We start from the raw sequence: 72,089 nt of genomic DNA, 5'->3' as shown, positions 1-72,089 counted from the left end.
CTTCCAAATACCCTCCAAATTAATGTCTTCTATTCTCTCTTTCTCTATCCCTCTCTTTCTCTTTCTTTGCAAGTCTCTCTCTCTCTCTCTCTCTCTCTCTCTCTCTCTCTCTGTGTGTGTCTCCTTCCCTCTCTCCTTTAACTAAACCTCTCACAAAAACAAACAAAATATTATTACAAAAAACATAGAATACTTCTCTCTCTATATATATGTCTTCCAAGGTACCCCTCACACAAACAAACATTAACTTTTTTTGAAATACTTAGTTTACGATATGCTCTTCTTGCTTTGTTTCTCCACAAACAAAGAAAATATTATCAATATCATATCACTCTCTCTCTCCCTCCCAAAACCCGTTGATTAGGATCTCTTTTTCTTCCTTCTTTCTCAAATACTTCTAAAACCTAGTAGTTTGAAATACAATCTCTGTCTCTCTCCCTCAATCATCCCCTCAATAGAAGAAAGCATAGCAAGTCAAAATATAATCTCTCTCTCTCTCTCTCTTCCCTTCCTCTATCTACCCCTCCTATACTAGCAAAGAAAAAAATGACTATTTTCTATCTCTTTCCCTCACTCATCCCCTCAAACAGATAAAAAAACATAGTAGTTTCAAATATAATCTCTCTCTCTCTCTCTCCCTCTCCCTCTCTCTCTCTCTCTCTCTCTCTCTCTCGTACTAATGAAGAAAAAAATGACTATTTTATGTCTCTCTCTCCCTTACTCATCCCCTCAACTCTCCCTCACTCATCCCCTCAAATAGAAAACAACATAGCAATTTGAAATAATCTCTCTCTCTCTCTCTCTCTCTCTCTCTCTCTCTCTCTCTCTCTCTCTCTCTATCTATCTATCTATCCCTCCTATACCAGTGAAGAAAAAAATGTTGAAAATCATCTTGTAGTTTTAAATATCATCTACCTCAATCTCTCCCTCTTCCTTGTCTCTTGTAATAAACATATAGACAAAGTGTGATACAAAAACATATCTACTTAATACAAACAAAACTTTCAAGTTGAAATCACTTCATTACCTGGAAAGTATGTGTTCCTTCTTCTGGAGTCTCCAAAAAGGTAGAGAAAGAGCCGAAAATGATAAAACACCCATTTTTCTCACTCCTTCCAAGCAGATTTAGGTCGTAACTTCAAGAGTTGACTCTCTATACTCCAAAAAGATGAAAGAATTGAAAATGAAAGAACACCCATTTTTCTCACTCCTTCCAAGCAGATTTAGGTTGCAACTTTGGTTTCTAAGAGAGTGATATAAGTAGATAATAAATGGAAGAGAAGAGGGATGAACAGAGCTTGGTGGACAGAAGTTTTTCTGAGAGATTTTCGAATGTGGAAGAAAAACATGAGCAAAGAGGAGAGAGAATGACTAAGCAAGAGTGGAAAGAAGATATTTTGGAACCAGTTGCTAGAAAGTGGCGGGAATGAATGTTTGAAATGTTTTGGAAGAGAGAGAATAGGACAAAGCTGGTTAGGAAGTCAAAGTTTGGGCCAAATGGTTGAACCAAATGGAAAACATGAGCATAGTTCTAGCTAGGGGATAGTTTGCCATGGGAGGAAAACAAGGAGGCCTGACATGGTCAGGACAGGCCTGCCAAAGATAATATTTTATTGTGAACCACCAATGAAGTTTTTTGGGGTATTTTGAAAAAAAATTGAAATTTCCCCTAGATTTGGGGAGCCTCTATTACAGAGAAGACCACATGGCATAATCTCCTTCATGGATACAAACCATATCCCCTTATCCAAGCCTGTAATATTTTAGTAATTCTCCAAAGGGCCCCTTTTTTAGTCCAAAATTTTTGTAATGATAACCAAGGGTGCTTATGCATTACCTGTGCTTTCTATGGCTATAAGCAAGCTCAACAAGCTCCTTCGTCCCCAATTTGCCTTCAAGGGTAAAATCTTAGTAAAATACGATACTTAAAGGCACGTGGTACACCATATTCAACATGTCTCCAAGATAATTTTATTGACAACTATGATTGTAACAATCTTATGCTTTCTCATGTATTTCAGGCATCTAGGCCTTTACACTGTCAGCTCCTTCTCGATGATCCTATGATAGATGCTACACCCCTGCTAATGGATGTTTAGCTAATATTTTGGGTATGCCAAGAAATAGTTCAAAGGGGGTAACCTAAAAATGTAAAGCTATTGACATTGCACTAATCATGTAGAGGTCACAAATCTTCTACTTCAATACTAGAAATCTACTACTTGTTAACATGTAGTTGCATTCAAGTCCATAACCATATTTTTTGGTATGAAATTAGCCACCTGATTTTAGTTTGTTTGGGAATTTCATTAGTATACTTGAGTCTCATTAGGATGCACACATCAGATGACCTTCAGCTCATGACGATTCAACATATAGGTTTGACAGGTTTCTGTACCTTGTCGATTTTATGGGCCTCTTCTTCAGCAAAGCAGTGTATCATACCTGCACCTAAGGCCCCAAATTTTTAGCCCCTAGATCACTCTGTCCACACCGGCTATGCCGTACTCTTCGATCCTGCATCATACGGTAGAGATCATACTTCTACTGTAGCATATCTCTAATGTTGCTCTCAGTTCTTTTGGTTTGTTGACACCCTTGTAACGCCCTAAGCTACAAGTGCTACAAAAAGAAGATAACGTACATACTCACATAAACGTGACAGAGTATACTAAAAATAATATAGACATAATGTATCCAAATCTATGAATATTCATAATGATCAAGAGACACTTGGTCTCGTGGATATATAACATATGCGGTTGCAACCGTTGACTGAAGGGTTGTTGCTAGTTGCGCCCCTTGGAATCTGCACTAACCCCACAAGCTGTTAATGTCTTAACATGTGGCACTCACAATGGACTGTGCAAATCCACTTTCACAACTGAGCCTGATAGAAGTTAGATCAATGTGGTGCAAAGTGCATAACAATCATTTCAAGCTATACCAAGGCAGAGAACCTATGCAAGTAGACATCCACTTAATCCATAGACCACAACTTGTTGATCCATCCCCAAATAAGAAAGTACATTCATTTTATCCAAAGCCAAATAAGAAAGTACGTTTGTTTGATGATTGCATCACGATCGGCACTATCTAATGCCAATACCCCCACCACAACCAACAATATCTGTGTCATTTGCTCCTCAAATTCCCTCTCTTGTTCCAAGAAATCTTTCATATCCAAGTCCGCAAACAATAGGTCATCCATTGGTTGCAGGAGCGGTTGCGGTGACACCAGACTGGTCCCTAGTTCTGGCAAATGGTATTGTGCCAAAATTTCCATGACATCGATCGTAAATAGCGGTACCAAGTCCAAGTTGCTGCGTAGAAACTCCTCTTCTTTATTGTCCTCTAGGCCATCTGCCATGTTCATTGTTTCTGCCATGATTGGTCGAACTACCCCTTCAAGCACATTGACCACCCCATTGGCATGCGGACCTTATGTCTACCCTGTCACACTGACAAAGTATTGAGAGCCCAATTCTATCGCAACCAGCGTCATCCCAAAAGGAAGCTGTACTATGGCCGAGATGCCTCCATATTGAGCACAATGAATGAAACCATAAAGTTGATTCCAGCAGCCTCCATGCACATCTTGCAGTAATGACATGCCCAAAGGATGTACAGATCATGTATTTAAACCAAAATTTATGCTCATAGAGATAACTGGTACTCGCATGTTAGTGAGAGGTATGACCGCAACTGGCATTGATGCAGCATGAAAGACATCCACCTCTAGTACCGGTGACACTCCGATCAACGTCTAGAAAAGTTTCTTATGAAATTGCGGCACCAACTACAACAATCATCCCAAAATGAGATTTGAATGGGCATCTCTAGAAGGTCTTCCACACCGTCTTCATTTATTTGGGACAAAACCCATTCTGGCTGCATGTCCACCATTGTCGTTCCTCTGGAGCTTGGTTTCAAAATCATCCTGGAACTTCTGGTGGTACGACATCTTGAGTGGCCTGGTTCCTTTATGATTGGAGTTTATTTTGGGCTGAGTCGACAAATTTTGCATTGGACTTTTTGTCTGATTGCTTGTCAAACTTGCCATAGCACCAGGTTTCTCCTTTGGTTTGCCAAACTGGGTTCTTTGCCTCTTTAGCCTGTATCTTCTATATTTCCTTGAGTGTTGATGTGCATAGTACTTCCTACTCCTACTAGTGCAATTGCTTAGTCTTTCTTTCTTTGTCTTCAAGTGGTCTTCCCTCACTAGTCCCTTAGATCATTGTCTTCTATATTTCCTTGAGCGCTGATGTGTGTACTACTTCCTAGTCCTACTAGTGCAATTGCTTAGTCTTTCTTTCTTTGTCTTTGAGTGGGTCTTCCCTCACCAGTCCCTTAGATCATTGCGCTTTCATCACGTCAACCTTTTTTGAAAATTTCCTCAATGAGCATACATCCAGAGCAGCCGCATAACTCATATTGATCGTATTGGCGATTCTTTGCCAAGCACATCCCTCCACGTGATGGGTTTTTTAGCAATTCCTGAGAATTATTACTGTGTTGTCTTGTGGTGGTGGTTGAGGTTGTTGTTGATTCTACTGTCAGTTCTGAGGTGGGTATCTTGTGATTGTCAACCCCTCTCCAACCAATGCTTCACCCATAGTGGGTCAATCGGTCCCGGTCTATGATCTTCCGATACCTGACAACATCCACATTCTTTGGAATTCGGTCCCTAGTTTCTTTGTTGGTTCCAATTTCTTTGCTAATTCCAATTGCCTTGTTGTGGTTGTTGTTGCATCTGTTGCGCCGCTTCTGCGGCATTCGTCCTAATGGAGATCGCATTCGCTCCCATGTGGCTGGGATCCGCACTTGCTGTTGGCCCTGATTTGTTTGTGCATTGGCATTATACTAGCACACCTCTGTGGGGTGATTCTTTGTACAAATGCCACACTGAAATTGTGGTCAGCCAGACACTTTATTTTCTTAAATGCACCTAAAGGCATAAGTGAACCTTGGCAGGATGTCATGTTCTCAGAGTTTCATATTAAATTCCCTCAGCCTAAAATGCTAAGGCAAAACTGGCTCCCATAGAAAGACCAATACCAAAAACAATGGCGGAATATTTTTGCAAGGGACTTCAGTTGAAAATCAGAAGTGCCATCATCAGCAAGATGGCTATTCCGATGGTCATAATGGATTCAACACTATCATAGAGGCAGCCAAATGCACGGAAAGGTGAATTGGCACAATAAAGAAAAATAATAAGACAAGCACATATTCTAAAGAAGTAGACAAGCATAGATTCTAAAAAATATTATGATAGCAGTCTGGACGACTCAAAAAGTGAGTTTGATTTTAGATCTACCACAAGTGATGATGATTCCGACAATGATTTGGACGATGATGAAAAGAAAAAGAAACAGAAGAAGAAGAAGAAGGTCATAAACAAAACAAAAATGGAGAAGGTAAAAGACAAGAAAGAGAATTCAAAGTCGAAAAAGACCCCCAAATTGGAAGAAATAGCAAAATTGGTGGAGCAAAATCTCCAGAGCAACCAATTAAAACACAGGTTCTCATTCTTTACGGTCATACTGGTAAGCCCAAAACCACTAGTCTCTCTTGGGGCAGTCATAATATCCCACTTGATTGCATGCCATTTGCCTTCCCAAACAAAGTTGCATATGCATCTGTCCACTTTCCTCATATTTGCTTTAGAGAAGGGAAAAACGGATCACACATTAACCATCAAGGATTCAAGTACATGCTTTGCCAATCTACCAGCAAGGGATAGAGTTTTCTCAGGCCATCTCTCCAACTTATCTTTTATCTTGTGAAATGTCCATTCGAATTTGTCCTTGAGACGACTTGTGCCCACTCCCAAAGGACAACCAAGGTATCTTATCAACTAACCTTTGGGGATCCATCTAAATTGAAAAGAAGATGTCCACTCAGGGGGATCATCCCAACCAAGCCATAATGCTATGGTCTTTTCTGAATTGATCTTTGAGTCTGACAGTGTTGCAAAGTCATTAACTATCTACAAGAATTGAATACATTTTCTTCAGTTCCATCCATGGAATTGGTATTATCATCTGCAAAGGACTGTGAGCAAAAGTGAGTTCCATCCAGCATTGTCAAACCGCTGATAAAGCCTCTGTTAATATGATGATCAATCTGGGTCAACGGAGGCTCAATGACAATTGCAAATAGCAAAGGTCCCAAATGGCAGCCTTACCTTATTGACCTTTGAAGTGAGAATCTCTAATAGTGATAACCATTTACTGACACCCTGGCCCACGTATTGGTGAATAACATCTTAGTCAATCTACAACATCTAGCACCAAAACCTAAAGCTTGCATGTTGGACAAAATGAAGTCCTAGCTTATTCTATCATAAGCCTTTTCTAGGTCCAAGTTGAGCATAACGATGTTTGCATTTTGATCCAGAGCATAGTCCACTGCCAGCAGAGCATTTAAAATAGCTTCCTAAATGTTCCTTCCCATAACAAAACCAAATTGATTTGGGTGAATAAGTCTACCCAAAATGAACTTAATTCTGTTAGCTAATAGTTTTGCCACTATCTTGTAAATAGTGTTAAGCATGGAAAGGGGTCTCCATTGACTAGGATCTAATCTATTGTGACTTTGGGGAATTCGCTTAATGATTCCCATGTTCAACTAACTAGCTAACTCACCCTTGGTGTAGCACCAGTTAATCAAATCTACCATTTGGCTCTTACATGTATCCCAGTAGTGTTGGAAAAATTTTGTAGGCATACCATTATGACTAGGGGCCTTGTCCTTGCCTAGCTGCATTATTGTGAAAAAGGGTCTTTAAAGGAGTAACGCTTCGTGCACATGAACCCTTCGAGGCATCTCTGCAAGGAATGTTGAGACTCTTTCATGGTAATTAGGAGGCGAAATTGGTTTAGTTCCTGCCACTCTAGCCAAATGCTTCACAAAGACCTTTGCTATGTTAGCATCTCCTGTAATGACCCTTCCTTCCTCGTCTTTTATCATGGTTATATACTCCCTCTATCGCTTTTCCCTTACTGCTCTAAAGAAGTAAGCCGTGGGCCTATCTCCATCCTCAATCCATTTTAGCCTGGCTCGGACTTTTTGCAGCCGCTCAATGAGCTCTAAGGGACATCCGAACCATGTGATAACTTGCTCATATAAGAATTTAGCGGTGGATCTCACATCTACCTTCACAGTGGCTCTCTCTTCTACCCACTTGGTGAAGTAATCTGTGGCCAAGATGATGTATTTGGCCCCGGTTTTTTAGCTATTGGACTTATGGGTCCAATAAAATCGATGCCCCATTTCTCAAAGGGCTGATCGGTTAATATTTCGGTTAAGGGCATCATGTCCACCTTATGTGGGATTTGCACACGCTAGCAGGGGTCGCACCGCTTGATAAATTTAACTGCGTCCTTGAAGAGAGTCGGCCACCAAAGGCCAGCGTGGAGCACCTTATGTGCTATAACATCGATGGCAAAATGCCCTCCCGCAATTCTAGAGTGGGCTTTCTCGAGCACCTTGATGTATTCATGCTCGCACACACATCTACGCATGATGCCGTCTTTGCCGATGCAGTATAGTTGGCCTGCAATTAGCTGATACGGAGCTATGTCCTTAATGAGTTTGTGGGCTTTGTCTTTCTTGAGAACTTGGCCCAGGGATAGGTTGATGGCTAGGTAGTGACCGATCTCGGCGGTCCATTCAGGTATGATGTCGGATGAGGAAGAGGAAAGCATCAGGGAGGTCATCTTCAACTCCTGTCAGGGCTTCACCGTTTGGGATTCTCGATAGGTGGTCAACTAGGACATGGGTCTTCCCATTACGTACATTGACTGTGAAGTCAAACTCCAAGAGGATTAGCATCCAGCTGGTGATGCGTCCCATCATGCATGGTTTGTTGACCAAGTATAACAATGCTTGGTGGTCAACAAAGAAGATGTTGGCCAACAAGTAATGCTTTAACTTCTTGACTGCATAGACCATGGCCAACAAACCCTCCCTCTCGATTGTTGTGTAGTTGACCTTAGCCTCATTCAGTTGTGACAACTCACAAAGTACACTGTGTAGTCCAGGTTATGCTCCCTTGGTTGGGCTAGCACACACCTGATAGCAAAATTGGAAGCATTTATATGAACGTGGAATATTAGAGCCCAGTCAGGTGGTCTCAACATCGGTGCGGTGGCCAAGGCTACTTTGAGGGTTTTGAAGGATTTCTGGCATTCTTCGATCCTTTCAAAGGATACTAGCAGCTTGTATAATGGGCGGGCTATGCTCACGTAGAACAAGATAAACCTTCTATAGTAGCCCGTGTGGCTAGTAAATCACTGTACTCCCTTGGCATTGGTAGGGGGTGGTAATTCCAAGATGAGTTTGATTTTGTCATGGTCCATGGAGATTCCATTTTGGGACACTATGTGGCTGAGAATTATGCCATGCTTGACCCAAAATTGGCACTTAAGAGGATTCAAGGAAATGCGGTACAACTGGCACTTTTCCAGGACGAGTCTTAGGTATTTCAGGTGATCATCCCACGTTGAGCTCATGCATATGTCATCCAAGAAGACTTCCACAAAGTCTCTCAAGTACTCCTTGAACACCATGATCATCATCCGTTGGAAGGTGGCAGGCGCATCAGTCAACCCAAATATCATTACTCTAGCCGTGTCCACACCCCATTCGGTTGCAAAGGCTGTTTTATGTTGAACGTGTGGGGTGAACACTTGGTTGTATCCAGAGAATCTATCTAGGAAGCTATAGGCTTCCTTTCCAACTACCCTTTCCAGGACATGTTCTATAAATGGCAAGGGGTAGTGGTCGCACCTGGTGGTAGTGTTAACTGTTTTCAAGTCCACGCATACGCTAATTTTTCTGTTCTTCTTTAGGACTATCACGATGGGTGACTCCCAGTCTGTATGCTCGATCTCATAGATGAATCCCACATCTATGAGTTTCTGGATTTTCTCCCTAACTATGAGCGTGTACTTGGGATTCATAGGATAGGGACGTTGACATACCAGCCTGGCATCATCCAGCATGGGTATCATGTGCTGCACCACTTCAGCGGGCACCCCTTTCATATCGGTGTATTTCTAGGCCATGCACTCCTTGTATTCTCATAGGAGAGCTATTAGTGCATTCTCCTCATTGGGGGTGAGATCATCGACGACGACGAATACAGGTTGGGGGTCGTGCTTGGAGCCAGGTTTACCTCCTTGGGGCTAGGCCATCATATCCTTGGGAGCACCCGCCCTTTCGCTACCAAACTCTTTCGCCACCTTTATAGATGCCTGAATGTAGCTATTCCAACGTTGAATTGGGTGTCTTGAAGAGGACACAGCCTCCTTTTATTTTTGACAAACTTTCTCATCAAAAGCCCTCCAACCAATCAAAGAAGAATTCCACTTATAGGGAATCGGCCCTTTGTTGGTTACCCCATGCGGATCCAAAGTGTTTCCATGCGCTCCTTTTTGATATAGGCATATCCAAATTAACATGTGACCGATCTTGCATAGAACAGACACTGTTCTAGTCATTTAGAATAATAGCATACTTGTCTACCACAACTAATCTTAATCTATCCCATAAGACGATTCTCTTCGTAGAGTTATTCGTAGCATACAAAACAACAACAGTGAACACAAAACTCTACATAAACACATCAATCGATATGAAGTCCCCATCGGCATGTCTGTCAACAACTAGAATCCTCACCTTGTCACTAAGAAGTAAGGCAGTCCCGCCTTTTCCTACCTGAGGACAATTGCTAATGGAAGTGTAACCTGGTACCTGAAGCTCGTCAAGGGATCTCGGACCAACTTTTAACTACTACAAGGCTAGACAGGAAGGTCTATTCCTACGAAGAAAATTTCTCACGAATTGTTGCTTCCACACCACACATGTACCCCTAATATTCCAAGACATGAAGGCCCAATGTGGCCTTCCAATTTGCACTTCAATCTCCCTCATCACACATTTTTTGTTCCATCCCTTTTGCCAAAGGAGCGTAGACATTAACGAAAGCACCCTTCCGAGCTCGATTTTTGACTGCACGCAGAGGCTCTGTCTTCTTCAGTGCAGTAAATTGGCTATGCTCTAGATGATTATTGTCTTGGTTTTGATGGGGGCTTCACCATTCTGCGATTTAGATCCGTGAAGAAGCTTGCTGTTGTGTGTTTGACGATGAATCTTCTTGGGGGCGTTCTGAGGGACTCCTCTCCACCCAAGGAAGTGCAAGGAGAGTTCCTTCAGATTCCTTCTGTTTTCCCTCACGAATTTCTTCCTGTGGACTAGGGAAGATGGTGTCAAACACTACAACTATCGTGAGTGACTTCTCAATCCCACCCCTCTCTGGACATTCCTGTGCAAAGTGGCCTCTTTTCTTGCAAAAATAACAGGCATCTGGGAAAATCCGAAGGGCATTCAATAAAGATCGATCACCCGTTTGACATAACCAGATCGGTGTTTCCTTCCGTGTGTCCCATAGGTAGTCAGCCCCTTGGAACAAGCCAAATTTTGTATCAGTTTTCTAGGGATTAACCACCCCCCTCTTTTTTGCTTAATAAAATTTTAAATTCCCACAAAAAAAAGATGTTTAAAAAAAAAACTATAAATGCTCGATAGATTATATTTTTTCATCTTAACTCTAACTCCTTTTGTGGTTGCTCCCTCCCTCCCTCCCTCCCCCCCCCCCCCCCCCCTCTCTCTCTCTCTCTCTCTCTCTCTCTCTCTCTCTGTGTGTCTCTACGCGCGCGTGTGTGTGTGCACGCCTGCCCGCCTGTGCTATCCTCTTGATGATTTGGAAACTTTCTATATATCATTGCTCTTGTTTGTGCTCCAGCATGCAATGTAGCTACCATTTAACTAGGATGTGATTTTTCATTTAGATTTCCTTTCTAGAGTGCAATGAGTATCAAGGGCACACAAGATTGAGATTTCCCAAGTTCAAAGAGCCATTAGATTTCAAAAGATTGAAGTTCAAAGGGCCAATATATTAATCTATGATCATAGGTTAACCTTGAGAAATTCAAAGGGGACATACTGGCTCCACCTTACTTTATTCCTATTTGTTTTGGCCTGGGAGGCTAATCTATGTTCATAGGTTAACTTAAGCTTAATTTATTTTAAACATAGCTCAATCTAAGTCTAAGAGGGTGCACATTATATTATGGGCATAGTAACCTTTTGAAGAAAGTATTCTAACCCACAATCTTCTTTCTCAAAAGTGAGTCCTACCACTGAGCTATAGTGTGGTATAGCATGCGTATTGCTAACCATAATATTATAAATGGTCCCTCTTCCCCTTCCCCTTTAGGAAGTCCCTTCTTCTTTAATACCCCTTCATAAGTGGTCTCCCGTGCATCCCTCTTTAAGGCCCCCTACCCTCCATTATTGTTTAATTGAAACTCATCCCCTTCCCCATTTGTCCCTTACTCTAATCATGCGCTTTTCCCTCTTATTTTTCACCCCTCTTCTTTTCTCCAAAATAATTAATAGGAAATTTGATTTAAAGTTCTATGAGGGGAAGGCAGACTAACATTTGCAATGCATATTGTGCCGCGGAAACAATTAAACAGAATTATGTGGCGGAAACAATTAAACAAACGAGCACGCCTTTCAATCTTTGCAATCTCCGAGTTTTCGCCCAAGTTAATCGTTTGGCATGCATCGTGATTCGCAACGAAATGAACACCCGGAATACTGCCCCGGTTTGCAAAGCAAATTGACCTTTTTGTTTCCTCAATTTTGATTGACTTTTGGGTTTTTCCCATCTTCTTAGCGGCCGTGGGTGATGTAGAAAAATGTGCTGGCGCAGACGATTATACGACTCATGAATAGTGGGCTGCCGAACAAATATTGATTGAGTGCAATCCTAACAAAATGGGTGAGAAGCTTTAGTCTAGATTGCGGCCAATGCAGACCACCGTGTATGCTTACCTTAAAGCAATTGCAATGTGATCATTTTCCTCGTTTGACAGGGAGACAAGTCGATTGACCATGATAACATTGTAATTTTTGAAAGTCGATGGTCTCTTTCACAATTGATAACGAAATTGAAATTAATTTTCTTTCTTTGATTGTGATTGTTTTCACTTGCTTTCGAGCTTTATGAGGACACGCAACCCTTTTATTCCAAGTGCTCTTATTCTCCCAGTCTAAGACATCTCTGAGGAGCTTGATCCCTTTGTGAAGTCATCTTCTGCCTGGCAGATGAAATTGACAGCTGAGGTGCATGTTTCACCGTAGATTAGCGTCAGAGAAATGTCCAAAACAGGCGTAAAAGTAGATAGTAAAAATACATTAAGTTTTACATAATAGCTATTCAAGATGATGTCGTCAAAAAACCAGTGCAAAGGTTCTTAAATATCAAAAGATTCAGCAACATTGAAGCCATTGGTATGCTGCAGCTTCAACAGCATGTGTTTTGTCAAGAAGCAAGTCAATGACTTGATGCACGAGAAAAAACATTCTGGGACCTCAAAAAATATTGCCATCTTGAGTAAGCTTATCATAATCTATTCATATAGACTCTTTCGTTGAAAATTCAAGCTATTCTTGTCACTGAGACATATGAATATGGTGAAACTTGCCATTCTGAAGGGTAAAGAATCAACGAAACGATTGCCATTCTTTGTTATATACAAATATGAGGATTGAAAAAGTTCACAGTTTTAGGAGAAGGATCATATAGTCCACTAGCTTGGCTCTTCCTTGATATTCCACAAGGAGGGAAAATTGTGCGCTCAAATTCTTCTTCCTGTTGCCTGGCTGCAATTTTGTTTTTCGTATGTGAATTGCGCTACATCTAAGTGCTGGAAATTTGTTCTGAACCCTGACCAGGGATAGAAATGATCATCTGATTACTATCTAGTCTACAAGATAGATACTAATCATGATGGAAAATCAAACTTCTTGTTGTACTGTGTAGATAAGCTTCAAGGTGACATTTGTTTGAAGTTTCTTCGGTTTTGAACTAATCATAGGCTGATCGATTTAATTTCATACTAACGGTTAAACCGCACAGCGTTGACTTCAAATGAAACCTAAATAGGAGTTTTGTAACCTGACGTAATTAAGAAAAGATATCTATAGAATCCTTTTCTAAAGTAATTTTACATCCTACATGAGTTAAAAGGATATATTCTGCGAAAGAGTGGGTTAAACAAATCATATTATTTGTTATATAGTACAGCTCATATGATGGTAGTTGAAGAGATCAGTTTTATTCAGGTCTAAATGTTCACACAACATTCCCGTGAGGTTTCGAAAGCCAAGAAGCAGGACAATTCTGTAACAGTTTGGATATTTCCTCATCCCATCCCCATTTCAAGCATCAGAATGAGTGCAAACCCTGCATTTCCAAGGCTACGAAAGTGTCCTGTTTCTTCTAAAGAGCAGTTCTGGAAAGTGCATGACCGTCTAGCAGAGAAGGAGGGCTTTCGGCATAATGTGTATTGGGTCACCGGGGATCAATATCGGGGCTGTTGGAGCCATAACAAAAGAGATGGTAAATGTTTTGATTTGAAATCTAGTTTCATTTAATCTATATGCGTTATAATCGGCAAGGATGCAAAATTAGTAATAATATTCAAATGTATTGACCAGAACGTTTGAGTGGCATCACAATGCATGCATATAAAAGGGATTTCTTTGTAGGATTTTGTGAAAATATGTCCACTAATCTACTTGTGATTCTTATGTAGTTGAAGTATAATGGAGGGATTTGGATAGTCTTTAATACAATGTGCTCCCTTCCGTTAACCTTTTGCAATATTCAAGAAGCTCTTTGATGTAGGATCCAACTTGCTTTGCTGTCCTTTCATAAAGGTTGAGCAGATCCCTAGAAGTTAGGTCCTCTATGTTGTGAATCTCCCTAATGTGCTGGTATACTTGACAATCAAGCAATTTGTGGCATATGTCCTTATGTTTTCCTTTTGCCACATCATGCACTCTCTTTCTTCTCAGGTATCTTTTTGAAAATGGAGATGTCCTGTTGGAATATGAAGCCAAAGTGAGTCAAAAATGTGTGTTCTAGTGTGAGTTTTAGTCTAGTGTGTCCTATGGATGCCACGTGTCATATTTGGAGTTATCCCATATGCATAGGTGTTCATATGTGTGTGTCTCCTCTTATATAAGAGCTGTACTTGTCTAGTGTCAAATCAATCAAGTATCAAGCTACAAGCTCTTTGGTCTACATGTGAGTACTCTCATTTTTGTTCATTGCTCTAGTCATTTCATTTCCATTTCATTATGTCTCCTTTTGAGTATCACTTCCTCTCTCCCTAGCCTACCCTCTCTCTCTCCCTCTTTCCACCATGTTCCTTCATGTGGTATTAGAGCCTCCCTTCCTACCTTCCCCTTCTTCTTGCTCAATCTAGAGGATGAGAGAAGCTCACAAATGGAAGCTCCCCTCTCCTCTAAAGATCTCTTGTTTGAGTCAAGGGTACTCTGCCCTAGGTTGTCCCCCAAAATGAATGCAAATAAATCATGTGTGTTGAGTCAAAGGTTCTCTGCCTTGGATAGTCCTCCTAAAAAGATGTATTTTCCTATTTTGTTTTGGTGTGTGGCTCCATGTCTCTCATTAGCCCCCGGAGCCAGGAGGGGATGTACTGTGGGAGCCATGTATTGGCTTTGATAGGTTTAGAGGGGGATGTATTGTGGAAGCCATGTATTGGCTTTGATAGGTCTCGTTATCAGGCCTGGCCGAGTTCCAGGATGTTGATGTATTCCTAGATCTATGAGCTGGTCATGTAGCCATGCTATAACGTGAGCCTCTGAGCATGTTGAGTCTCAAGCCATGTGAGTGCTTGGATCAACCTATGAACACGCTTAGACTTTAGCCTTTGAGTTGCATAGGGTGCACGGTTTGATGACTGTCATTGTCATGTTCTGTTCTTGGTTCCATTCCAATAGTCCCTCATCTTAGACCATCATTGTCATGTTCTGTTCTTGGTTCCATTCCAGTAGTCTCTCACCTTGCCTTCATGGGGGGGTGTTGGACATGGTTGTAAGACACGTTAAGACACGACACGTTAGACACGCTTTAGACACGAGTGTCTAAAGTGTCTTAAAGATAAGACACGTAAGACACGCCATTGTGGTTATAATAATAAATATTTAATTAATATATGTATAAGTATACAAATGTACAACTTGCTAGCATAGCTAGCTACGAGATTCTAGAAGTACAATAAGCTACACTTAAATAATGCAAGAAGAAACAATGCACTTGTACAATGTAGTTAAGAGTCAAGACTCGTCACTCAAGACTTAAAAGTTAAAGTTAAGACTCACGATTGAAGAGCACGTAAGTTTTGAGTACTAAAGTGACATGAATGAAAACTGCATCTCGATACATATAATTGAAAGAAAGCTTTCGACTCTCAAGACTCAAATCTCTAAAGATCCCAATCTAAATCTATGAGGTCACTGCCACTGCTAGATCCAAAGTCACCATCAATGCTAGCATGGCTAAGTCAAACTCAATGTGTGTTGTTACTCCTCACCCACCAAAAAAAAAAAAAAAAAACACTAGAGTGTCTAAAGGTGTCTTAAGATAAGACACGTGTCTTAAGTGTCTTAAGTGTCTTATCATAAGACACGAGTGTCTTAACAACCATGGTGTTGGAATATGAAGCCAAAGTGAGTCAAAAATTTGTGTTCTAGTGTGAGTTCTAGTCTCGTGATCTATGGATGCCACGTGTCATATTGGGAGTTATCCCCTATGCATAGGTGAACATTCATATGCGTGTGTGTGCTCTTATATAAGAGGTATACTTGTCTAGTGTTAAATCAATCAAGTATCAAGCTACAAGATCTTTGGTCTACATGTGAGTACTCTCATTGTTGTTCATTGCTCTAGTCATTTCATTTCTATTTCATTATGTCTCCTTTTGAGTATCACTTCCTCTCTTCCTAGCCTACCCTCTCTCTCTCCCTCTTTTTCCACCATGTTCCTTCATGTCCCTCTCGAAGGTATCCTTGTCTCCCATGGGGGAACTGATTTCTCTATTGTTCTCTATGGCCTCTATTCACTAATATTTCAACAATTCTATCCTTGCATGTACCCTCCTTCTATCCTTCGTGTTTTGTTGCCTCCACTGCGATATAAGGTAATCGGATTATGTCCATTTTTACAGCTATGTTGAGGTATTGAATGTATTCACATATTGCTTCCCTTTCCAAAGGTACATATCTGTTTTGGCTAATAGCATGGGTTTTGAGAGGGGAGAATGGTACTCTTATATGCGAGGAGATGTACTTGTTACTTCGTGATACAAAAGAACAAAACGCAATGGTGTAATGTACAAGGAATGCAAGGACGAAAAGCGTTGTGGTGCATGGTGCGAGTGTGCACCAGGTATTGTGGTACAAATGCACATAAGACACTCTAATACAGATGTACATGAAACAATTGAGTAGAGGGCTGAATGTTTGATAAGTGTGAATGACAAGAACATACACAGAGAGAACACACACCTATTGGACTAAGAACTAGTTCTTCTAGAGTCATAAGCTAACAAGCATGAGCAGTCTCAACCTCATTCACTATCAACTCTTAGTATAACACTACATGATGAGCTAGTAGCTCAAGCCTCTCTCCTCCCCTTCACCGAATGGTAGTCCCCCCTAGACAAGGTTGCGTGCAGCCTACTGCCTCTAGGTGGAGAAGGGATGACGCAAAAAGTGGTTCGACCGCAACCTCAAGAACAAAGACCTTGTAGAGGGTGATCTGGCACTCCTCTACAATGTCCGCAACACCAAGCGCAAGCTCAAGTACCGAGGAATGGGTCCCTACCGCATAGTAGAAATCACTCCACAAGGGACGTGCTGAATAGCCACCCTTGATGGATAACGGGAGCCATACTATGGACCACTCACATTGCCTACCCTTCAAGCCATCCATAGAGAAAAAGAACTCAAGGCCGAGGTAGCCAAGATGAAACGCTAGGCCATCGAAGAAGCCAGAGCACGTAACGCTAAGCTCAGACAGCGTAAGAAAATGGCACTACTTAAGGCAACGCTTGAACAGCCAAGACTAGCGGATGAACTAACAATGAACCAGCTAGGTTGCATGTTCAAATGCAGGGACCAGACAAGAAGTCTTCAGATCATCCTTGTACAAGGTCTCTTCTATCATCCCTTGTACAAGGTCTTTCACCTTATACAAGAGGTATTCAAGTCATCTCTTGTACAAGTTCTCTTTTGGTCTTTAGATCATCCCTTGCACTCGGTCTCTTCTGGTCACCTTCACCATGTACAAGAGGTCTCAATGTCATCCTTGTACAAGGTGAACGATCTCCATATTCCCTATAACATCTCCCCTGCCACTATGATTCACCATCCCTTGAGAATAGGAGGAATTGGTAATATTTGGTTGCCACGTAAGTGACCTAACTAACCGTGGGCTTCTCATGCTTTCAAAAAAATGCAGTAACAAAAATGAAATAGCATTTGGCCTTATAAGTTTGTCGAATGAGATCTGGGGAGAAAAAAGCTTACTTTATTGACAAGGCAAGTTCATATATACGCCAACTCAGAGAGCTCAAAACTATGTCTTGGAGCAAATGCTTGCTCGACCAAAGTGAAGGAAAATATTCATGCACATCAACAGGAAATAATACTAGAAAGCTCCGATGGCAATGGGCTGTGCATCGTTGTCTCCTTTATGGTATCCATAACATTGTGCAGTTCCTTGTACTTAACTTTGGAATGGTAGTATTCAGGTTGTATTTGTAATACTTAGCTTGTAAGAGAGATTGACCCAAATCTATGGCAGCTCTATCTTCAGATCTGCATGTGACTTCTCCAGGTCTGTGTGTTTTACATTAGGCATTTGTGAGATGCACTGGAGCTGGGAGATCTCTTATGTGCTCAATGGCTCTGCAAGCTGTTTTTTCTATACCACCAAGTGTTAATCAGCCTTGGCATGCTCTGACAACACAGAGGTGTGTCGTCCTTCTCGCAGTGTCACTGCTTGCTATTGCAAACCAGTTTGTTGGTCCTCATGGCAGCACTGCATGTTGCTCTTTTCGCATTCTTTCGAGTGTCCTTTTGCTGCTGCAGTTCAGCATGCTCAGTTTTCGTGCCCTCTTCCTTTGCATGCAGACGCTACTGCCCAGTGCCATGTCTTCTCCTGATCTGAAGAGACTTATAATAATCGATCTTTTAGTTTAACCAAATCCTCCTTCATATGCTCCTATGGAGTTGAAGAGGGCTGTGCCTCATTGTGCAAAGGTGTAATTCATCACCCTTTATGCCATGTACATGGACCTCTTGGCCCTCTCAAACCTGCTGCAATGTCTATATCCTCCAATGATTCCAAAGCGTGCACTGGTGCAAGAGTATCGAGGGTGAGGTAACAGGCGGGAGCCCTAGTTGTGTGGGAACTGGCTTCAAGGGCTTCTTGGAGGGGAATATTGAAAATATTATACATATCCTCCTCTTTGAAACAAATTTTTGTTGCCTTTTCTTTATCCTAGAAAGGAGATGCTTATAATCTTGATTCTGTAGGCTGCCTGTGCAACATTGGAGAATGATTGTCTAATGAGGAAGCTAGGTAATGTGCTAGCATATCATTCTCATGAAACAGAGGGAGCACAGCCAGAAGTGGCAATAATCCTCCCTCAAAAAGATTTTTCCAAGCCTTGTGTGAGGTAGGCTGTCGACATCCTATACCCCATGTACTTGTGTATCCTCTCCCACAATTTTGCCTCCTTGAGGCATCACTTTGCCTGAACCTATAGCTGGAGCTGCCTACCAGACAGCTTTGGAGGCTGCTGTATATCCCCGAGTTCCATCGTGTGAGAAGATCCTGAAATAAAAGTAGATGGCTGGATGCTGCCCTCTATGGCTGCATAAACGAGTCAGATTTAGAGCCCAGATACAAACTCAAATTGAGGTTGAGCTGAGGAGTGTCGAGAATGCAAGGAAAGTATACTAGGCCACACAGCAGGCTGCAAAGATGGATTGGTTTGTATTGGAGAGGCACAAATATGTGTGGAACCTTCATCATGGTACGTCACATGTGCTCCTCTGGCGCAACTTGTGTAACGCGGACAGCCGATTGCATCTGACATAGTGCCCTTCAGACGAGCAGCCAGAACCACCCTTTCATTTCTCCATTAGGTGGGATGGGCAGCTTGGCTGCTAGTACCTTCATCTCGTTGCACAGAGATACTGTCCTCTGGCTTTGCCATGATAGTGATAACTCTTGGATTATCATGTGCTCAAACTTCTCCAATTTGAAGCTCTTAGAAAGTCATCCTTCAAGTCCAACCATGTCTAGGAGTGATCCAAGGAGAACTGACTATACCATACATCCACAGCATCTTCTACAAAAGAGGGCATGCTCATTTTCCATCCCTTTAGCCTTGTAGTTCTTGAGGAAGTCTCTTACATGCGCCTAACATTCTTCTTCAATTGTCCCTTGAACTTTTTCTGTCTTCATGTGGACTTTGTTTGGCAGCCCAAAATAAGTCATCCCCTCTCTATGAAACTGAGGGCTTCCATGGTTGACACAATGCTTCCGCCTCCTCTCCCATTGTCCCCAAAGCTGGTACAACAATTGAGGGGATTCCCAATAGATTAAAGAGAGTCTGCCATAGGAAATATGGTGGGGAGGGTATAGGCGAGACAAGGACCATTGGGGAAGACCACACTGGTGCAAAAGTCACTACTAACGTAAATCTAGATGGAGAGTACACGGAGGTATTGAAGTCATGGAGGGTACCAGAATAATTGGAAAAGACACAGGTGGGGGGGTAGAAGCCATGTATGATGGTAAGCAATTGAGAAAGACATAGGTGGCGGAAATGAACTGAAGATAGGAAGGGAAGTAGTGTAAGCAGTCGAGAAAGACGTCTGTGGTGGGAAATGACATCAAGAGGAAAGGGAAGTAGGGAGAGGTATGGATGGTGCAAATGACATGGCCAGTGCAAGAGGTATTGCAAATTGAGAACCAAGAGGTATGGTACTGTGGAGGCTAGGGATGATATGAAGTTCGGGTGGTAAAATGAAGCAGCAACAATTATGGTTGGGTCTGTTGAGGTGCTGAGGTTGTTTCCACCCTTGGCAAAGTGACTCCTGATGAAGATACGGTTACAAAAGAAGAGGGGATGTTACCTCTTGACCTTTGCAAGTGTGACAAAAAGCTTCTTCCTCCTTTGTGGTTCTCCACTTTATAGCTCTTCTTTTGAGTCGCAACTCTGGTTTAAGTACACTGCTCATTGTGGTCCAAGTCCACAAGAGCCTCAATGAAACTTTGCCACAGTTCGGATTGGTTGTGAGCTACTGCAGGACTTCTATCTTATGCACTGCTTCCTGTACCTTGTTTGGTCTACAAGAAGCCTCTTCTCCACTCCTCTCAAGTGCTTTGTTTGGTCTATAGGAAGCATCTTCTCCGCTCTCCTCAAGTACACCTTATTTTCACATGCAACTCCTTTGATATCATCAGAATCATTTGGCATAAGCTCTCTCCCTCTCCCTTCAACCCCTACTACCCTAAGATGTCATTCCACTTGATAGTCGTAAGCAGATTTTTCTTGAATATTTTAGTATATTGTGTGCATTGCAAAGGTATTATTGAGTTCTAACATCCAAGACTGATTTTTATGCATTGTGGGCTTTGGAAATTTGGAATGCATCCCAATGCAAAGGGATATCTGGAATTTCAGCATTTTAAAATGTGTATGCATTAAATAAACTGCTGAAATCTGAATATCTCTTGATGATATGTTCCATTACACAAAAGTTTCAATCATGAAATTATCCAAACACGTCACCTTATTTTGACGTCAATGTAAGACAACAAAGATGATTGTGCTAATATGTCTAGTAATGATATTGTCTTGAAGGAATAGGCATCCATACTTACAGAAATGGAAATAGATATGAGGGTGAATGGAAGAATGGCAAACGAGAAGGACTAGGTACCTTTTGGATTGTTAATGGTGGCAAGTATAAAGCAATGTATAGAGGCTCATGGCAAGAAGACCAATGGCATGTATGTAAACATTTCCCTTTCCTCCTTGATCTTATAAATTTACCCCATAGATTCATTTATTTACCTGCTTTTTTGAAGGTATGTTGCTTCAACAAAATCATCAAGTTCTTGGACTATCCAACTGTTTTTTTTCGATTAAAATTTCCCCTCACAATTGCAACTTCTCTTTCTTAAATGAAATCATAGTTAAACAAACTCTAATTTTTTAAACTATACAATTGATTTCTTTGATTAAAAATTTCCCCTTGCTTGCCAGCATAGCCCTTGTGATATGTTTCTATTTATTGCTAATCTCACGATTTTCTACCTCAAGATCATTTCTAACCTCATAAAGCATTCTTGGATGGGAGCTTTCTCGAGAATAGGTATCCTACTTCAAGTCATAGGTCTTCAGTGGGCTTCAAATGGGGATATTATGGTTGATGGGGATGCTTTTGTTGGAATACTGAAAGGAAAGAGTAGAGTGGACACAAAATCAGAATACTTGCTTATAGAATGAAGAAGAAAGAGGTCCTTAAGTAGGCACCTCATACAAGGTCACTGACATCACTGATGACCTCAAAGCTCCACAATCATCTCCTCAATCTGCTCCTAGATTCACTCAATCATCCTATGTGGCTTTTCCACCACCTAACTGTGCTTGTGGGCACCTAACTGTGCCTCTAGCACTCACACATAGAAACATAAGGTGTGCCTGAGGCATACACCTTGAGATATCCCAACAAACCCCCCCTCAAGGAAATGCCTCAGGCTATGTCAAGGATACATCTAGTCTCATAGTTTCTCATGCCATCTCATGGTGGTCAAGGATTAATCTATGGCTAGGTTCTCATGCTAGCAAGGGTTCCCTTGGGTGTAAGGTAAACAGAAAGGGATACAAACAGACCTTCCAATGGTTATCTCCCCTGCATGTACATGCACACAATGTCTGCAGGAGGTACCATGGAACAAAACATACACATGGCCTACATCATAAGGTGACCAGAGGTGTTTACAAAACACACACAACACAATAGTTTATTTTCATTCATTTTGGAGGACTATCCAGGCTGAGTACCTTGACATAAAAAGAGAGATCTGGAGCATACATAGAGATGATTTAAAATGCATAATCTTCATGGGATGTCTCATCTTGTGGAGGCAAATTCACTGTAAGTAGATTTGCATTTTCTGTCTTTGCTTTGTCTCTGCAAAACTTCTCACTATGGTTGTTTTTGCCACAGTGCTTGCATGGATTAACTTTGAAGCAGTCCTTTGAAAGGTGATTTGTCTTTCCACAGTGATTGCAAGGAGAATACTTGCCCTTCTGGAATTTCATAACATAAGCAGTGTCATTGCCTTTCCTTAACTCCATATGTCTTTCTTCTTCTTGGAGAGCTGAGATAATGCCTTCAAGGTTTGGATTGGGAAGATTCTTCAAAGTGCTAACAATGTGATCAAAACTTTCAGGCATACTCTTAAGTAGCACTGCCATAGCATCATCAGGGGTGATAGGAGAGTTGATAGAAGCTAACTGAGTCATAAGACTCCGCATATAGTTGACATGAGCAGCTAAAGTAGTATCACTTGCCATCTTTAATTCAAAGAAAGAGATTTTAAGTGATAGTTTAGAAATGTGAGAGCTTGCACCAAAAATCAAGTCTAGCTTCTACCAAGCTTCCGAAGGAGACTCCAAGTCAGAGATATGATGTATGTAATCATCACCCAAAGCTAAAGCAATTATACCATATGCTTTTTCTTCTCTTGCTGGATCCCTTGCCGGTCGTGTCGGAGTTGAAGATTGTCCAGCATTGGAGGCCGTAGAAGAAGCGGTAGGAGTAGGTTTGACAAGTCCCCATAAGTTCTCCCGCATCAATGCAAATTTCACCTTCATTTGCCAAGTATGGAAGCCCTTTCCATTGAACTTCTCAAGATTATATAAGGTAGCCATGAGAGGGTCTAACCCAGATATTGGGCAGTGTCTATCTCTCTTACAAGGCAAAAATATAACTAAAATACTTCCAAAGTATGAGCAATAGTAGTGACTAGATTTCAAACAATGATGCTTCCTTTTACATGCTTCATAGAAGTGGGTGAAATAAACACTTTCCAATCAAAACCAGGTCTAGCAAGTCAAAACAAAACTGAATCCACACTTGTACTGAAGTTATTGAAAGCTTCAAAAAACCAGAAATGCTAGAGTAGCATTTTATGTAGCATCATCTTCAAAAACTTGTCCAAAACTGTCAAAACTGAAAAGCTGAACTTGGAGGGCTTGTAGCTCACTCTTCAAAGCAAGAAAAAGAGGGCTTTCTGTTCAAAGCAAGAAAAAGAGGGCTTTCTGAAGCAAAAGAAAGCTCATGTACCAGAGAAGGTCCAACACAGAGGTTGGACGAAATGGTGCGCACTTTTGCCCGGGAGAGTTGCTACAGGCTGAAACTGAGTTTTGACGATTTCTCCCTCGTTACTGAACCAAATGACCTGAAAAATGGCTCAAAATCTTCGTCTTGAGGTCGCCCATCTACTCCTAAGAGGGCTCAGGCAATGGCGGAGCAGGCAGGGAGTATTGAGCAACAGAAGAAATTCGCTGTTTGGAGAATGGCAGCCACCACAGACGTTTTTTTTTCAATTGCTTGCAGGTGGAAGTTCGCCCATACTAGAGGAGTTTCCAGCTCAGAGGGTTTGGGCAATGGCCGTTTGTAGATGGAGAACCAAGCTCTCAAAGATTTTGGGAAGAAAGAGGAAAATAGAGAAGAAGAAGATGATGATGTGGCAGAAATGGGCTCAAGGGGGATCAAAGGGCTCTGATACCATGTTGGAATACTGAAAGGAAAGAGTAGAGTGGACACAAAATCAGAATACTTGCTTATAGAATGAAGAAGAAAGAGGTCCTTAAGTAGGCACCTCATACAAGGTCACTCTGAGGGGAGTGGGAATGGATTGATCACTTCTGAAGTTCTTGATTTTGACAGGAGGACTACTTTCCTTGGGATATGTAGTGCTTCTCCCTCCTTTTCAAAGGTTACTATAGGAATGGCATTTTCAGCCGAGTTTCAGCCTCAATCGTAGCCTTTGGTTGAGTATGTCTCTGTCCTCTAAATTTATTTTCATGCCATGTGTAATGTACTTCTTGAGCTCTTTGCGTTTTGGGGCTTTTTTCATACTTAATAGAAGTATCTTTCATGGAAAAGAGCTCTCATAAAGCATTGATTATGGTGGATTGGCAATGGTGGACATGATGGATATAATGTGCATACACAGTAGAACTAGTCTTACTATTTATACTTTTTAGTTGTTGCCGAATAAAGTACTTGTGCTCCTCTCGTTTGTATATGCACACTCCTGTCTCTCTCATCATTCAATTTCAACATTTGGTAGCAGATCCATTGCTCACTCCCAACCTTGTCTTGCTTTGTCATCCGAGCACTTTGCCTCATCCATTTTGTGAGCAGCCTCATCGCCATTTGTGTGGACATTCGTGGGCGAATTCATGACGATCATTTGGCTCAAAATTGTGGGCTTCTTCAACGTGTTTCCAACATTTACATGAGAGACATGATCTTCTTGGGCTCTCTCGGTTCAAGGACATTTGGTTGGGCCATGCTCTCTGGATGATGTTCACAGTTCTACTTACAGACCTGCGCATGCCTCTACGGATAGTTATTGGGAGATTCTGGCAAGCATATCGGTGTGGAAATTTAAGAGATCTAGATGCTTAGTGGCCTTGGATGGTTCCCAAGTCCACTCTTCACACACATTGGCCAGTATTTGAAAAGATACTATGAACACTTTGATGGCTATTTGGGTGAGCATATAGGGGTCTTCTTCCAAGCAGCTTCTACCAAGAGGACTTTTTTCCTTAGGACTTTGAGTGTCTTCGAGTTCTCTTTAGGGTAGAGTTGGCACTCTTAGCCTCAACCTTGAATGCTATCTCACAAACATTAGTTCCTTTTCTAAAAGAGAACTCCAAACTCCCATGGGGAGCTCTCTAGTTCAAGAAAAGCATATACTGGAACATAGCCATGGATCGATTCTCTTTCACAAACATTAGTTCCTTTTGAAAGGATAACTCTGAATCTCATGAGATGGGGTGAAGGAACTGCCATGGGGAGCTCTCCATACTAAAGATTGGCAAGACAAACCACACCCCTTGCTTCAAAAGAAGAGACGAAAAGGAGGAAGGTATATGGAAACATAGCAAAGTGACACGACCCCGCAGGATCTGACCCTATCACTGACCTAGAATCTCATCCTCAATACAACCAGAATCATAGCGCAGGTGCCTTGATCCTCCCGACCACCCCCGAGCACGTGGGCTACAGCTCGACTCATCCATAGGCCCGTATCTAACACAAGCGTCCCATACCACCTGAGCCCGTGCAGAGGACCTTCAATACACCACCTATGATCCGCCATGTAGATGGCCAGAGTCCTGGCCTAGGTCCAAGCCCCATCCATCAGTTGAGGAGCGCTCAACTGATCTACACAATAGCACTGGCCCTCCCTCTATATAGAAGGAAACCTGCTATAGATAGCACAATGCTATGCATAGCTCCCTCCATGTAAAGCGAGCACTATATATGAATCAATCTCTATATATAGCAATCTCGGCTAAAAATGGCCATCCAGCCCTATGCTATCTTGTAACCCATGTTCACTTGATATCCAACCCTAGGTACACCATGCACATGACATACTCCCCTTCCTCTAAGAACTCACTCCTGAGTTCACTAGAAAGCCCGAAAACTCTCTGTGAAGATGAGTCAATGCCAATAACTATACTCTGACTATCAATTTGAGTGTGCTATACTTTCCATGAGATTCAAATCAAAGAGAATCTTAGGCCAAAGCCACAATCTTTGATAACCAACCCAAGGAAAGTAAATCTCTCAAGCTGAACAAGGTTACATATCGTCGAGTATTCTCCTCGAGAAATCCAATAACGCCTAAATCCACAGAGTTAGTTCCGGTGACATATCCCGGACACAAGCATGGTAAAATCTGTACCTGAAGGTAAATGATTCTATCAACCTTATCTATTGAGTATCCTTGAACTCAAAATCTGAGGTTGAGATCGAGGAATCATTGTTCGAACAACCCCATCAATTGAACCCCTAGAGGCCAAATTTTGGGTTGCAATTTCTATCAACCCTAATTCTTGAATTACTTAGTATTCAGAAAATCCCTCAACGGAATACCCTTGTAATTCAAATTCTTGGGTTGAAATACATGACAGACTTTCCATCGCAGAACAATTAGGTATTCGTTTATAACTCATGATGGAAGAATCTTCATGGAAGTATCAATGGGCAAAATCTTGACCAAAGATATGGTCCCCTTGATCTATCCTCGAAATGCCCCTACATGAGGATAATCAGTAAAAATTCAGTTGGCTATATCCAGTCAATGGTATTGTTCTAGACATGTATATAGTCAACCATCATAGGAATAGCATCCTATGTGATCCAAAGACTACGGAAACATACAATCCGAAATCTCTAAAAATAAGATCCACTACCGAATATCCTGTATAAACTTGTGCACAATAAACCGCTCCTATCACAGGATCATCCAGTTCTTAGGATCTCTTATCTAGGAACATCAAGTTCCAAACAAGGCACTGACAGACCATCATCAGAAGAGATGTGGTAACCCTCCCCGAGATTGAGTCTAGACTAAGGAGCTCCAGGGTTGAACCCAAAAAAAATACATGGCTTCTCTCAGGGTAAAGAATCTTAGTCAGCCCTTGTAAAAAATCTAATCAGGTTTCCCCCAATTCAATTCAGCCTTCTTGTACTTCACCCTAGAGGTCCTTGGGTATTATTTCATGCTGGATTATACCACCACATCAGAGAATCTTAAATGTAACATACCTTAGTGTCCCATACCACCAAAGTATACTACAAATAAAAAACTCAGTGGACAATATGAGTGAATCAGGTAGCCAATCCCTCTTCAACTCAGATGATCCTAGATTGAGTCAGGGTGGCAAATCCATTCTCAATCCTTTTCTTAATGTGATCATATCACCCCCTTGTGTTACAATACCCCAACCAATAGGTTAAAGAAGAAAACAAGCAGGTAGCATCCCTAACAACTCTTGAATCCTGACTATCCATGACCTCGGGCTAAAAGAGTGAGAATCAGAATGACCCCGCCTTTGGACATGATTCAAAGAAGGTATCCAACAAGACGGATCATGGTCTAATCAATAAGAACCTTCATATGTCCAATGGTAACTCGAAGAAACGTCATAACTCACAATCACATCGAGATCAAAACTTCAAATAGAAACCAAACAGGAATCTACGCACCAAGATTCGAGAAAGGGAAATCCAATTGCCTTAGTTAAGTCTAGTTTAAGATGTAACAAAGTCTCATGCATCCTCAATGTACCATATATCTAAAAAACTGCAAGATATATGGAACAAAAGTACACGTTATATAATTTGAAAAAACCAATCAAATTATAAATGCCACTAGTTACAAATCAAACCCAAATTAACCAAAACTTGGTCAATTTACTAACAAGACAGTTTACAATTCATACAAAATTGGGGAGCTTCTTGAACCAAGAGTGGTTCAAAAGATCCAGTCGAGCAAAAAATAATTAGGTGTCAGTCAAAACTGAGGATTTCAATTTTTTCATCGCTTCTCAATAACTTGGAAGCGGCATAAAGACTCTAAAACAAGCTGTCTACATTTAGAATAGCATGAGCCTTCTTCAATATAGTTCTGGTACTGAGGGGTTTTATAGTAGTGAAGAGCTGCCCAGAGTTCATCCATCAAGGAATCCATCTCTCGTAGCAGGTCATGAGGTCTACGAGGATTAATCTCCAATGTAGCCTCATCCTCCATCTCAATAAAACAATAATCCAACGTAGGTGTCTCATTACTTTGATGTCCTTCCATGGCTGGAAAATATCTCGCACGGGAGAGGGACTAGAAGAAAAACAACTGCGTCCAAACGCGTGCTCTTCCCACTAACAAAAAGAGAATCTGGGGCTGCGTGGAATCAAGGAAGAAGGCGAGTAGAGGACAGCAAGAAAGATGGCGGAATCTGATAGGCTGATCTCAGACGGAAAGAGGGTGGGAAATTCGCCTTCATGCGCCGAAGTGCTGAAGTGAGAAAGAGAGAGAAATCCCAGGTATATAAATAGCCAGGAAGGGCCATCAAAAGCTAGGCGAATTTAGGGTGGGTGCTTGATTTAGAGCAAGTGCTTTCCTTCCTAGAGAAAAACAAAAAAGCAACCTGCTTTTTTTAAACAAAAAACAGTCTCGCTTTTAATAGATCTGGTTCCGCTTTTCTCCAGCCAGACAAAAATAGCCAAAACGCGCTAAAATCAGGCCATACGCTCCTTCCCAAAGCCAAGCGCCTGCCCCAATCATATCGCCCTTATCTCTGATGCCCAAATCTCCTACACATGCCGTTCTCTAGTTTATGAATGCCCTCTCTTTCCTCCTACTTCTCAACTGCAGCAAATCTAGGTCTCTAGGGTAGGAATCTCATCCTTGAGAACCTAGAGCGGATTCTTTCCCTAACCAGCCCACTCACACGTCCCCACACAACCAATCACATCAACAACCCAAGCGTGGGTAGTTATAGGTCAGAAACGATCCATCCTCATATCTCTTGCTGAAAGCATCGAGTCTTCTCATCGCCTACCCTTCTCAGGGAATCACGATTTCCAAACACGTAGCAACCGAGAGAGAGCACACAGCCTATGGACTTCTATTTCTTCCACAACTCTCCCAATCATGAGCGCACATCATCGGCCAACGATTCAGCCCATACATGAGCGGAATTTCAGTTTTGCAAGAGCAATCTCAAAAAGCGTACCTGGAAGACATCTTTTCTGCATACCTCGCGTTGAATTCAATCGTGATAGGACGGCTTTGATACCAAATGACACGACCCCACAGGATTTGATCCTATCACTGACCTAGAATCTCGTCCTCAATACAACCAGAATCATAGCGCAGGTGCCTTGATCCTCCCGACCACCCCCGAGCACGTGGGCTACAGCTCGACTCATCCATAGGCCCGTATCTAACCCAGGCGTCCCATACCACCTGAGCCCGTCCAGAGGACCTTCGATACACCACCTATGATCCGCCATGTAGATGGCCAGAGTCCCGGCCTGGGTCCAAGCCCCATCCATCAGTTGAGGAGCGCTCAACTGATCTACACAATAGCACTGGCCCTCCCTCTATATAGAAGGAAACCTGCTATAGATAGCACAATGCTATGAATAGCTCCTCCATATAAAGCGAGCACTATATATGAATCAATCTCGGCTAAAAATAGCCATCCAGCCCTGTGCTATCCCGTAACCCATGTTCACCTAATATCCAACCCTAGGTACACCATGCACATGACACAAAGAATGGAGATAAAATAGAACGGAGAAAAAAGAGATTGGGTAAACAAAAAGGAGAAAGTGTAAAAGAATTAGAGATATCAAGAAGATAGAGCATACAAGAGAGAGAATGTAAGAAAGATCTACTCTAGTTTTTATTTAGCTTGGTAAAAAACGAGGCACTTGATGGTTTTGAAGTCCATCCTTCTCACGCCATGACTAGTATTTGGACAAATAATGTACACACTTTGATGGTCACTTGGTCAAGTATGCAGGGATCCTCCAAGATTGATTTTACTAGGAGGACTTTTTTCATTAAGGAGGGTGTCCTTTCTTTTGAAGTTCACTACAAGTTTGAGGTGGCGTTTTCAGCCTCAACCCTGGATTTGTTTGTTGATTAGGGCTTGACCCTCTTTGGTCTTTTCACATGGTACACATGATGTATTCTTGCCTTCATCACTCTGCTCTTGGGGCGTTTTTCATACTTTAATATATGGTCTTTCTTTTTTTTAAATGAGAACAAGGTGAATTACATTCAATGGACCTGCCCTCGTTGTAGTTCAGGATAAGAATTTTATTGGTATCTACAAATCCTGCATTGCTCATTGCTTCATGGGCATGGATGGCACCATCTCCGACCACAGCCATGATGTGATTTTTGTTGCCGAGCATACCTCTTCCCACAGCCATTCCTGCACAACAGTAAAATGGATGCAACCCAGAAACACAAACAGAAAGACGAGCTGCCCTCCAAGAATGAAATTCACACATTTTAGCCTTCTTTTCTTGCCACTAGAGGGAGAATATACATTTTATTTTGAGCCACCAATTCTCTTGCCATTTTATCTTTGGAGCATAGTGGATTATCTTTTTGATTAATGGGGACAAGATTGGTTTTCTTATTATTTATGCTCCCAACTACAGGGAACAATAGATCTGCTTTAAAAAGAATTGCTCTCTTGGGCACCTATTGCTGATTCTTGGATCCTTGGTCGTGACCTCATCTTTCATAGATTGCACTCAGCAATTTTCTGATCACTAATACCAATGAGTATGATATTATCCACATAGAGAACGAGGATGATCAAACCTGATTTGTCTTGCAGAACGGAAAAATTAGGCTTAGTGTGAGTATTGACAAAACCCTTGGGCAGAAAAAACTGAAGTATCTTGTGATATCGTGTACATGGTGCTTGTTTGAGACCGTAGAGTATTTTCTTAAGCTTGCACACCTTGTATCTTGTCCACTAACCACAAATCCTTGTGGTTTCTACGCATAGACCTCCTCCTTGAGATCCCATTCAAAAAGGAAGTCTTAGCATCAATTTGGTAAACCAATAACCCATAACATGTAGCTAAGGATGTCGCACAAGGAATGGTAGTCATTTTGGCTACTGGAGCAAAAGTTTGCTCGTAGTTGATTTCCTCTTCCTGTGCATACCCCTTGGCAACTAGACAAGCTTGTGTTCTCCACCGTTTCATCTGAATGTTACTTAACATAATAGATCCTTTTGGGCGCCCACAGTATTCTTTCCAATGGGAGAATAAAAAATCCCAAGTGGCATTCCTTTCAAGGGACCTAATTTCGATACCATAGCTTTCTGCCATAAAGGATGACTCTTGCATCCTTAAATGTTTTGAAGCTCGCTTTGAGCATCCATAATAGTGCTCATCAAGGCATAATAGACCTCAACATTAGCTTGCTTTGTGCTTGTCCTTGTCCACCCTAAAGAGGGCTGAGCTTGTGCATCATGAATGGTTAACCTAGCCCATTTTGGCAGTACCACTTGCTCTTTGTATCTCACAACGTTTATACACAATGGGTTGTCCATGCCCGATAGCTGGCTGCATGTGAAACATGTGAGGCAGGAGGATTTACCTCATTTTGAGGCAGGAGTTGGTTCCTCAGACACATGTGAAGCAAGAGGATCTACCTCATGATGTTGCGACTCAGCAGGCCCATCACATCTCAAGTGGCATCCCAAGTATCTCAGGAATCATTCTCTCATTTTCATTAGAGGCAACATGATGAGTTTTAGGGTACAAGAATTATAGAGTCTAACACCTTGCTCTCAGTACTATACCCAACAAAAATACATTTGATGCCCTTATCATCAAGCTTTGACCTATTTTGGAACAAAAGCATAGACTAGTGATCCAAACACTCTGTTGAGCGAATCTGTCTTTCACGAAATTCAAGAATACTCTCAGGTTCGTGTGGAATAAAAGTCAAATCGGTAACTTCTATTATTTCTTGAGGAGAAACAAGTTGATCATTTGCACCCAGTAACTCTTTCAGTCTGTTGACATGAAACATTGGATGTACTTTAACATCAGGAGGCAATTCTAGTTTATATGCAACTGGTCCAATTCTTTTAACAACCTTGAATAGACCACAATACCTGGGGGATAATAACGGAAACAAACCAGTACTTAGGCTCTTGGATTCCTTGGGAATACACAAATATACCATCATTCCTCTCTGGGTGAACGATGTCTATTAGCATGAAATTTGTCCGGATCTTGGGCACTTCTAATAGACTCCTTGGCAAACTGCAACATTTCTTGCATGTCTTGCAAGAATGTATTTGCAGCATCATTTTGAATTCCCTTAGGACGGAACAAGCTCGGACTTAGCAGAGCATGAAAACAGAGGTGACAAGGTCAAGCTGACAGAAATCAAAGAGGAGCAAGAGGTTTCAATTGTAGACAACACATTGAAGAACAGAAGTCAGATGCAAGAAAAGACAAAATATGAACATGAAGACCCTACACTCTTCTTTAAAGAGCTTTTGGACTCCAAAGTTCAGATCACATTGGATAAACGTCTGAATCTTGTTCCAGCATTCAAGAACCAATTAAGGCCATTCCTCAAACAAAAAATCATCCATAGAGTGAAGATGAAGGGAAAACACCCGACATTTACACATCCACCATTGAAGATGTGGATTATGAAGTCCCACTCATAGATGTGGATTATGAAAGGCAAAGGATACCAGAAGTATTGGTAGATGGAGAATCAGGAGTAAACATCCTCTCTGAAGATCTATTTAAGAAATTTTATTGCAATGAACTTGCACCAATACCATTTCAGGTTAGAATGGCTGATCAAAGAAGAATACAACCTCTTGGAATACTAAGAGGATAAGAAATTAGCATAATGGGACTATCCTTTACAGTCACATTTGTAGTACTCAGAATGGAGGAAAGAGATTGTGCCTATTCAATGTTATTGGGTAGGCCATGGCTGAGAGCTGCCAAAGTAAAACAAGACTGGGGATCAGAAAGAATAACGATCAGGAAAGGCAAAAAGAAGTTTAAAATCAATCTCTCTTCAAAGAGAAGCTTCCTTAGACAAGTTCAGCCACTACAAGCAGAGGGCATCAACATGATAGATGAATTTGAGGAAGATGAGGAGGAAATTTTCCTTAGGAGAAATCCTATTGTTTGCCTCATATTTTAAATTGATGTAATCAAAATCATTGATCGGTATACATGCTCAAATCAACAAACACAGGAGCCTGACCTACATCCAACCACTGCAGAACAGAACACGGTCGAAAAGCAGTCGGAGGTAGCTTCTACCAACCACAAAATAACAAGTGACAATCATGCTGACCCAGATGACACCCTACAAGAGGACAATCAGAAATTAGCTGCACACGCCATCCTAGAAGCTGAAACTCAAATTGAGGAGCATATGCAAAAGAGTGTCAGAGTCCGACAAGATGACTTGGAAGAGATGAACCTTGGAGACCCTGACAACCCCAAGACAGTTTTGGTAAGTACAAGGCTTCCTCCACCTTTCAAAATGGCACTAAAGGACTTATTGACAGAGTATAAAGACATCTTTGCTTGGCATTATACTGACATGAAGGGAGTAGACCCTAAGTTCTGTCAACACACGATCAACTTAAAACAAGATGCTATCCCAATGGTGCAAGGAAGATACAGAATGAATCCCAACTATGCAAAGCAAGTCAAAGAAGAGATTGATAAGTTGTTGAGAGTTGGTTTTATATATCCTCTCACCCATTTTACATGGCTTTCACCTATTGTCATTGTGCCGAAAAAGAATGGAAAACTCAGAATATGTGTGGACTACAGAAAGCTAAATGCTGCCACCATTACTGACCCTTTCCCTCTACCATTTTGTGACTCTTTGCTAGTTGTTGTAGCATGTCATGAAATATATAGTTTTCTTGATGGTTTCAGTGGCTACAACCAGATAAGAATAGCCCCTGAAGATAAGTACAAAACAGCATTTGTCACTGAGTGGGGAGTATTTGCTTCTAATGTCATGACCTTTGGTTTTAAGAATGCTCCACCAACCTTTCAAAAGTACATCCAAGAGGTATTTGCTGAGTATCTTACATCTTTTATGAAAGTCCTCCTTGATGATTTTTCAGTATTTAGGAAAAGAGTGGAACATGTGCGACACTTGAGTTTATGTTTTGCAAAGTGTAGAATGGTTAGTCTTAGCTTTACTCTCAAAAGCTACAAGTCTGCCCTCTTGGAATAAAGCTGCCCCAATCGCAAAATCACTCGCATCGGCCTCTAAAACATAGGGCCGGGTAGGATCAGGTAATGCAAGAATGGGTGCTTCCTTGATAGTTAACTTCAGGGTTTCAAAAGCCTTGTTCAATGCATCATTCTAAGAGATCGACTGGGTAGACTTGCGTCCACGACCTTTCAGTATGTTGGTCAGGGGTTTCGTGATGTGCGAATAATCATGCACAGACTTCCGTAGAAAAACCGTGAATCCTAGGAAAGAACGAAGTTGTTTCACTGTCTGAGGGATGGGCCATTCCAAAACCTTCTGGAGACGATCTAGATCAATGCTAATACCTTCAGAAGAAATCTTGTGTTCTAAGTAAATGATCTCCTTCATAAAGAAGTCACATTTACTCATCTTGGCATAGAGCTTATGATGTCTTCGTATAACTAAGACAATCCAGAGGTGTTCAATGTGATCCTTTAGCGTTCGGCTATATACCAAGATGTCATCTAAGAACACGACAACGAATTTGCCCAGAAAATCTCGGAACAAATCGTTCATCATTTGCTGGAAGGTAGTAGGAGCATTGGTCAAACCAAAAGGTAATACGAGAAACTTGTAGTGGCTATACCTAGTTCGGAATGCGGTTCTATCTATGTGTTTAGCATAGATACGGATTTGGTGATAACTCGTTCGCAAATCAATCTTAGTGAAATACTTCGCTCCGGCCAAACGGTCTATCAAATTATCGAAACAGGAAGAGGGTATCGATTCTTAATTGTCACTTTATTCAATCGTTTATAATCTACACACATTCTCCACGAGCCATCTTTCTTCTTTCTTAAGACGATAGGTGCTCCCCAAGGTGATTTACTTGGGCGAATATAGCCCATATTCCGATAATCTTGTAGCTGTGAAGCTAATGTTGGGATATCTCAAGGTGTATGCCTCAGGCACACCTTGGTTTCTATGTGTGAGTGCTAGAGGCACATTTAGGTGCCCATAAGCACAGTTAGGTGGTGGTAAGCCACATAGGATGATTGAGAGAATCTAGGAGCAGATTGAGGAGATGATTGTGGAGCTGTGAAGTCATCAGTGATGTGAGTGAGCATGTAAGAGGTGCCTACATAAGGACCTCACTCTTCTTCATTCTATATGCAAGTATTCTGAGTTTGTGTTCACTCTATTCTTTCCTTTCAGTTTACCAACAGCTAACTCATCCTCCTCAAGCTGGCTCATCCTATAAGGTGGAATACTAATAGGTTGAGCCCCAAGTACTAAATCTATGCGATGGTGTACTGTCCGTTCTGGAGGTAAACCTTCCGACAGTTGAGCAGGGAATACATCCATGATATCATCAATCAACGTTCTTAATTCACGGTGTTCAAACACGTTTAAATCATTTTTGTTATTAACGGAGACAACAAATGAAGAAAGCGGAATCAAAATACATTGATACACATCATAATGAGAAGTGTTTATTATATTTCGAAGCTGCATCGCAGATACAATAGGTCCCTGAGAAGAGGGGATATTATCACATTGAATACAAAATTAGGTGTCCTTATCCAAAAAAGAGAGTGTATGCTCTTTCCATCCAATCCGAATATCGTGGGTTTTAAACCACTCTATTCCGATTAACAAGTCCACATGTTCCAAGTTCATGACATAGCACGTAAGAGCAGCTGTGTAGTCTTGAATCTGGATAGAAAGTGCGTCAATCTTGCGATCCCAAAACTGCTTCCCAGCTGGAAGCTGCACCTTGTAAGCGTGATCGCTAGGTATCGTGGACAGCCCCATCCTCTACACAAGTTTGTAATTAACAAAATTGTGAGAGCTGCCCGGGTAAAAAAGAATGTGAACTCTTTGGTCCCTTCTCCATAAACTCGGAAAGAATTATTAAAAGTGTAATTATAAGAAAGTGGGCAGGTAATGACATTTGCAGAAATACCTATCATCAAAACTTGATTAGCTCCCTTAGCTTTGGTATCTTGTCCCGCATGGAGCTTCGGTCCTGGCGCTTGCATCTGGTTCTTGCGCTTAGGACAATCATTCCGAGTGTGGCCCCGCTCCTCGCATATGAAGCAATGCCCACTTTCTTTAACTTCAATGTGCGGAGGAAAGGGGCACGACCATTCTTCATTTGAGTCGAGTTCTTCTTGGAGACGTTGTCTATAGGTACCAGTGGTAGACTGGAAGAACTTCCTCTTGTTCTTCCCACTCGTGTCGTTCCCTTTGCGTTGGCCATGGTATCATCATAGATGCGTGCATAGTTCATGGCCTCTTGCAAAGTGATACACTTGTTCTTCTTAATCTAAAGCTTATACGAGTCAGGCAAACCATCCACAAAGAAACGTAGCAAGGTAACTGGACCCATCTTTGTAGCTCTGGTCTGCAAATCCCGAAACCTCTGAAGATAGACCTCAAAAGTCAAATTCAGCTTGGACATATCGAGGGCCTTGAGCTTACCTACGATATCGTAATATTCCTCCTACTTCAGAAACTCTTTCCTAAAGACCTCTTTGAATTCTATACATGTTACAGGCTTGGGTCGGAGTTCCTTCCACTACAATAAAGCCTTTCCTAACATATACCCTGCTGCAAGTTGTATTTTCTTTTCATCAGGGTAAGGGTGAAACTGGAAGTGTACTTGCCACTTGTGCAACCAAGGGTCAACCACCTCCTTGGTACGAGACTTCTGATCTTCTGGAAAAGGATCTGGAGTGGCATGTACGCTTGTCTCGTACGGACTTCTGCAGTAGGCCGTACCGTGTATCTGGCTCCCGAATGTGATGGCGTAGAGGGACTTGGAGCATGCGCAGTCCACAAGCTGGAGTAGAAGGCAAAGTGGCCGAGTTTATAGATGGGTAAGCAGGCTTTTAGGAAAGCCCTGCTTTTCCAAAAGCCCGCCCTCCAAACTTGGAGGGGTGGTGCTTTTTTAAGCCTCCAGGCCCCCCCGAAAAGGATCCGGCTCAGATCGTGATCTGGCCCTAGCCTGCTAGGCACCTTCCTGTGCTCCTCTCCTACATACCAACACGTCCCCTGAGCAGCCAGCCGCACACGGGATCCCCCTTGGTTCACCTCAGCTCTACGCTCCCCCACGACTCCCTTCACACTCCTCTACCTGGACCTCACTACCTCCTCCTAACTACACCTCTCTCTCTCTCTCTCAGCCCTTTACATCTTGCAATGAAGTCACCCTTCTTACTCTCTCTCTCTCTCTCCTTTCTTCTATCCCAATCCAGCACCACTATCCTTAAACGATGACCCAGTTGACACTTGCAAGGCATGAACATGAATTTCGCAATTGAGGCATACCTAGAGAAAATGTCATCCAAATTTCTCATAATAGAGATTCCTACCTCAGGAATTGGCTCTAATACCAACTGACACGACCCCAGCACTCCTGAAACCTCTGATCTGCAAGCAAACACAAGAACTGACACATTACGAACTGATTTCTGCCTTCTTTCCTTTCAATCACGGGCACCGGTACTTGGTTTCTCCTCCCAGCCAACCTCGTTGGTAGCAAGCTCTCAGATAGATCTCATTACGTAAAGCTCATGCTTGCTTTTCCAACCAGCCCCAAACTCCCTAGATGGATCTAGTATGCCACATGTCCTCAATTTAGGGTCCTTCCTTAATGCATCATTTACCCCTCTCTTGGGATATCTTTGAATTCATTTGCCCCTAGGCACATTTAATGCATTAAAGTCCCTTAGCCTTAGATCCACCTAGTCTAGTGCCATGTCACCCACACCAAGGACCTTGACCTTTATTCCTTTTTGATCATTTACATGTAGCTCAAACAAATATAATACAAACATTGATCCTTTAAAGGAAAATATCGACCGACCCTTCCGAGGTCATGTTACCTCAACTTGAGCGTAACATTCCTTCCCTCTTCAAGCATCAGCGTCCTCGATGATGAAGTCTGGGAACACTCTCCGTAACTAGTATACGGATTCCCAGGTAGCTTATGATAGAGGTAGACCATGCCATGCAACCAACACCGTGGGTATCTTCCGATTGCACACTTGCATTGTTCCTCGGTCCAGGATTCCTGTTGGTTTGCGTCTTGCATTATCCTCTATCTCCTGAAACAAAACAACACCCTCGATTAGTGAGTCACCTGTTGTCAACTACCTTCTCTTTTCCCTACTGCAGATCACGGGAGTAGCACCGATATTGTTCCACCCAGCCTTTCTTGCTGAAACGTGAGAGCTAACAGAGAATTCGAATTCAAAACATACGTGAAAGCTCATTCTCACCTCTCACTAGCTTCAACAAGCCCCATCTCCCTAGATGGATCTAGATGCCACATGTCATCATTATAGGGCCTTACTAATGCAACATTTCACCCCTCTCTTGGGATGCTTTAATTTCCTTTGCCCCTAGGCACATTTCTTGCATTAGACCCTTAGCCTTAGATCCACCTAGTCTGGTGCTATCAACCCTCACCTAGGACCTTGACATTAATTCCCTCCCGATCATTTACATTAAGCGCAAACAAATATATTACAAATATAGATCCTTTAAGGGAAATGTCGACTGATTCTTCCGAGGTCATGCTACCTCGGCTAGAGCGTAACATTCCTTCCCTCTTCAGACATCAGCGTCCTCAATGATAAAGTCTGGGAATACTCTCCGCAACGGGTATACGGATTCCCAGGTAGCTTCGGATAGAGGTTGACCATGCCATGCAACCAACACCGTGGGTATCTTCCGATTTCGTATTTGCATTATTCCTCGGTCCAGGATTCTTGTTGGTTTGCGTCTCGCATTATCCTCTATCTCCTGAAACAAAACCACACCTTCGATTAGTGAGTCACCTGTATGTAAAAATTTCTTTAAGCGCGAAACATGAAAAACCGGGTGCACCTTACATCCCTGTGGCAATTCTAATTTATAGGCTACCTTGCCTATTCTCTTTAGAATTAACCACGGCCCACAGTATCGAGGTGATAACTTAGCACACTCTCCTGAAGTTAACGACTTCGAGTGCGAAGGAACTCTGAGAAAAACTTTTTCTCCTTCCTTAAATACTCTTATAGACCGGTTTTCATCCGTATACACCTTGGCTTTATCCATAGCCTGGCGGATATTAGCTCTCGCAAGTGCTAGCATCTCCCGCATCTGAACCGTAAAGTTCGCGGCACTAGGCACTTTCTGAGGTACTTCAACTATAGTTGGATTTGCTGATCTATAACCATAGTTCAGCTCAAACGGACTGAACCCGGTAGAGGAATATTTTCTATCATTGTAGGCAAACTCTAACAATGGCAACCACTTGTCCCACGTATGTTGCCTCAATGACACATATGCCCTCAACATATCCTCTAAAGTTTGGTTGACTCTCTCCGTCTAATCATCCGTCTCAGGATGATCCCCACTACTCATTCCCAACTCAGTCCTTAGTGTCTCAAATACCGCGGTCCAAAAATGACCAGTAAATCTGACATCTCTGTCTGACACTATGGATCTAGGCAATCCATGCAGACGAAATATATGTCTAATAAACAAATCCGCTACTTGCGGGGCACTAACAGACTCTCTAGTCGGAATGAAGTGAGCCATCTTGGTTAGACGATCAACCACCACAAGGATAGAATCATACCCTCCTTGTGTCGTAGGCAGCCCTACAATAAAGTCCATGGAAATGCTCTCCCACTTACTTAGTGGTATCTCCAAGGGCTGTGACAGTTCCGCTCGGCCTTGCTTACCTGACGCGAAAAACATCGTGTCACATATTCATGAATATGCTTTTTCATCTTTGGCCAAAAGAAATCTCGCTTCACGAGATCATATGTCTTTTCGACCCTTGGATGTCTCGCACATGGGCTATCATGGCACTGTCGAATGACTCTCTGCCTGAGATCATTCTGACTAGGTACTACAACCTTGCCATTTCTTTTCAGCATACCATCCCTTATGGTATATCTTGCATAAGTTTGGCCTTTTCTGGATGCCAGGTCATCCTTTTCATTTTCCCCGGGTCTAAACACATGAGCTTTAGGCCATAAGCTCTGGACAAACTTGTCCACCTTTTGAGTTTCTCTAATCTCGGTCATTAGAGCACTCTCTAATATCGTAAAACTCATATTGTGCATAATGCGAGACAACGCATCAGCAATGTTATTATCCTTCCCTCTTCGGTACCGAATCGTTAAATTAAACTCCTGCATGAGCTCTGCCCACCTAGCTTGGCGGCCCCTCAAGTCAGGCTATTTTAGAGTATCATGATCCACATCCACATAAAACTCTGAACCATACAAATAATGCCTCCATGTTTTCAAAGCATGGATAACCGCATACAACTCTAATTCATGAGTTGGCCAATTCCTTTGAGAGGGAGAAAGCTTCTTGCTTTCAAAGGTTACTGGCCTTCCCTCTTGAAGGATAACTGCTCCTACTGCAATGCCACTTGCATCGGTTTCCAGGAACAACGGTTTTTGGGGATCAACTATTTTTAACACCGGTCCTGTGACCACAGCTTGTTTTATGGTGTTAAAAATTTCTTGTTGATTCTGTCCCCATATAAAAGGTACTTTATCTGAGGTTAGATTAGTCAATGGCGATACTATTTCGGAATACCCTTTGATATGCCTTCTATAAAATTGGACAAATCCCAAGAATGATCGCAACACGCGGTCAAACTCTGAGGGATTGGCCAAGTCAGTATCGCAGCCACTTTCTTCGGATCCATTTCTACCTCCTCTGGAGTAATTATGAACCCTAAATATTCAAGCCTAACCATACACAGTATAGTTTTCTTTTTATTTACATAAAGACTGGCTTTCCTCAAAGTACTGAACACTATTCTTAAGTGTTCACGATGCTCAGTAATACTTTTACTGAACACCAGAATATCGTCAATAAAATGTACTATAAACTTTTCGATATATGGACGTAGTAAATCGTTCATAAGCATGACGAATGTCGCTGGAGCATTGGTAAGTCCGAAGGGCATTACCAAAAACTCATAATGACCAAACCTGCTTCTGAAAGCGGTTTTATGCACATCCTCGGCTCTAATCTGGATCTGATGGTAGCCACACTTAAGATCTATCTTGCTGAAAATCACGGCTCCATGTAATGCATCTAGCAAATCATCAATCCGAGCCATCGGATACCTGTGCTTAACAGTGATATTATTCAATACTCTATAATCTATACAGAGGCGAAACGTATCATCCTTTTTCTTCTTTAATATCACCGGCGAAGCAAAAGGTGAGAAACTTGGTTGAATCTGCCCCAACTTGAGGTATTCTTCCAGTTGTCTACATACCTCCGCCTCTTCAGTAAAACTCATTCTATAGGGAGGTCTATTTACAGGTTCTGCCCCCGGAATCAGTTCAATCTTATGCTGAACATTCCGTTCTGGAGGTAACCCATAAGGTAGTTCATCCCTAAAACATTCAGAGAACTCCTCTGTTATAAGATTAGCTAGCTTGGCCATCTCACCATTTTGCATAACATTAGTGCTAGCCGAAGAATCATGAACCGGCTCTACCGATGCTGTGCAAAGGAATAAAAACTCTTCTTGAGCTTTTCGGATTTCCATCACGGAAACCAACGGTCCTTGAGGTACATCTTTTTCACCTCGCAAGACATAAAGCACATCATTCATCCTGAATGATATACGTGCTTTTTCCAATCAATGGCTGGATTCTTCCTAGAATGCCACGCCATACCCAGGGCTATATCTGCATGAGCAAGCTTGGTCATTTCAAAATCAAGCTTCTCAGCATAGTCCTGAATACGAAGCTCCAACTGGGTAACCCTTTGGTCCCATACTTCAGTTGAACTTCCATCTGCCATCCTGACTGTATACGCATAGTCAGATGGACTTGTCTTTAACTTCAGCCTCTTCACGAGCTTGGAGTTAATCACATTGTGAGTTGACGCTGAGTCAAACAACACAATGACATCATGATTGGCCACTTGCCCTTTCATTTTAATTAACTCCGTGTCATTAAAGGCTGTATACCCCGTTGCTGCGGGCTTAGATAGGATGTTGTCAGGTGCACTCGTTACTAGCTTAGCAACAGACACACATAACAAACAAGGTACTGACCTTTGAGAAGATTCCGCTAGCTGAATCTGCATCTCTTTCGCTCTGGGACTTCCCTCCATTTTCACGTCGCATTCTGAGACTACCATCTCAGCCATCCGACGATCCTTATTACGTGGATAATCCTTCCACTGATGAGGCTGAAGGGAACCGAAACATAAGCCTTCTCACCTCGCTTTTTCTCTTTGTTCTGGGTTTAAGGGAGACTTTGACCAAGCCCGGGCTGCCATTGGGGTTACTTTCCTCTTCACTCCAATGGTGGTACTTAGTTTAGGAGTTTCAGCTTGGCTTGACCATTCGGCTGAGAACCACTCCCTTTACTAGTCCATTTCTTCTTAAACCCAGATTTCTTTTGGTACCCATACTGGGTTCCGACTTGTGCAAACCCACTTGGCCTGCTGCCCTTGGCATCCTCATAGTTCAGGGCTATGGCTATTGCATCATCTAACGTGTTCGCGTACTTAGCCCGAACTTCAATTTTTATCCGATCATTCAATCCAAATATGAAATCTTTCACTTGGATTAATTCATCCGACCAGAATACTTTTCCGGCCTGTAATTGGCAATATTTGGTACTTTAGCCTTCCTAGGCTCGACCGTATGGACACTAGACTCCGGTTCCATTGGAGCCTTTCCTTTCTCCTCTCGAGAAGGTCTGGCAGACATACTATGTATTGCTCTTCTAAGTTCAGATTGCCCTGCATTTGTTTGTAACTGTTGCGCTAATAATTGTTGCAAGGCATCCTCAAGTAATGCAATCCTGCCAGATAAGGTGTGAGCTCTTGGGCGCGACACCTGCTGGGTCGGCCGGATTCTCACTAGGGTCCCTCCTGGAAGCCCCTTCTTCTGCTTCCATTTAGTTCAATGGGTGTTTTGTTTTGTTTTTTTTTTAAAACACCGCTAGAACACTGTATTTACAAACTGACACAATTCAGTGTACTGACACTCTGACACAATTCCCTATACTAGGGGATACCTGCAATCCCAGATTCACACTAACCAGGCATTTGATACAAGCATATATCCCAAATCCCGCTTTTCCCTATACTAGGGAAATTCCTGCAAGTCAACTCAGACTGAAATACACAGGCATAGTCTCAAGCATAATCGGTCCCTGCTACAGCATCGAACCTTCATGCAGACTAATTATTAACAAAACCTCTTCATGCAAGCGGAGCATCAACAAAACTAAATCAGGAAAGGCCAAAGAAAGCTCCCTGGTCAATCACTCCTGTCTCAGCTCCACAAACTTGAATCCCCGAAGCCTGCAGCTTCCACGTACTGCTTGCTCGTAAATGATACGCTCCTCTATCTGGAATCCGTCTCCGCTGCGTGGCCTTAAAAGGCTATGAATTGATCGTCTGGTTTTTTCTTTATAGTCTCACAGGTCTTCCATAACCTCCGTAATCTCTGCCTACATGACCTTGGAGGCTCTGACTGTAAGTGCGCCAAAATGTAGTCAGCCACGTAACATATCATACGAGCCCCTGTTAGGCCCGAACAGATACTACGAACAGTGCGGGAGGACCACCATGTCGTTCATCGTCATGAGCAGCAACCCCTCCCGATTTCGTCGATCACGTATCGATTCGCAGGTCTCCCGTAATACGAGCTCCTGTTAAGCCAACGCGGGAGCACCACCGAACAGATACGTCGTCACCCTTGTTACACACCTCTTCTATCTACAGGCAAATCCACGACCAGTCCTTCATACACGACTTCCTAGTCTGGAGATGCTTTCGACTTCATTACGATTCAACAAAGAATAGACCGTTCGTCACAGCTCACGAACCCCTTCCCGTTCCATTAGATCACGCTGCAAGAGAGCTCGACTGACGCTCACGATGCACTTCTCATATCATTAGATCAAAATTTGTCCATTGCTTGATCTCTTCCTGGAGCTCTGATCTTCCATCACTTAGATCCTCTCTCTCACCTAGCCTTTTGGCTCTGATACCAATTGTCAACTACCTTCTCTTTTCCCTACTGCAGATCACGGGAGGAGCACCGATATTGTTTCACCCAGCCTTTCTTGCTGAAACGTGAGAGCTAACAGAGAATTCGAATTCAAAACATACGTGAAAGCTCATTCTCACCTCTCACTAGCTTCAACAAGCCCCATCTCCCTAGATGGATCTAGATGCCACATGTCATCATTATAGGGCCTTACTAATGCAACATTTCACCCCTCTCTTGGGATGCTTTAATTTCCTTTGCCCCTAGGCACATTTCTTGCATTAGACCCTTAGCCTTAGATCCACCTAGTCTAGTGCTATCAACCCTCACCTAGGACCTTGACATTAATTCCCTCCGGATCATTTACATTAAGCGCAAATAAATATATTACAAATATAGATCCTTTAAGGGAAATGTTGACTGATTCTTCCGAGGTCATGCTACCTCGGCTAGAGCGTAACACCTGTATGTAAAAATTTCTTTAAACGAGAAACATGAAACACTGGGTGCACCTTACAACCCTGTGGCAATTCTAATTTATAGGCTACCTTGCCTATTCTTTTTAGAATTGACCATGGCCCACAATATCGAGGTGATAACTTAGCACACTCTCCTGCAGTCAAAGACTTAGAGTGCGAAGGAACTCTGAGAAAAACTTTTTCTCCTTCCTTAAATTCTCTAGCGGATCGGTTTTCATCTGCATACGCCTTAGCTCTATCCATAGCTTGGCGGATGTTAGCTCTCGCAAGTGCTAGCATCTCCCGCATCTGAACCACAAAGTTCGCGGCACTAGGCACTTTCTGAGGTATTCCAACTATAGTTGGATTCACTGGCCTATAACCATAGTTCAGCTCAAATGGACTGAACCCTGTAGAGGAATGTTTTCTATCATTGTAGGCAAACTCTAACAATGGAAACTACTTGTCCCATGTATGTTGCCTCAATGACACATATGCTCTAAGCATATCCTCTAAAATTTGGTTGATTCTTTCCACCTGACCATCCGTTTCTGGATGATAAACACTACTCATTCCCAACTCAGTCCTTAGTGTCTCGAATACCGCAGTCCAAAAATGACCGGTAAATTTGACATCTCTGTCTGACACTATGGATTTGGGTAATCCATGCAAACGAAATATATGTCTAACAAACAAATCCACTACTTGCGGGGCACTAACAGACTCTCTAGTTGGAATGAAGTGAGCCATCTTGGTAAGACGATCAACCATCACAAGGATAGAATCATATCCACGTTGTGTCGTAGGCAGACCTACAATAAAGTCCATGGAAATGCTCTCCCACTTACCTAGTGGTATCTCCAAGGGTTGTAAAAGTCCGGGTGGCTTCACCTGCTCTGCCTTACTTACCTGACACGAAAAACAACGTGTCACATATTCATGAATATGCTTTTTCATCTTTGGCCAAAAGAAATCTCGCTTCACGAGATCAGGGGGTTTCCATTTTCCGAGCAAAAACCCCCGAGCAACGAGCGGACAAAAGGTAGGAGGGGTTAAAATATATAGGCTCAAGTCATTTTTGGGGAGCAAAAAAATCTAAATTATTTCAAGGAATATGTAAGTAAATATGAAATATTGATAAATAGATATAGATATAAATATACCTTTATATAATATACATATATAATGTCCAAGTGGTGACTTATTTTCAAAAATCCTTTCTTTTCCTTTCACCATTGGTTGGATCATGAAATTTTGAGCAAATATCCTCTTTACAGTTCCTCAGAACGACCTAAGAAAATAATATAATACTTTTTTAATAGACCCTCTAAGTGTATTTTTCCAGAGGAATATGGTTTGAAGAGCTTGTCCCAACCCTATTCCGCTGGCGGAATACCCTTGGAGAGCCTACGCAGAAGGGGTCATAACTTTTGCTCCTTATCTCATATTGAGGAGCTGTAAAAATGAAAAATGTTCAAAATTTCATGATCTATGCAAAGTTGGGCTGAAAATTATACTTTTTATAGTTATAAAAGAGAAAAAGTTAAAATTTCAAGATGTATATGAGAGTTACAACTTCTCCCTAATTCATATTATGGTAGGAAGGAGTTCAGTAGAGACCACATTTCCTTAAAAGTACTTAGGTTTGGAGAATTGGGAATATTTTGAAAATCTGTTCCTTGCCTTCCCATATTTGATAAGGTATCAGAGATTAATTTATGATCGATTATAATGGCCTCAAGTATGAGGTTTCCAATATCTTTTTCCTACTCATTCAAGGAATATGGTATACATTGTTATATGAGAGCTTCAAATATGGGATTGCTAAAGATTAGGGAGACTCTTTTAAATTGATTTAATTACCATAATCCTCAAAAGAGAGTATGGTAGGTATTTATAGGAGTTTCTAAAGTGTTCACTATTTGTTCATATATAGATGATGTTCTCTAAAAGGAGGGTTATAATGAAAAATAAGTAAGTATATGCTTCCATAAATGAGAAATTAAGAAAGAATTGTATATTCCTTTGAGAAATATACAAGCATGGTTGGTGTCAAAAATTATCGCTCAGACTTTTCTGCTCGTAGATTTTTGCTTGGAAAGTATGCACATCCCACAAGATCATATGTCTTCTCGACTCCTGGATGTCCCGCACATGGGCTATCATGGCATTGTTGAATGACTCTCTACCTGAGATCATTCTGATTAGGTACTACTACCTTGCCATTTCTTTTCAGCATACCATCCCTTATGGCATATCTTGCATAAGTTTGGCCTTTTCTGGATGCCAGGTCATTCTTTTTTCCGGGTTTGAACACATGAGTCTTAGGCCAAAGGCTCTGGACAACTCGTCCACCTTTTGAGTTTCTCTAATCTCGGTCATAAGAGCACTCTCTAACACCGTGAAACTCATGTTATGCATAATGCGTGACAACGCATCAGCAACTTTATTATCCTTCCCTTTTCGGTACCGAATCGTCAAATTAAGCTCCTGCATGAGTTCTGCCCACCTAGCTTGGCGGCCTCTCAAGTCAGGTTGTTTATAAAAATGTTCCAGAGTATCATGATCAACATCCACATAAAACTCTGATCCATACAAATAATGCCTCCATGTTTTCAAAGCATGGACAACAGCATACAACTCTAATTCATGAGTTGGCCAATTTCGTTGAGAGGGAGAAAGCTTCTTGCTTTCAAAGGCTACTGGCCTTTCCTCTTGGAGGAGAACTGCTCCTACCGCAATGCCACTTGCATCGGTTTCAAGGAAAAACGGTTTCTGGGGATTAACTATTTTTAACACCGGTCCTGAGATCACAACTTGTTTTATGGTGTTAAAACTTTCATGTTGATTCTGTCCCCATATAAAAGATACTTTATCTGAGGTCAGATCAGTCAATGGCGATACTATTTTGGAATATCCTTTAATATGCCTTCGATAAAATTGGACAAATCCCAAGAATGATCGCAAAGCGGTCAAACTCTGAGGGATTGGCCAAGTCAGTATCGCAGCTACTTTCTTTGGTTCCATTTCTACCCCCTCAGGAGTAATTATGAATCCTAAATACTCAAGTCTTACCATACACAATATACTCTTCTTTTTATTTACATAAAAACTGGCTTTCCTCAAAGTACTGAACACTATTCTCAAGTGTTCATGATGCTCAGTAATACTTTTACTGAATACCAGAATATCATCAATAAAGTGTACTACAAACTTTCCGATATACGGACGTAGTAAATCGTTCATAAGCATGACAAATGTAGCTGGAGCATTGGTAAGTCCAAAGGGCATTACCAAAAACTCATAATGTCCAAACCTGCTTCTAAAAGCAGTTTTATGCACATCCTCGGCTCTAATACGGATCTGATGGTAGCCACACTTAAGATCTATCTTATTGAAAATTACGGCCCCATGTAATGCATCTACCAAATCATCGATCCGAGCCATCGGATACCTGTGCTTAATAGTGATATTATTCAATGCTTTGTAATCTATACAGAGACGAAAAGTATCATCTTTCTTCTTCTTTAATATCACTGGCGAAGCAAAAGGTGAAAAACTTGGTTGAATCTATCCCAACTTGAGGTATTCTTCCAGTTGTCTTCGCACCTCCGCCTCTTTAATAAAACTCAACCTATAGGGAGGTCTATTTACAGGTTCTGCCCCCGGGATTAGTTCAATCTTATGCTGAACATTCCGCTCTAGAGGTAACCCATAAGGTAGCTCATCCCTAAAACAATCAGAGAACTCCTCTGTTATTTGATCAGCCAGCTTGGTCATCTCTCCATTTTGGGCAACATCAGTGCTAGCCGAAGAATCATCAATCGGCTCTACCGATGCTGTACAAAGAAACAAAAACTCTTCTTGAGCTTTTCGAATTTCCATCACGGAAACAGTCCTTGAGATATATCCTTTTCACCTCGTAAGACATACAGCACATCATTAATATTGAATTGATAAATGTGCTTTTTCCAATCTATGGCTGGATTCTTCCTAGAATGCCAAGCCTTACCTAGGGCTATGTCTGCATGAGCAAGCTTAGTCATTTCAAAATCAAGCTTCTCAACATAGTCGTGAATTCGAAGCTCCAACTGGGTAACCCTTTGGTCTCATACTTCAATTGAATTTCCGTCTGCCATCCTGACTGTATATGCATAGTCAGATGGGCTAGTCTTTAGTTTCAGCCTCTTTACGAGCTTGGAGTTAATTACATTGTGCATTGACGTTGAGTCAAACAACACAATGACCTCATGATTAGCTACTTGCCCTTTCATCTTAATTAACTCCGTATCATTAAAGGCTGTATACCCTGTTGCTGCGGGCTTTGACAGGATATTATCAGGTGCACTAGTTACTAACTTAGCAACAGACACATAATAAAAAAGGTACTGACCTTTGAGAAGATCCCGCTAGCTGAATCTGCATCTGTTCTGCTCTGGGACTTCTCTCCATTTCCACGTCGCATTCTGAGACCATCATCTCAGCCATCTGACGATCTTTGTTTCATGGACAATCTTTCCACTGATGAGGCTGAAGGCAACCAAAACACAAGCCTTCTCTTCTCGCTTTTTCCCTTTGCTCTGGGTTCAAAGAGGACTTCGACCAAGCCCGGGCTGCCATTGGTGTTACTTTTCTTTTCATTCCAATGGTGGTACTTGATTTAGGAGTCTCAACTGGTTTTGCCTGCTTGGCTTGACCACTAGGCTGTGAGGCACTCCCTTTGCTAATCCACTTCTTCTCAAACCCAGTTTTCTTCGGGTACCCATACTGAGTCCCAACCTCCACAAACCCACTTGGTCTGTTCCCTTTTGCATCCTCATAGTTCAGGGCTATGACAATTGCTTCATCTAGCGTGTTCGCATACTTAGGCCGAACTTCCATCTTTATCCGATCATTCAATCCAAAGATAAAATCTTTTACTTGGATTGACTGAGGTAGGGGTTCATCAACCTTCATTACACTTTCTCTAAACTTATCAGTGTATTCTACCACTGATAAATTTCTCTGACGAAGGTTTCGATACTGATCCCAAGCTCGGGATGCTTTGTCAGGAGGTAGGAAGTGTTTTCTAAATTCCTTTTTAAACCCCTCCCAGGTAGTGGATGCTACTCCATCTTTTTGTTGTTATATCCACCACCTATCCGCTGCCTCATTAAACATATGGGTGGCCTCGCGGATTTTCTTCATATCATTCGTGATTTCACAAATGGTGAATGCCTCGTCCCATTTGTGTAACCAGGTGTCAATGATATCGGAACTACGGTTAGACATCCGACCAGAATACTTTTATGGCCTATAATTGGCAATATTAGGCACCGTAGCCCTCCTAGGCTCGACCGTACGAACACTGGACTCCGGTTCCATCAGAGATTTACCTTTCTCCTCACGAGATGGTCTGGCAGACATACTATACACAATTTTTCTGAGTTCAGACTGCCCCACATTTGTTTGTAACTGCTGCGCTAAAATCTGTTGCAAGGCATCCTCTAACATTGCAATTCTACCAGACAATGTATGGCCGGCTAGGCGCAACACCTGTGGGGTCGGCTGGACTCCCGACTCTACGGGATCCATCCTGGAAGCTTCTTCTTCTACTTCCATTCAGGTCAATGGGTGTTTAAAAAAAAAACAATAAATAATAAATAATAAATAAAACACCGCTTGAAACTGTAATTACACTGAAACCAAACCCGCTTTTTCCTATACTAGGGAAACTCCTGCAATTCTAAGTTGACTCAAACCCTTGAATCCAAAAGCATAATTTCGCCCCCAATCCAGTTCACACACCTCGAAGCTTTAGAAATTTAACCAAAATAAAATAGAGGGAATTCCGTCGGAAATTTGTCCGTCGAACATGCACCCGCATGGAGATGTCAATACACATAAAGGCACCTCAGTGCAGAATAATCACTTTACGCTCCTGCGACAACTAGCGTCGTGACTATCGAGCTGCGCCATCACCTCCGTACTGTCCGTCGTCACACATCCCAAACATTCTGCGCTTTGATACCAAATGACACATTACAAACTGATTTCTGCCTTCTTTCCTTTCAATCACGGGCACCGGCACTTGGTTTCTCCTCCCAGCCAACCTCGTTGGTAGCAAGCTCTCAGATAGATCTCATTACGTAAAGCTCATGCTTGCTTTTCCAACGAGCCCCAAACTCCCTAGATGGATCTAGTATGCCACATGTCCTCAATTTAGGGTCCTTCCTTAATTCATCATTTACCCCTCTCTTGGGATATCTTTGAATTCATCTGCCCCTAGGCACATTTAATGCATTTAAGTCCCTTAGCCTTAGATCCACCTAGTCTAGTGCCATGTCACCCACACCAAGGACCTTGACCTTTATTCCTTTTTGATCATTTACATGTAGCTCAAACAAATATAATACAAACATTGATCCTTTAAAGGAAAATATTGACTGACCCTTCCGAGGTCATGTTACCTCAACTTGAGCGTAACAAGAACACACCAAACATGAGGAATCTGAGCAAGTTGCTCACCACCCAACCATGACATCTACGAGATGTGATTCCAAATCAGGAGATGTCCCCTCTGAGCCACGAGCTGAGCTACTGGCACGAACTCCCAACCAGATCCTAACCAGCTTGATGTCCCATACCACCAGGTGGCGCCGTGAAGTCTGCGATCTGCTGCTGGGCCTTAGGCTACGCTATGATGCAGGTGCGCGTCTGTGACTCAATCCAGGATCAGACCTAGCATCTGGGAACGAGACTTGCTCCCATCGGCTCTTTGAGAACTGAACCTCTGGGCCCCTTATATAGACTTGGGTCCCAAGCACCAAAAATAGCGAAGACCTCTAATTGGTTCGTACCCTTGCCACTCGACCCGAGAATCAAGCCTGCCTAGCCCTAAGCCTCCCCAGGCTACTTGAGCTAGTCTTGTGTACCCCAATACATGTCAGATACCAATCCGTGCACATGACAATACGTGCCGGTTGCATCCACTGCATTACCTTTCTTGGGATCTTTAATTATGCACTGTATCATCTTGAATTTCCACCAACATATGCTAGATGGAACTGAAATAATATATTTTTCTCAAATCTAGAACATACCATACGTCACATATATATTGAGTCTTGCCATTGGCCAAAAGAACAGGAACATTTCCACCCCCATGAAGTCTTGAGAAGCATCATAGCACATGTAACCTGTCTGGCGTAAACAGGTTTGATGGTATCAAACCACTCCTTGTGAGGAGTCATATGCTTGGAAGCACCGTTGTCTAAATACCAGTATCATTTACAGCAAATAAGGCATCATGTGTAGTACTTGCATCCACAGATTGTGCATGGAAATCCCCTTGGGAGAGTCCTCCTCTATGGCAGCAAAAACAAAATCCTTGTCATCTTGCACAAAGTGAGCATGTGGTTAAGAAGAGCGACATTTTTAATGGGAGGTGCAACAAAATTACTGCTAGAGGTGCCTTGTCTCTTTTTCTCATTTGCAATTCTGTATTGACATTTTGCAATAGAATGACTAGGCTACTTGCAGTAATTGCACCCCCTCTTCTTGACCTTTGCATATTTTAGTGGAGCTTCTTCATCACCCTTATTCCCTTTAACATTGTTGTCCTTGTAATTTTTCCCTTCCATGGGTAGCATGTGCTTGCTCAGAAGCATGAGAAAAATTTAAGGCACCCTCCTCCCCTTGCAAACAACAACTCTACCCAGCTCATCAAATGAAATATGAGCTGCCCTTAGGGAATACTCGAAGTAACAAACACTCCATAAGAGGGAGGCAAACTGTTGAGAGTGAGTGAGACAACCTTTTTGTCCTCAATGGTCTGATCAATGCTTGCAAACTGATCTCTCAAATCTGAAAATTTTGTCACATGCTCCATGATCGTCTATTTATCATTTATTTCAAGTTCTTTAAGTTGATTGGTCAAATAGATGACTCTTGCCTCATTACATGTTTGCCAAACTATGTCAAGCATCCTTGGCATGAGTGCATGATTTGATATTCTTCATAATATGTATCTTGACTGACAATGCAATCAAAGGCAAAGCTTGGGCATTCCTACACTCAAATCTCCTTTGATCTAAATACATGTCTGCCCAAAAACTGACTGAAAACACTATTGCAGATACTTCAAGATCTCTCTTGTTCATCTGGCCAATCAAAACAAGATTATTTGTGATGCTAGGCACACACATAACATCGCTTAGTGTTTGATTTTTTCCCATCTACTGATTGTATGGGCACATTGTTGTATGATAACTTCATGCTTGGTATCATCTGATGTAACTAGATAGGAGGAATGCTAGGCTAGGCTAGATAGCAAACATAATGAAATGGAAATGGAAAGCAAAAGGAAATGAAATGCTAGAAAGAAATGAACAACCAAAGGAAAGTACTTACATAACCAAAGAGGGTTGAGGCTTGATTAATTTGACAAGTGAAAGTACAGTGCCTTTATAGGATAGGCACACACACACTTAGTACCAAATGTATATGGGATAACTCCTAATATGACACGTGGCACTCCTAGATACCGAGTACTATAAAACTCACACTAGGACTCACTAGAACATACCAAAACTGACTCAACTTGACTCCATTCCTAACACATCCCCATGGAGGATGAAAGGTAAGTGAGCACTGGAATGGAACCAAGAACATGACAATGACGGTCATCGGACTGTGTAGTGACGATCTAGAACTAGATATGGCTCCCATGCTAACTCAGAGGCCAATGAGCATGGCTCAGAGTCTAGTGAGCATGGTATAGACTCAGAGGCTCAACTAGTATGGCTCAGAGGCTCATCATGCATGGATGTATGACCACCTCAGAGGTCTTGGAGACCAATGCACCAGCATCGTGGAACTCACATGCCAGGCCTAGTAAGTAGACCCATCAAAGCCAATACATGGCTCTCACAGTACATCCATCTCCTAAGCTTTACGGACTAATGAGGGGCATGAAGCCACACACCATAGAAAACCCATACATCATTTTAGGAGGACTATCCAAGGCAGAGAACCTTTATTGACACAACACACATGATTTATTGCATTCATTTTTGGGAAACATCCACAGGGCAGAGTACCCAAATACAACATGCTTAGAAAATAAATGGATCATCATCTCCATCGTCCTCTGGAGAGAGAGAGAGATCAGTGAGAGCATGAACTTGTGTCGGAGAATCGTCATCTTCATTGTCACTAGTGGCAGCTACAACCTAAATGGCATGGTCCTTAGTTTGTTGTTTGGCAAGCTTCTGATAGCATTTGTCCTCCGTATGACCAAGCTTGTTACAAAAGGTGCACTTGAGAGGCTTGAATGGCTTTGTCTTTCCATGTGCTAGTGGAGGCATGGGTTTCCATTTGCTGGTGGAGGCAAGAGCCTCTGTAGTATCCGAAGAAGAGATCGAAGATTCGTTCTTCCAGCTATCTTTTTTGAGAAGAAGAGTCACCATATCATGAAAGGTAGTTGTGGCAAGCCTAAGTATTTCAAGAGTGTGCTCAAAACGAGTGATTCCTTCCATATTCTTCATGAGGACAGTCATTTTGTCCTCATTGTCCGGGGAACACTTCAGGTTGAAAAGTTGTTGAACAAGAGATTGCATTTTGGCTAAATGTGCACTTAAGGTATCACTATCCTCCATTTTCAATTTGTAAAATTACAACTTCAAGATAACCTTGGAGTTTGTGATTTTGTTACAAAAAAGATTCTCAAGATGCGCTCATATTTCCTTGGCCGTTGATTTGAAGTTGATGCAATGAATCAAAGTATCATTGAGGCAAAGTCCGATAATAGCAATAGCTTTTGAGTTGTGTTGCTTCCATGTCTTGAGTTGTTGGGGATCCGTTGTGGGAGCATCATCCTCAATAACATCCCATACATTTTCTTTCATGAGGAGCAGCTGCACGTTAGTTTGCCAAGTAGGGAATTCTTCCCCCTTGAACTTCTCCACAAGCAATGAGGTTGAAGAGAGCGAACTCATTGTGTGCCTCGGAAAATGGCAACTTCAGTCTTCAGTTATACGAGGAATGTACCGGGCTGTTTCAGCACTTTAGGAGTGGTAAGAGGGATGAAATCTGAAGCGTTATTAGCAGCATGCTGGAGCAGATTTTGAGGGCAGGAGCAGCAGCAGTAGATGGCACCAGATGGTGCACATTTCGAGGGCAAATGGTGGGGCAGAAACAGGCTGAGAATGTCGAGCACTAGTGGGCAGAAGTGCATGGAAAATGAGGTGGAATTAGAGGCAGCAGCTGGCGCATATTTCGAGGGTATAGGTGGCGCAAATGGCAAGGATTTCGAGGCTGTTGGCGAGGGCTGCAGCAGAAGTAATCGTGGGCAGCACCCACACGTCGATGTGGGGATGAGCATTTTCCAAGCGAAATCTTCCAAGCTTCCGAGCGAAGGAAAAAAAAAAAACTTCCAACTATGTAAAAATATGGCAAAAATAGATCGGAACAAAACATAGTTTCACTTAGAAATATGCAAAGTATTACCTATTTTCTACACAAATCTTTACATGAATCTTTGGGAATGGTGAGTAACATAATGGGATGGCTTTTCAAGAAACCCACATGTAGAGTAGACTTCTCTATGAAAATTCCCTTGTGATCATTCTTACAACTTTTACTTAATAGGGGGTGACATTGAAAACCCTCTCTCAACCTAGCCTCATGAAAGGGTTTCTCCAAAGAAACCTCATTGAAGCAAGCCATTAAGGTATTTTCACCAGCGAAACCCCTTTGAAGTAGGTCTTCCAAGGTAGTTTCGCCAGTGAAACTACTATGGACAGCACTTTTAAAAGTGGCATAACTTTCACATCCAATGTCCAAATATAGTTATTCAGTGACTCAAATTGATCGGAAAACCCCTTTTGAGCACATCTATGTGTGAGAAAGAGAGAGTGAGAGAGCAAGAGAGCTGAATGACTGTTTGCAATAGATGAAGTGAAGAAGTACAACAAAAGGGAAAGGTTTTGTCTAAGTGACAAAACCTTATCCTTCACTAATCGTAGTTAGTGAACTAACTGTGGTTAGGGGAAAAAACCTCAAATGAGGAAAAAGTGTCCCTAGCCTACTTATTACATTACATTGGTCACTGCTAGAATATAATAATAATTCTAATACCCCCCTGCAGTGCCAATGCTAACACCCCCCTGTAGCGCCAATGTCATGTACAAGCAAATGATCAATCACCAAAAGGAGATAAGTTCAGGGCACTGCGAAATGCCTCAAACGTTTCATGTGGAAGTGCTTTGGTGAAGATGTCTGCAACATTGTCATGTGTTGACACATAGATCATACTGATCTCTCCTGCATGCAACTTCTCTCTGACATAGTGATAGTGAACCTCAATGTGCTTTGTGCGAGCATGAAACATAGGATTCTTTGCCACTGCTATAGCACTTTGACTATCAATGAGAATTGGAGAAGGACCCTCCAATGAAAGATGAAGATCAGCAAACGAACGACGCAGCCAAACACATTCAACTGTCGCTGTGAAAGCTGCCTTGTACTCAGCTTCACATGAGGAGGTAGCCACTGTAGATTGTTTTTTGCTCAACCAAGAAAGAAACAATTCCCACTGGTGGACTGCCTAGTATCATAGTCTCCAGCCCAATCTGAGTCACTGTAAGCATGCATCTGCAAGTCACCCCCCCGGGAAACATCAAGCCAAAAGACTTTGTATCTTGCAAGTAACGAAAGATGTGTTTTACAGCCTGCCAATGCATAATCTTTGGGCTGTGCATATACTTGCTCACCTGAGAAACTGAAAACTGAATATTAGGTTGTGTATTACAGAGATAAATGAGGCATCCATCTGTCTGGCTATAGAGTGTGACATCAATTGATTCACCTGCATCATGCATTGTAAGCTTCAGCCCCGGCTCCATGGGAGTGGACATAGGCTTGCAATCATGCATGTTGAATCTGTCCAAGAGTTTTTGAACATACTTGGACTGAGACATAACAATGCCACGTTTCTCTTGAATAAACTGGATCCCCAAAAAGAAATGTAACAAGCCCAAGTTTGACATATCAAATGTAGCTTTCAATTGGACTTTGAAATCTACAATTACCTCCTCATTTAATCCGGTGAGCAGCATGCCATCTACATAAAGAATGATGACCAAAATATCCCCCCCATCCTTCTTGATGTAGAGGGTGCTCTCAGTTGGACTATTGTGCAGCCCCTTGCTGGTTAGAAAGGCATCAATTTTGGCATACCATGCACGTGGGGCTTGTTTCAACTCATACAAAGCTTTATTCAGCTTGCATACATGATGTGCATTTCCTGAAATTTCAAAGCCCGGAGGTTGTTTGGCATAAACCTCTTCCAACAAGTCTCCATTAAGGAAAGCTGTTTTAATGTCCAACTGATGAACATTCCATTCAAAATTTGCAGCCATTGCTATAACTGACCTGATGGTGGTCATTCTGGATGTAGGAGCAAAAGTCTCCTCATAATCTATGCCCTTTTTTTGAGCATATCCTTTTGCAACCAGCCTTGCCTTGTACCGATCAATGGACCCATCTAGCTTTCTTTTGACTTTGAAAACCCAACGTGTACCTATGGCATTCTTACCTGGTGGCAAATCCACGACATCCCAAGTCTGATTTTTATGAATGGACTGCAATTCATCGTGCATGGCATTTATCCAATGCACATTATCCTTTGCTTCTTCAAATGTCTCAGGCTCCTCCTTATCAAGAAGAGTACCTGCATAAGCTGATTCAACTGAAAGAGCCCCCCCCATGTGCCTTACTGCACTACGAGTCCTGCCAGGCAATGGAACCTCAGGCTTACTCTCCCTGAGAATCTGAAGCAACCAATGCGGGACTGTTTTGGCTGCGTGGATCTCTTGAATTTCTTGCCTGACAACATCATCCACACCCTGAGGTTGTACTAATTCAGCTGGGGCCTGAATCTGTACGTGTGGATCTGGTGGAGGTTGCTGTAAATTTTGAGTTTCAGCAGGGGAACCAAATGCTATAGGAAGCATCCCCTCAAACACATCATTTGAAGAGGCTGGAATCTGAAATTCAGCATGTGTATGTGCAGAATTTTCAAAGAATATAACATCTCTACTAACAAAAATCTTGTGTGTAGCAGGATTGTAGAGACGATAGTCTTTGCTTTGTGAACTATATCCCACAAAAATGCATTTGAGTGCCTTATCTGACAACTTGTGTCTGAACTCCACAGGCACATGGGCATATGCAACACAACCAAAAACTGTGAAATGGTCCACTGAAGGCTTTCTCCCATGCCATGCCTCATAGGGAGTGATTGTCTTCAAAGTCTTTGTAGGAGCCCGATTTAAAATATAGTTGGCACACATGAGGCCTTCCAGCTAAAACTTGTGAGGCAACTTCTTACTTGTGAGCATGCATCTATCCATTTCCATGGCCGTGCGATTTTTCCGCTCAGCTTTGCCATTCTGTTGAGGTGTAAGCCTCACTGTAAGCTGATGCATGATGCCTTTTTCTTTCAAAAATGTCTCAAATTCATGAGACATATACTCCCCCCCTCGATCTGTTCGAAGTGTCTGCACCTTGAGCCCTGTCTCATTCTCAACCATAGCCACAAAGTGTTTGAAATGCATAAACAAGTCTGATTTTGCCTTGAGACCATAGACCCAAGTGTAGTTGGTAAAGTCATCTATGAAGGTAACAAAATAGAGATAACCCCCAAAAGCAGGTGTCCTCATGGGACCGCAGACATCACTGTGAATAAGCTGTAATTTTCGTGTAGCTTTCACTGCACCATCCTTTTTGAAGGGAAGTTTGTGCATTTTGCCAAGAATGCAGCCTTCACATGCATGAGGAGGAGGAGACTCCAAAGGAGGCAATGCATCAACCATATCATGCCTCTGAAGTGTCATTAAGCTGCCATAGTTCATGTGCCCATACCTGGCATGCCATAACTCCGCATTCTGCATTGCAGTAGTGGGAGTGCTAACTGATAATGTTTTTTCATATAGATCAAGCTGAAAAAGACCCCGATACAAAGTGCCAGACAACATCAAAGCATAGTCATTTTCTTTGTCTCTGGCTGCACACTTGTCATCATAAAAAACAACTTGAAATCCTCCTCTATTGAGTGAGGACACTGAAAGCAAATTCTTCTTTATCCCTGGCACATAGAGGACATCTGAAATTCTGAAATCTATGCCATTAGTGGATGTGAGAATAATGTCTCTCACTCCACACACTGAATAAGAAGAATTATTCGCACAAGTTACCTTCTCCTTGGTGGGTGAAGAATGCAGAGTTACAAATAGACCCTTCTTGGAAGTGATGTGCTTTGAAGCACCACTGTCAAAATACCAAGTATGAAGTGTCTCATCAACACTAAAGGAGCATTCATCCTTTGAAGGATCGTAACTGCAAGTCAAGAAAGCATATGGGTCATCATCTTTAGTGGCTGTAATATCAGAACTACCCACTGAAAGATCTGAAGTGCAAGACAGAAAGGCATAGTGCTCTTCAACCAAGTTGGCTGCAACATCTCCGCCATCATGAGAATGTGGAACTGATGCATCTGATACATCCATACCGGAATCCCTTTTCTTCTCTTTGGCTATGCGCTTCTTGCACTCTCCAATATAATGACCTGGCTTCTTGCAATAATGACAGATGCCCTTCTTTTTCTGCTTATTTGTATCACCCTTTGCCTTATAAGAAGGCTGTCCAGAATCAGCTTTATGCTGATGTGTGGGCTGATTGGCATGTGGCTTTTGCTGCCCTTTACCCTTGGGCTTGAACTTGGAGAGCATAGCATGCTCGCTAGCCCGGGTTGCCATATTTCTGCGAGTTTGTTCCTCCTGCAACAGAAGTCCTACCAACTTGTGAAAGGAGAGAGGATTGCTGCCCCCCCTCAATGACAAATTCAGCGAGGTGTGGAAACCGAGATAGGACTCAGGAAGAGAGTTCAAAGTGGTGGTGATCATCTCTGAATCCGGAATGACTTCATCAATATTCAACAATTGTTCCCTGAGGTCCTGAAGCTTTGTGAGGTGAGAATTCATGGAATCTCCCTCCTCCATATGTGTATGGGAAAGTTCTCGCTTCAGAAAGGAAACTCTGGCATCATTTCTTGCTGCAAACATACTCTCTAGTATCTCCCAAGCTACCATAGATGTCTTGCATGACCGAATATGAGGTATAATGAACCTCTTGACAGAAAGAGAGATTACTGAAAGAGCTTGTGCATCCCTAGAGTCCCATCTTTTCTGCTCTGCTGTGGGAGCTCCTGGAGCGACTACTCCAACCACCTATGCTGCATTTGTACCTCTACCCCTGCCTCTAGCTGTAGGAGTGACAGGTGTAGTCACTGTATGTGGTCTTGCTTCATCTCCATTGACATAATCCCAAAGATGTCTGCCAACTAAGATATTGCGAACCATGAAACTCCACAAGGAGTAGTTGGTGCCATCCAACTTATCCTCCTGTGTGAGAACCCCGAACACCTCATTGGAGTTGTTCTGAGCCATTTATACAAGAAAATATCAAAAAATACAGTAGACTGACCAAGTGAAATCCCTTCTTGGGATATAAAATGCACAAGTAAAATCTGTCCACAGTGACAAATACTGTCACAGCCTGTCAAAGGCTCAGAATGCACTTCAATTGTCTTGCAAATGCTCTCCAAAACTTTCAAGAAACACTACAGAATTTGCCACTGTCTGCAATGTCACTCAAAATGAGTCCAAAATTGGTTGCAACAGTCCCAAAATGCTTTTACACTGCCAAATTGCATCCAAATGACAAAAGCCCCAATTTCTTTAGGGAAATTGCATCCAAAAGAGGGCAAATTTCCTGAAAGCCCCAAAAATGAAAGAAATTGCTGTGTAAAGCAAAAAACCCCAAATTTCTGCAAGAAATTGCAACTCAAAAGGGGCAAATTGGCTGAAAGCCCCAATTTGCAATTTATCTGCAAAGGGAGCAAATTCTACTGCCAATGTGCTCAAATGTAACTCAAATTGAATCCAAAAAGCCTGCAAAGCTCCCAAATTGCTCTTCTTCTATAAAATTGCAATCCAACTGCAAAAGCCCCAAATTTTACAGCCAAACAATGGCTTAAATGCACAAAAAGGTCTGCCAAACAACCAACTGTAAATGTCTGTCCACGAACACAAAATGCCCCAAATTTTAAAATGAAATTGAGCACAACTTGGGGCAGTTTGACAAAAGCCCCAAAATTTACAAAATGCTCAATTTCCTTCTCAAATCAGCTGCCTAAATTGAAATGCACAGTTGCCTGCAACTAGTCTGCTAAGAAAATATGCTCCGAAAGAAAATAATTGTACAGCAGATAATTGAACGGGCTGCTGTTGTACGGAAGTACAGCTGGTGTTGAATGGATGTACGGCTGCTACTGCTACTGGAGGTGTACGGACGTACGATTGATTGACACATGATTGTACGACTCTGTACGGCTGACAGTGTACGGACGTACGGTTGACTGACGCAGCTTTGTACGGCTGGCTAACACAGGAGTGTACAGCCAGTCAGTGCAGGTACTGTACGGATTGCACGTGTGGTTGTATGGCAAACTCGAAATCCGTACAACGTACGGACGTTGTACGGCTGTTCACGGGCTGATGTACGACAGGTTGTATGATTGGAGCTTCGTCGCTAGTACGGGCGTACGGACAGTAGCGTGGGCTGCTGTATGGCTGTACGGACAAACTACAAGCAAAAGGTATGAACTGTACGGAAGAGCAACGCTGGTACTTGCAGGTCGTACGGACTGTACGTCGGGTGTTGAGCAAAGAGCAGGGAGCTGTTCAGTTAGGAGCAGGGTCTTGTTGCTCTGATACCAAATGTGAGAGAGAGAGAGAGAGAGTGAGAGAGCAAGAGAGCTAAACGACTGTTTGCAGTAGATGAAGTAAAGAAGTACAACAAAAGGGAAAGGTTTTGTCTAAGTGACAAAACCTTATCCTTCACTAACCGTAGTTAGTGAACTAACTGTGGTTAGGGGAAAAAACCTCAATGAGGGAAAAGTGCCCCTCACCTACTTATCACATTACATTGGTCACTGCTAGAATATAATAATAATTCTAACACTATGGGGTTATATTTTGGAAAATCTTGTATATATAGTATTAAATATTACATGTATTTTATGAGAGTGATATACAAGCTCAAGTTAATACTTATTTATAGTAATTTAAACTTCTTTAGAAACATATCCATAAATATCTTGTTATTTATGCTATTAAAACACTAGAAAGCTCTTGTCATATTGATATAAATGTGTTCAATAAGTTATTATATATGTATAATATTATTACATTGAGAGTGATTATGAGGGATGTTTCTTTAAAAAAATATTTTACAATACTTTTTAAAGGTAATAACAGGGGTACAAAGGATGTCTATGAATAAGAAAATTTATGTCATGTGAAATTGAATGAGTGACAATTTTGTATATTTTTATGATAAAGAGATCTAGTTCTAGTGAAAATAAAAGTGTAAAAACCATGTTCTCTAAAGAAATACAATTTTTTAAATCTCTTGAAAAACACGCTCGGATAAACCTGCTCATAGGTTTTTGCTCGTAAAATTGACTCATCCACATCGATGTAGATCAGCTCCAACAGCTCCATGGAGAGGCTAAGGTAAAGAGAAGCTCGCCAAGAAGAAAGATATGGGAAAAAAGGAAGGAATGCAAGGAAGCTCAATCATGGAGGAGAGGATGGCTTCCATTTGCGGGCTTCCCTCATCCTCTAGATTGAGCATGGAGAAGGGAAAGGTAGGAAAGGAAGGTCTGATACCACATGATGGAATTAGATAGGAGGCATGCTAGGCTAGGCTAGATAGCAAACATAATGAAATGGAAGCCTAGCTCTCTTTGATAGGGCCTCCGATTTTTTATGAGAGCCAGATCTTCTCTTGGGATCTCATAGTTCGATGACATCTTGTACAGTGGTGTCGACTTGCCACTACTCTTGACTCTTAGTATAACTCCACCCACCCGCATCAGTAGACACAAGTTCAGAGATTATTGCCAGTATCATTGCTTGACACCTCGCACATTGTAAATGGCAAGAAAGGGCGGAAGATTGCTGCAAGGTCATAGAGGGGAAGAAGAGAGATGAGGTGCTAGCCAAACACTTCTTTGTGCACCTAGCCATTACTACATCACTAGGAGTGTTTGTATTCATTACATTCCCTTTTCACCACCAATTCCTCCTCTTTTTCACTCCACTTTTTGCACCACCGTATGCAAACACAGGGGAACACACAACTATACATGTGGCCCACATCTCACTCATTTTGTGCATCAGTGGTAGACAGCTACTTTTATTGTGGCAAGCCATCTTTCCTCTCCCCATCGACCTCCCCCACCGCTTCCTCTTATTTCTAGATCCATCACTCCACCATCTTCTTCCCTTCTCCCACCTATTACCCAACACGCCTCTCCTATAGTATCTCTAGTGCCATGTGTGGTCCTTGTGTCTTCTCGTATTTCAACACTGGCGGGACTCATTGACACCTCTCTTGTATTCCCCTCTTTGTAGGTCTCTACTACATCATTGGATGGATTTACAGACACATACATTGCATGGACATACTGGAATCCTCGAACTGCTTGCAGGTTTTCCTCCTCTTGTGATGATGTCAAAACAATCATTGGATGTGTTTACAGATACATACGATTGGATAGGCATATTGGAATCCTTGAACCGCTCACAGGTTTTCCTCCTCTTGTGATGATGTCAAAACAATTCCTCCTATGGTGAGTACCATGACATACCATAACAAATGCAATCATCTCATCCATGGTTTAGGAGGCACACAAGGACCTTGGATCACTTGTGTCGTTGAGTGATGATGGTCTTATTCCCCTAAGAGGAGCCCGTTGTTGCTATATAAATATAAAAAAATATATACACATATATGTGTATATATCTCTATATGTATGTATGTATGTAGACTCAACACTCTCTTTGCTCTCAGGTATCATCCGCTCTGTAAATAGCCCTAGATCTCAGCCACAAGTGCTTGCTGATAGTGCGGAGGAGACCCCTTGCTCTTTGCAGCCCATTACAGAGCATGTTACTTCCATTGACACCCATCAATTCGATTTGTTTATGTGTGGGTTCTACATCTGATACGGTTACACACCCATCCAATGTTGTTTCAGTTGTCCTCACACTTTTCAGCTTGGGGATATGCACCAAGTCCTCAAAGGCACCAAGTTCTAGCAAGATAATGCCTTCGGTGCACGAGGTCTCACATGAAGACGTAGTGGTGGTAGAGGTCTCAAAAGTGCACAAGTTACAACAAGTCACCCAAAATATACAACCCTAGGAAGGTTGTTTTGGAAGGTGGAACATTTCCCCTTTTGGTTGAGTGCTCCCATCTACATGAGAATGATATGCTAGTGCATTATCTAGTTTCATCATCTGGCCAATCATTCTTGAATGTGGCACATACATGGCTGCAAAATCAAGACTATTAACACCATTAAATGAAAGAAGTCTAGAAAATGTCTTCACCATCCTCTTGCAAGAGGCCTAGAAGCTAGCTCTAGCACAACGAGGACTCTCACTTGTTACATCTTCTTGGATCCAAGTGTTAAGGGGCTAGGCTTGAGCATTGTACTCGCGGCTTCAAGAGAATCAAAAACCACCTGAAAGATATCTCGCCCCAATAATCAAACATACAAAAGGTGGCGGGTGAGGCCTGGAGGTAAGGCAACAAGAAGTCACTCCCTAGCCTATGTTCTCGAGGGGTGGGATCCATGGATGCTGCATGCAAAGAGGGTGGTGGAGCTCTCAAACTGAACATCATTTCGAAGTTGCAACAACTTGTCTTTTGAAAAAACGCATGTTCTTGCCATTAGCGAAAGTGGACGAGGATTGGTTGAATGGGTAGCCATTTGCCAATCCAAGGTGAAAGGATGATTCAAATTGAAGATCCATCTCCACTTGAGAAAGGATACATGATGAAGGGAGGGGCTGATAGGGGGGAGGGGCGAGAAGGGACGGGATGAGAGAGAGAGAGAGAGAGAGAGAGAGAGAGAGAGGAAGTTACGGGCCAAGAGGGGAGAGAGGCTGAGGGGGAAGGGCAAGGGGGGGGGGGGGGGGAGATAGGTTGAGGTGGAGGGACGGGGGGAAGAGAGGCTGAGGGGGGAGGGCAAGGGAGGGGAGAGAGGCTAAGGGGGAGGGGCAAGGGAGAGGAGAGGTGGCAGGAGTAGAGGTGGAAGAGGAGTAGGAGAAGTGGGGAGTAGGAGGATGCAAAGGTAGGAAGCTAGTAGGGGGAGGCGGACAGAGCAAGAGGAGGCGGAAGGAAGGCCAAGGGAAAGATTCGGATGGGTGGATATGATGCAAATTCACTGTGTGAAACCATGGTTCAAGCTGGATTCAATTTGGATGCAGAACATGCTTTTAAATCTAGGGGGTAGAATTTGGCAAATAATTGAATTCGCTAAGGCACTAGTTGAGTAAATGGATTGGTTACAGGGACCAAGTGTTATAACTAGAAGTAGACTGGATTTTGTGGAGTTCAATCTTCTTATTGACATAAGGATAATGCTAATGTGACCATTCTCTAGGTTACTCCTCAACTTAAAATTTAAAAAACTAGTTACAGTTTTAATGCATGGTGCAAAGTGTAGCGATTATGTGGCCTTGCATATTTTATTTTTCATCCCATATGGAGGTTTATGGAGAGTGATGGCAACGTTCGCACACGTGGATCCTTAAAAACGCTCCCCACATTTGCGCCAGCCCTCATGCCGAAGATATTGAGCACTAGTGCCTTATTGGCATCCATAGATTGGCTGCTATGTTTATGACACTTAGGGATCCACATGTGAATATTGCCATCTTAATGTCTTCTTGATCCTAACCTTCTTGTGCCTTTATCGATTACAACCTCTCGCATGTTCAAACTTCATTGTATCACCATAATAAAGTGATATATGTTTTTTGTAGGAAATGTGAGTAGGATTGGAATGTCTCGGAGATCTTTTGTTTTTGTTGAGCCCAAGTTGCTTCTGAGAAAGCTATCAGTGAGGCTAATTTTTCATTTACATTTGAAGGTTTTTGTGTGACTTCCAATGTGTTTGACGTGGCTGGTGTGAAAGTTTCCTGTATAGCTGCCATGAAGTTGATGCCAAATTTCTTACTAAGAAAGGTTCTTGTGTAGCTCCCAAGTAGATTATATTCTTGTATTGGTAGATTCTTGTGTTACTCTCTCTTTTTTTGAGACAGGTTCTTGTGTAACCACCGATTACCTTGAAGATGATACAGTGAGTATCCCTTGTCCTTGCAAGCAGGTTCGTGTTCTACCTTCTTCAAGGTAGAACATCCAATCTTTGCCTTGATTTTTCAGAATTGGTAGGCTTGAATTTGATGGTTGCCTCTCATTTGTTGATGATGACGATTTTAGAGGCTTTGGACTCCATTCTTTCTTCTGCTCTTTATTGAGCACATTGTCATTGCTGCTTGAAGATGATCGAGGTGATCTCGTTGCATCTAGTATCTTGGATACCCAAATATAAGTGTTTCCAAGGTAATATCCGTGGGCCTCTTGTAGTCTTATGGGAACGGTATTGTACCGTCCTTGTTAGATGGCGTCGTTTCGTTCTTCGATGTCGATTGTTTACAAGATGGAGTGGATTTTGGTGTCGAGGTTATGTCGGAACCCAAATATATGATTCACGTTCAAAGTGTCCTTGGGCTTGTAGTAGATCCTTTCAGATTTGTTTGGTTGTTCTTATTCTTTGTTGTCTTTCCTGGTGAGGCTCTTGCATAGGTTGAGAGGTGGAAGTAGATGTTGATGACGATGCTTGAATGTTGGTCCATTTGGTAGCATCTTGGTGGGTTGATTCATCACCAAAAAACCATTTGTAAGTGTCTTGGATCCAACTTTTACCAAGAATTTTGGCTTCCACTAAGGTACTTGCAAGAGTTACAAAAAAACTTGCAAGGCACAACATGTTTGTCAATGGAAACATTCAGCATTAAAGAACCAACAATCTTTATTGAGATACCTTCTATGGATTGAATTTTCGAATCATAGATTTTAAGGAGTACCCGGCCCATATGTTTTAATATATCCCAGGAGGTGTTGTTGCTACTTGCGTGACCATCTGCCAAGGCCTGTATTTGGCATGTTGCACCTACTAATGTCAGCTCTACCCAAAGTTGAGATGGAGTAATATCTATGTCCTTAGTATCAATGGAATTATCAATTGAAGGTTTAATTTGATTAGGTAGTACCGCTCTTATGGTATAAAAAGCTATTATGGCGGTAGGTTTATCATTTCAAGGTGTCTAAATTGAGTTCCTTTCGTACTTGGCGGATCTATTACAGCCAGTGTATGTATCCAAATTATTGAGTCTTCTAACTCTGGTAAAGGAGCACACAGAGAGTCTCTAGGACTCTTTCCATTGTCCTCTTCCTTATACGCATTGAATACATTTACCGATGTCGACCTATTAGTGGTGTCAAATTCAGCTGAAAATTTCTTTGTTATAGGGTGAGCCTTCCAAGTTTAGGAATCCACCCTCATGACTTGCTCATCCTGACATAAATATATTCTATTTGAGCTCCAGTCGTGAACCAATCCTGCAATTCGCATGAAACGTCTACCCAATATGATGTCATAGCCATCCAGTTAGTTTGGGAAGTGCATTACAACAAACCACACCTAGTAGGTTAGATCGAGGGTCTTAATCTTGATGTCCCTTAGAACTCCTACCGGTTGGGCTGTTGCTCCATCAGCTAATTTGACTATGAGGTTCGTGTTATTTATCTTAGGTCGTCCACACTTGGCCTAGCTCTACTTAGTGACTATGCTTACACCAGCTCCACCATCCAAGATCGCAGCCACGCTCTTACCTTGGTAGGGGATGGAAAGTACTGCGTTGGTGTCGTCACGTTCAAAGTACTGACCCAATTTGTTAACGGGTACCTTGGGGTTCATTTGGTGGTTTGACTATCTCAAGATCAGTGGACTCAGGAGATACTATTTACCCATTCATCCAATATGAGAGGTCTCTCCATAGAGTGGGATTACCTCATAAAAGTGTCGCAATAGGCATATTTACTTTCGTGGATAGGAATGAGGCTAATCATGTAATGTCTCGAGGTCCAATTATAGGTTTCCTGCCTATCAATTCTGGCTCTTCGAAACCATAGAAGGACATGTTGTTGTCCTTCTTTGATTGTTGCAGGATAGGGTCTTCTTCAAACATTCGTTGCTTTGGTGTGGACCTTTCCATTAAAGGGCATGAGCTAATTTCCTATTCCACTCTTTTGGGCACTTTCAAGGATTTAGAGGCTCGATTGATTCCCTGGTGCCTCGGATAGATTGTATCAGCTCCCTTGCTTGCCTTGAGTCTTTCCTTGGCACTCACGCACCAAGTTTGCACCTCGATAAGGCGTTGTTTTTCTACCAAGGAGTTTGGGTATTCGTCATGACTTTTGGTCATTGTGGCTCTACCCTGGATGGGGGTTCTTTTGGTCACTGTGGCTCTACCCTGGATAGGAGTTTGGGTATTCTTCATGTTCCTCTTCGACGCGGGTCAAGGGGTGGCAGCCCCTTGGCCAACCTTAAGTTTTTAGAAGCTGATGCAGTGTGGTCAAAGCCAACCCAACGTGGTCAAAGTTAATGCTGTGTACGTTGCATTATTTTAATGCTGCGTACGTTGCATTATTAATGCAATGTGCATCGGGTTACTAATGCAGCATGCCATGATCAGGAGGTCTTTTTGGTTGGATAACATAGGTTTTTGGCCAAGCTAACCTAAGCTTAGATTGGGTCTAGGGTTAATGATAATCTAACTCAAAGTTAACCTTGGCCAAAATTAAGACTTAGATCAACTTCAATATTGGTGAAGGCCGAGGCTTGGGACACAATCTAACTGGGGATGACAGGGCATGGTGTAGATTGCATTGGTGGCAGTGCTGATTGTGCAGGTGGCAGATAATGCTGAGGTAGTAATGGTGACTGGAGTGCTGATGTGGTAATGGTGACTGGATTGGGTCTAATCTAACTCAAAGTTAGCCTTGGCCAAGATTAAGACTTAGACTAACCTTAGTATCAGTGATGGACGAGGCTTGGGGCACAGTCTAATTGGGGATGACATGGCATGGTGTAGATTGCATTGGTGAATGCTGATTGTGCAGGTGGCAGATAATGCTGAGGTGGTAATGGTGATTGGAGGGCTAGAAGGCGAGGCAAAGATGAAGGAAAAACAATACAGTGTGGCTGTGTCTTGATTACAGAACCGTGGAAGAGACACATGGGTATGGCTTTGGCAGGCTTCTGCTGAGTGCTACAAGAAATCTGCTTCACTGTAAGGCTATGTGTGACAGTGCTTCAGTAAGAATGAGAGGAGATGGGTGCTGGGAAGCAGATCTTCCTCATGTACGAATGATCTTCTATTGCAAAAGGTACCATCAGTGGCTGAGACCTTAGCCATGGCGTTTGAGTTTCGTGAGCTGTGTCAAGGATGGAGTTTGAGATTTGAATTCTAGCCAGTGCGCAGGCCAGAGAAGCCTTGATCTCTATATCACTGTCGATGCTGGGAAGCTGTGGAAGCTTTCAAGGAGAGATGGGCTGTTGCAAGGCTCAGTTCACATAGAGGGGTCAAGGCATCAATCCCTAAGTCAAGATTTTTAGTGTGAGCTAAAGCCCTGCTTCATTACTTTTGTTTTCATGGTCTTCTTTATTCTTTATTCCCATGCATCTCATAATCTTGATGGATTTGGGAATGTATATGTTTTCTTATCATATGGTTGATAACACAACACAGCATGCAAAGCCTACTTTGAAAACTACTTGTATCACTTCAAGATGTTGCAGGGAAAGGGCATGTTGTATGGTGAGAATGGTGAAACATATGAAGGTGAATTTGAGAAAGGGAAACGTTGTGGTTTTGGAAAGCAAACTTATTGGTGCAGAGAATCTGATTCTTACCAAGTATATCTTGGAAGTTGGTTGCATGACAAACGCGAAGGCATGGGAACTTTATACATGGGTATAGTTGCACACAATTCCAAGTTCTATTGCCATTGCATTTTCTTATTGGTGTGTGTTTGAATATGCATGTGTGTCTGTATATGTTTTGTGTGTGCTCTTGATTGCTTGTTTGTATGTGTGCATGCGGTTGTGTGTGAGAAACATCTATTCAAGTGCGCATGCAGTCAATGGAGACCGTTATGAGGGCCACTTTGTGAAAGACAAGAAGCAAGGCAAGGGAGTTACCTTTTTTAAGGACAAGTGTTCCAAGTATGAAGGCCTATGGGATGCCGATGTGCCCATATGTGGAACATACTCAAAGATGGAAGAAAACCAAGGATTACCACGTCTGGAGATTCAGGAGTCACAGATTCTAGCTGAAAACATTATCAATGAATCAATTGAGAAGAGGAAAGCTCCTTCATCCAGCACTTTATCTTTGCAAGACACAGATAAATTATTCTTCTATGGACAAGAACCCAACTAACTGATATCATTATATCCAGTGGTTCCTCAAGAACAGTATTGTATTATTTTCAGTATTATAGAATTTGTCTGTCTCCCTATGCCCATAATCATCAACCAGTACTCTCTTTCAGAGTATTAGCCTGATGTGATCAGGCATAATCTTTATCATCTCTTAAATTGTGGTAACTTTGTGACACCCACCCCTTTGAGAAGTCCTTTCAGACTTTTCATTGAGCATTTTTTATTCCAATTGCAAAAACATGTACATAAATGAATCACTTCTACAGTTTCCGGCTGCGAAAATCACAGTTATGTCAACTGTCTCGACTGGTTTCCAGTTGACTGTCAGGCTATCAACAGTCGTGCTTGCTGCCTTTAGCGCTCCAACACTCCCACCCGTCACTCCATTTCGTTAGCCTGGAATATATAACTTCTAATAAACAGGGAAGGTTTGCTACAAAAGTAAAAAGTCATGTAAAATGTACAGACTATAGGGAGTTCACAGAGAACTTATTTTTTTAGAGAGAGTTCACAGAGCACTTAACCAACCATCTTCAATAACAGAGAACAAATTGAAGGGATATGTCAGGAGGGAGAGTGAGACAAAGTGGATTCCAGTCCTGATAAATCGTTAAGAAAATGCTGATGATTTAGGGTTATAACTCAGACTACACGATAATGCTGCAATTACATGTCCTGAAAGCTAGTACTGTTCCGTCTTTGATATCCTAGGGATGCCACAGCATGTATCCCACTGCCACTACAAGGTCTGTGAGATGAAACCTCCCTGTGTTTGACCAGCTCCCCTCCTACAAGATGGTTGGAGCATGGACACCAAATTCTCGAAGGTAAATTGATGGTCTCCATGTAGAGACTCTGTAGATGAAGCCATGGTATATCCAATGTCGTTACCAAACTGAAAATAACACCACTATCAGCCATAAGGTGACCACAAGGCTTCCAAATATCCATACCATACAGGCTCAGTGCAAGCCAAAAGACGAGAACTTTGCAGCCTCAAGCCATGATGTCACCACAAGCCTTACAGATACCATACCATACAAGCTCAGTGCAAGCTTAAAGACAAGTGCTTTGCATCCTCAGCTTAGAAAAGCTTTAACAAATTGGGATCTGCCAAACCTTTATGCTATCTGGCATAACTACATCTATATTCTAATCTCGAGAAAGGAAGTCATGTTTCACTCCTTGACAATTGGCCATTGATGTTTCTAGCAGGCATGTACTTGCCCCTGGGTAATACCCTGATCTAGCTTGTGAGCATGATAATGGGTAAGTGATGCGAGTCTCACTGAAAATAACTTTAATGATCCTGCTGGTGTACTATTAGATGTCAACCGCCTTCTTGGGGGCTATAGAAATGGCAAATTCTATTTGCTCATTCCATTGTACTAAAAAATCTGAAGATTTTAAAGTTTCTAGTCAAAACTATGCTTCATTATCTTCATAATCTTTGTCCATGATGGGTCTATTGCCCAAAGCTTACCAAGCCAACAAACTGCTTTGATCAAACTTCCACTAAAGCAAGTCTGGATCAACAAAATCATATAGATGATCTAATGTGAAGCCATCTCTGAATGCAGAGTATGGAAACTAGATGTTGTCTCCTGTCCATTTTCTGGGGAGAAACTAGCTAGCCAGATAGATGTTTCACGGTTAGAAGCAAGACTTTCAAAACATGTCTCGAATCCTCTGGTATGTCGGTCCAAATCATTAATATAAGCGTGGAACAGGAAGGGGGTGGTCTATTCGGCTAGTTATCTATCCTTGATACTGAGCTCTTGAAGATGCATCCAAGCTGTGCAACCAATCTATAACCTAGGTGGCCACAAGCTTGTCCCAGTTGCCAATCCTGCCCTCAACTCTTATACACAAATCTGTCCCTCAATGAGGATATTAGAGGTCCAAAACAGGGATGCTTGAATATTCCCATCTTTTCCTTTGCAAGTGCAAGGTTGCTTCCGGACATCAAAGCCAATAGGACCTAACATTGACAGAAGCAATCTAGGCATACAACATCACACATAAAACCACGATAGGACACACTCCCATTTGCGCTTGTCTGCAGCATTAAAGCAGTACTATCTAAGGAGATTTCAAGTACCTTCATTACAGCTTGTATTGGAGTACCAACCAGTTCATGAAGGATGAGAAAAAAGAAGCATGCCTGATGCAGTCAGAAAATCTTGAGAAAACAAGGCACCTTGCCCTGCTTCATGCAGAAGTCAAGCAACAACACAAGAAGCATGCCTAATGCAGTCAGAAAAGCTTGAGAAAACAAGGCACCTTGCCCTGCTTCATGCAGAATTTTGAATGTTTTCT

At 42.1% G+C, this 72,089-nt stretch overlaps 1 protein-coding gene across 3 annotated transcripts; it reads left to right on the top strand.

Annotated features, from left to right (window-relative positions):
* Nucleotides 1-11,568: 11,568 nt before the first annotated feature.
* Nucleotides 11,569-69,862, top strand: LOC147884771 (uncharacterized). 3 transcript variants are annotated; one of them, XM_087397873.1, is made up of 6 exons: nucleotides 11,569-11,681; nucleotides 11,771-11,857; nucleotides 13,204-13,480; nucleotides 20,829-20,977; nucleotides 69,126-69,300; nucleotides 69,467-69,862. In XM_087397873.1, the coding sequence occupies exons 3-6, from the start codon at nucleotides 13,210-13,212 to the stop codon at nucleotides 69,766-69,768; spliced, it is 897 nt and encodes a 298-aa protein (XP_087253999.1). In that variant the 5' UTR covers nucleotides 11,569-11,681; nucleotides 11,771-11,857; nucleotides 13,204-13,209; the 3' UTR covers nucleotides 69,769-69,862. The 3 variants fall into 3 exon arrangements, with proteins under 3 accessions (XP_087253999.1, XP_087254001.1, XP_087254000.1); XM_087397874.1 differs by lacking the exons at nucleotides 11,569-11,681; nucleotides 11,771-11,857 and adding an exon at nucleotides 12,381-12,472; XM_087397875.1 differs by lacking the exon at nucleotides 13,204-13,480 and having other exon boundaries at nucleotides 11,569-11,857.
* The last annotated feature ends 2,227 nt before the right edge of the window (nucleotides 69,863-72,089 follow it).

This window comes from Dipteris shenzhenensis, chromosome 26, assembly GCF_047967505.1.
Source record: "Dipteris shenzhenensis isolate YYH24624 ecotype China chromosome 26, Dip_SZ_1.0, whole genome shotgun sequence".
NCBI classification, from domain to species: Eukaryota; Viridiplantae; Streptophyta; class Polypodiopsida; order Gleicheniales; family Dipteridaceae; genus Dipteris; species Dipteris shenzhenensis.
The sequence above is the reverse complement of the archived record's forward strand: the minus strand, read 5'-3'. Positions and strand labels throughout refer to the sequence as shown.

What these genes read in the sequence shown, in the direction of transcription:
- LOC147884771 (XM_087397873.1), top strand. Translation starts at nt 13,210, where the DNA reads ATGTTCACACAACATTCCCGTGAGGTTTCGAAAGCCAAGAAGCAGGAC. An exon ending in GAGCCATAACAAAAGAGATG is followed by an intron (nt 13,481 to 20,828) that starts GTAAATGTTTTG and finishes ATTGTCTTGAAG; the next exon opens with GAATAGGCATCCATACTTAC. An exon ending in CATGGGAACTTTATACATGG is followed by an intron (nt 69,301 to 69,466) that starts GTATAGTTGCAC and finishes GTGCGCATGCAG; the next exon opens with TCAATGGAGACCGTTATGAG.